This window comes from Somniosus microcephalus, chromosome 12 (genome assembly GCF_052327205.1).
Source record: "Somniosus microcephalus isolate GS21.2 chromosome 12, FLI_Smic_1.0, whole genome shotgun sequence".
NCBI classification, from domain to species: Eukaryota; Metazoa; Chordata; class Chondrichthyes; order Squaliformes; family Somniosidae; genus Somniosus; species Somniosus microcephalus.
The window spans coordinates 151,650,825-151,721,885 of record NC_140998.1 but is presented as its reverse complement, the minus strand read 5'-3'; positions in this window follow the sequence as shown (position 1 = coordinate 151,721,885).

The following is a 71,061-nucleotide window of genomic DNA, read 5'->3' as shown; positions in this document are numbered from 1 at the left end:
GACTGTGTGAGAGTGTGACTGTGTGTGAGTGTGAGTGTGTCTGTGTGTGAGTGAGTGTGTGAGTGTGACTGTTTATGTGTATGAGTATGGCTGTGTGTGCATGTGAGTGTGACTGTGTGTGTGTGAGTGTCTGTGCGTGAGTGTGTCTGTGTGTGAGTGTGACTGTGTGTGTATTAATGTGACTGTGTGTGAGTGTGTCTGTGTCTGTGTGTGACTGTGTGTGAGTGTGTCTGTGTCTGTGTGTGAGTGTGTCTGTGTCTGTGTGTGAGTGTGATTGTGTCTGAGTGTGACTGTGTGTGTGTGAGTGTGACTGTGACTGTCTGTGAGTGAGACTTTGTGTGAATCTCTGAGTGTGAGTGTGTCTGTGTGTGAATGTGAGTGTGTCTGTATGTGTGTGAGTGTCTGAGTGTGAGTGTGCGTGTCTGAGTGTGACTGTGTCTGTGTGTTAGTGTGTCAGTGTGTGAGTGTGACTGTGTTTGTGTGTGAATGTGTGTGTGTGTCTGTGTGTGTGTGTCTGTGTGTGCGTGTGTCTGTGTCTGTGTGTGAGTGTGTCTGTGACTCAGTGTGAGTGTGTGCATGAGTGTGGCTGTGTGTGAGTGTGACTTTGTGTGAGTGTGCCTGTCTGTGAGTGTGAGTGTGACTGTGTGTGACTGTGTCTGTGTGTGAGTGTGACTATGTGTGAGTGTGCCTGTGTGAGTGTGAGTGTGTGAGTGTTGACTGTGTCTGTGTGTGAATGTGACTATGTGTGAGTGTGACTGTGTGAGTGTGAGTGTGTGAGTGTTAGTTTGGTTGTGTGTAAGTGTGACTGTGTGTGTGAGTATGTCTGTGTGTTAGTGTGACTGTGTGTGAGTGTGACTCTGTCTGTGTGTGAGTGTGTGTGAGTGTGACTGTGCGTGTGTGAGTGTGTCTGTGTCTGAGTGTGACTGTCTATGTGTTTGTGTGTCAGTGTATGAGTGTGACTGTGTGTGTGTCTGAGCATGTCCGTGTGTGAGTGCGACTGTCTGTGAGTGTGAGTGAGTGTGACTGTATCTGTGTGTGACTGTGTGTGTGTGTGTGTGTGTGTCTCTGTGTGAGTATGTGTGTGTGAGTATAACTGTGTGTGAGTGTGACTCTGTGTTTTTGTGAGTGTGTCTATGTGTGAGTGTGAGTGTGTCTGTGTGTGAGTGTGAGTGTGTCTGTGTGTGAGTGTGAGTGTGTCTGTGTGTGAGTGTGACTGTGTGTGTGAGTGCCTGGGTCTATGTGTGAGTGTGAGTGTGTGTAAGTGTGACTATGTGTGAGTGTGACTGTGTGTGTGTCTGTGACTGTGTGTGTGTCTGTGTCTGTGTGTGTGAGTGTATCTGTGTCTGTGTGTCAGTGTGACTTTGTGTGTGTGTGTCTGTGTGTGAGTGTGACTGTGTCTGTGTGTGAGTGTGACTGTGTGTGAGTGTGACTGTGTGTGAGTGTGAGTGTGTGAGTGTTAGTTTGGCTGTGTGTGAATGTGACTGTGTGTGTGAGTATGTCTGTGTGTTAGTGTGACTGTGTGTGAGTGTGACTGTCTGTGAGTGTGACTGTATCTGTGTGTGACTGTGTGTGTGTGTGTGTCTCTGTGTGAGTATGTGTGTGAGTATGACTGTGTGTGAGTGTGACTCTGTTTTTGTGAGTGTGTCTGTGTGTGAGTGTGAGTGTGTCTGTGTGTAAGTGTGAGTGTGTCTGTGTGTGAGTGTGAATGTGTGTGTGAGTGCCTGTGTCTGTGTGAGTGTGTGTAATTGTGACTATGTCTGTGTGTGAGTGTGACTGTTTATGTGTGTGAGTGTGTGAGTGTGAGTGTGTCTGCATCTGTGTGTGACTGTGTCAGTGTGTGAGTGTGACTGTGTGTGAGTGTGTCTGTGAGTGTGAATGTGTGAGTGTGACTCTGTGTGTGTGAGTGTGTCTGTGTGTGAGTATGACTGTGTGTGAGTGTGAGTGAGACTGTGAGTGTGAGTGTCTGTTTGTGGGTGTGACTCTGTGTGTATGTGCGTGACTGTGCGTGATTTTGAGTGTGTTTGTGTGTGAGTGTGTGAGTGTGACTATTTGTGTGTGTGAGTGTGAATGCATGTGAGTGTGACTGTGTCTGTGTGTGAGTGTGACTGTATGTGAGATTGACTGTGTGTGAGTGTGACTGTATGAAACTGTGTCTGTGTGTGAGTGTGCCTGTCTGTGAGTGTGACTGTGTGTGACTGTGTCTGTGTGTGAGTGTGACTGTGTGTGAGTGTTAGTTTGGCTGTGTGTGAGTGTGACTGTGTGTGTGTATGTCTGTGTGTTAGTGTGACTATGTGTGAGTGTGACTGTGTCTGTGTGTGAGTGTGTGTGACTGTGACTGTGTGTGTGAGTGTGTCTGTGTGTGAGTGTGACTCTCTGTGAGTGTGTGTGAGTGTGACTGTATCCATGTGTGAGTGTGTCTCTGTGTGAGTATGTGTGTGAGTATGACTGTGTGTGAGTGTGAGTGTGTCTGTGTGTGAGTGTGCCTGTGTGTGAGTGTGTCAGTGTGTGAGTGTGACTGTGTCTGTGTGTGAGTGTGTGTGACTGTGGTGGTGTGTGTGTGAGTGTGTCTGTGTCTGAGTGTGACTGTGCCTGTGTGTTAGTGTGTCAGTGTATGACTGTGACTGTGTGTGTGTCTGAGCATGTCTGTGTGTGAGTGTGACTGTCTGTGAGTGTGTGTGAGTGTGACTGTATCTGTGTGTGACTGTGTGTGTGTGAGTGTGTCTCTGTCTGAGTGTGTGTGTGTGTGAGTTTGACTGTGCGTGAGTGTGACTGTGTTTTTGTGCGTGTCTGTGTGTGAATGTGAGTGTGTGTGTGTGAGTGCTTGTGCCTGTGTGTGAGTGTGAGTGTGTGTAAGTGTGACTGTGACTGTGTGTGAGTCTGACTGTGTCTGTGTGTGACTGTGTTTGTGTGTGTTTGTGACATTGTGTGTGTGTGAGTGTGTCTGTGTGTGAGTGTGACTGTGTCTGTGTGTGAGTGTGTGAGTGTGAGTGTGTCTGCATCTGTGTGTGACTGCATCAGTGTGTGAGTGTGACTGTGTGTGAGTGTGTCTGTGTGAGTGTGAATGTGTGAGTGTGACTCTCTTTGTGTGCGTGTGTCTGTGTGTGAGTGTGACCGTGTCTGCATGTCAATGTGAGTGTGTGTCTGTGAGTGACTGTGTCAATGTGTGAGTGTGACTGTGTCTGTGTGTTAGTGTGACTGTGTGTGAGTGTGACAATGCGTGTGTGTGACTGTGTCAGTGTCTGTGTGAGTATGACTGTGTATGAGTGTGACTCTGTGTTTGTGTGAGTGTGTCTGTGTGTGAGTGTGAGAGTGTCTGTGTGTGAGTGTGAGTGTGTGTAAGTGTGACTATGTCTGTGTGTGAGTGTGACTGTGTGTGTGTCTGTGACTGTGTGTGTGTCTGTGTCTGTGTGTGAGTGTGTCAGTGTGTGAGTGTATCTGTGTCTGTGTGTCAGTGTGACTTTGTGTGTGTGTGTCTGTGTGTGAGTGTGACTGTGTCTGAGCATGAGTGTGTGAGTGTGAGTGTGTGTGCTTCTGTGTGTGACTGTCAGTGTGTGAGTGTGACTGTGTGTGAGTGTGTCTATGTGAGTGTGAATGTGTGAGTGTGTGTCTGTGTGTGAGTGTGACTGTGTTTGCATGTGAGTGTGATTGTGTGTGAGTGTGTCTGTGTGTGAGTGTGAGTGTGTGTGAATGTGAGTGTGTCTGTGTGTGACTGTCAATGTGTGAGTGTGACTGTGTCAGTGTGTGTGTGAGTGTGACTGTTTGTGAGTGTGACTGTTTGTGTAAGGGTGTGTCTGTGTGTGAGTGTGACTGTGTGTGAGTGTGACTGTGTGTGTGTGAGTGTGTCTGTGTGTGAGTGTGACAGTGTGTGAATGTGAGTGAGTGTGACTGTGTCAGTGTGTGACTGTGAGTGAGTGTGACTGTGTCTGTGTGTGACTGTGTCAGTGTGTGAGCGTGACTGTGTTTGTGTGTGACTGTCAGTGTGTGAGTGTGACTGTGTGTGAGTGTGATTGTGTCTGTGTGAGAGTGTGACTTTGTGTGAGTGTGACTGTGTGTTTGTGACTGTGTCAGTGTGTGAGCGTGACTGTGTTTGTGTGTGACTGTCAGTGTGTGAGTGTGACTGTGTGTGAGTGTGATTGTGTCTGTGTGAGAGTGTGACTTTGTGTGAGTGTGACTGTGTGTTTGTGAGTGTGACTGTGTGTGAGTGTGTCTGTGTGTGAGTGTGAGTGTGACTGTGTGTGAGTATGTGTGTGTCTGTGTGTGAGTATGACTGTGTGTGAGTGTGAGAGCGTCTGTGTGTGTGTCAGTGTGACTGTGTGTGAGTGTGTCTGTGTGTGAGAGTGATTGTGACTGTGTGTGAGTGTGACTGTGTTTGAGTGTGACTGTGTGTGAGTGTGTCTGTGTGTGGGTATGACTGCATGCGTGTGTGACTGTGAGTGTTACTGTGTGTGTGACTGTGTTTGTGTGTGGGTATGTTTGTGTGTGAGAGTGTCTGTGTGTATGTGAGTGTTTCTGTGAGTGAGTGTGAGTGTGACTGTGTGTGAGTATGACTTTGTGTGAGTGTGAGTGTCTCTGTGCATGAGTGTGTCTGTGTGTGAGTGTGAATATGACTGTGTGAGAGTGTGACTCTGTGTGAGTGTGAGTGTGTCTATGTGTGAGTGTGAGTGTGTCTGATTGTGTGTGAGTGCGTCTGTGTGTGAGTGAGTGTGTCTGTGTGTGAGTGTGACTGTGTGTGTATGAATGTGACTGTGTTTGTGTGTGACTGTGTGTGTCTGACTGTGTCAGTGTGTGAGTGTGACTGTGTCTGTGTGTGACTGTCTGTATGTGAGTGTGACTGTGTGTTAGTGTGAGTGTGAATGTGTGAGTGTGACTCTGTGTGTGTGTGTGTGTGTCTGTGTGTGAGTGTGACTGTGTCTGTGTGTCAGTGTGAGTGTGTGTCTGTGAGTGACTGTGTCAATGTGTGAGTGTGACTGTGTCTGTGTGTTAGTGTGACTGTGTGTGTGTGACAATGTGTGTGTGTGACTGTGTCAGTGCCTGTGTGAGTATGACTGTGTATGAGTGTGACTCTGTGTTTGTGTGAGTGTGTCTGTGTGTGAGTGTGAGAGTGTCTGTGTGTGAGTGTGAGTGTGTGTCTGTGTGTGAGTGTGACTGTGTGTGTGAGTGCCTGTGTCTATGTGTGAGTGTGTGTAAGTGTGACTATGTCTGTGTGAGTGTGACTGTGTGTGTGTCTGTGACTGTGTGTGTGTCTGTGTCTGTGTGTGAGTGTGTCAGTGTGTGAGTGTATCTGTGTCTGTGTGTCAGTGTGACTTTGTGTGTGTGTGTCTGTGTGTGAGTGTGACTGTGTCTGAGCGTGAGTGTGTGAGTGTGAGTGTGTGTGCTTCTGTGTGTGACTGTCAGTGTGTGAGTGTGACTGTGTGTGAGTGTGTCTATGTGAGTGTGAATGTGTGAGTGTGACTCTGTGTGTGTCTGTGTGTGAGTGTGACTGTGTCTGCATGTGAGTGTGACTGTGTCTGTGTGTGAGTGTGAGTGTGTGTGAATGTGAGGGTGTCTGTGTGTGACTGTCAATGTGTGAGTGTGACTGTGTCTGTGTGTTTGTGTGACTGTGTGTGAGTGTGACAGTGTGTGTGTGACTGTGTCAGTGTGTGTGAGTGTGACTGTTTGTGAGTGTGACTGTCTGTGTGAGAGTGTGTCTGTGTGTGAGTGTGACTGTGTGTGAGTGTGACTGTGTGTGAGTGTGTCTGTGTGTGAGTGTGACAGTGTGTGAATGTGAGTGAGTGTGACTGTGTCAGTGTGTGACTGTGAGTGAGTGTGACTGTGTCTGTGTGTGACTGTGTCAGTGTGTGAGCGTGACTGTGTCTGTGTGTGACTGTCAGTGTGTGAGTGTGACTGTGTGTGAGTGTGTGAGTGTGATTGTGTCTGTGCGAGAGTGTGACTTTGTATGAAAGCGTCTGTGTGTGTCAGTGTGACTGTGTGTGAGTGTGTCTGTGTGTGAGAGTGATTGTGACTGTGTGTGAGTGTGACTGTGTTTGAGTGTGACTGTGTGTGAGTGTGTCTGTGTGTGAGTATGACTGCATGTGTGTGTGACTGTGAGTGTTACTGTGTGTGTGACTGTGTTTGTGTGTTGGTATGTCTGTGTGTGAGAGTGTCTGTGTGTGTATGTGAGAGTTTCTGTGAGTGAGTGTGAGTATGACTGTGTGTGAATATGACTTTGTGTGAGTGTGAGTGTCTCTGTGTGTGAGTGTGTCTGTGTGTGAGTGTGAATATGACTGTGTGAGAGTGTGACTCTGTGTGAGTGTGAGTGTGTCTATGTGTGAGTGTGAGTGTGTATGTGTGTGAGTGTGAGTGTGTCTGATTGTGTGTGAGTGTGTCTGTGTGTGAGTGAGTGTGTCTGTGTGTGAGTGTGACTGTGTGTGTATGAATGTGACTGTGTTTGTGTGTGACTGTGTGTGTGTGACTGTGTCAGTGTGTGAGTGTGACTGTGTCTGTGTGTGACTGTCTGTGTGTGAGTGTGACTGTGTGTTAGTGTGAGTGTGACTGATTGTATCTGTGTGAGAGAGTTACTGTGTGTGAGTGTGATTGTGTGTTGTGAGTGTGATTGTATATGAATGTATCTGTGTGAGTGTGTCTGTGTGTGAGTGTGAGTGCGTGTGAGTGTGTGTATGAGTGTGAGTGTGTGTGTGTGTGTGTGTGTGTGTGAGTGTGTGAGTGCGTGTGTGTCTGTGTGGGAGTATGACTGTGTGTGAGTGTGAGTGTCTGTGATTGTGTGTGTCAGTGTGACTGTGTGTCTGTGTGTGAGAGTGATTGTGACTGTGTGTGAGTGACTGTGTGTGAGTGTAACTCTGTGAGTGTGTCTGTGTGTGAGTATGACTGCGAGTGTGTGTGTGAGTGTCTCTGTTTGTGAGTGTGCCTGTGTGAGTGTGAATATGACTGTGTGAGAGTGTGAGTGTGTCTAAGTGTGAGTGTGTATGTGTGTGAGTGTGAGTGTGTGTGATTGTGACTCTGTTTGTGTGTGAGTATGGCGGTGTGTGTGTGAGAGTGAGAGTGTGACTGTGTGTGTGTGAGTGTGTCTGTGTGTGAGTGTGACTGTGTGTGTATGAATGTGACTGTGTGAGAGTGTGATTGTGTGTGTGTGTGAGTGTGAGTGCGTCTATGTGTGAGTGTGAGTATGTATGTGTGTGAGTGTGTCTGATTGTGACTCTGTCTGTGTGTGTGTATGGTGGTGTGTGTGTGTGTGTGAGTGTGACTGTGTGTGAGTGTGACTGTCAGTGTATGAGTGTGATTGTGTCTGTGTGAGAGTGTGACTGTGTGTGAGTGTGACTGTGTGTTTGTGAGTGTGACTGTGTGAGTGTGTCTGTGTGTGAGTGTTTCTGTGTGTGAGTGTGACTGTGTGTGAGTGTGACTGTGTGTTTGTGAGTGTGACTGTGTGTGAGTGTGTTAGTGTGTGACTGTGAGTGTGATTGTGTGTGAGTGTGTCTGTGTGTGAGAGTGATTGTGACTGTGTGTGAGTGACTGTGTGAGTGTGACTGTGTGTGAGTGTGTCTGTGTGTGAGTGTGACCATGGCAGTGTATGAGTGTGACTGCATCTGTGTGTGAGTGTGTGTGAGTGTGTCTGTGTGTGAGTGTCTGTGTTTGTGTGTGAGTGTGTCTGTGTGTGAGTGTGATTGTGTCTGAGTGTGAGTGTGTGTGTGTGTGTGTGGCTGTGAGTGAGTGTGACTTTGTGAGAATATCTGAGTGTGAGTGTGTCTGTGTGTGAATGTGAGTGAGAGTGTGTCTGTGTGTAAGTATGACTGTGTGTGAGTGTGAGTGAGACTGTGTGAGTTTGAGTGTCTGTTTGTGGGTGTGATTGTGTGTGTGTATGTGTGTGACTGTGAATGATTGTGAGTGTGTCTCTGTGTGTGTGTCAGTGTGTCTGTGTGAGAGAGAGTGTCTGTGTGTGTGTGGCTGTGTGTGAGTGTAATTGTGACTGTGTGTGAGTGTGACTGTGTGAGTGTGAGTATGTTTGTGTGTTAGTGTGACTGTGTGTGAGTGTGAGTGTGACTGTGACCATGTCAGTGTGTGAGTGTGACTGTGTCTGAGTGTGTGTTTGTGAGTGTGACTGTGTGTGTGACTGTGACTGTGTGTGTGAGTGTGTCTGTGTCTGAGTGTGACTGTGTCTGTGTGTTAGTGTGTCAGTGTATGAGTGTGACTGTGTGTGTGTTTGAGTGTGTCTGTGTGTGAGTGCGACTGTCTGTGAGTGTATGTGAGAGTGACTGTATATGTGTGACTGTGTGTGTGTGTGAGTGAGTGTGACTCTGTGTGAGTCTGTGTGTGTGTGACTCTGTGTTTGTGTTTGTGTGAGTGTGAGTGTGTCTGTGTGTGAGTGTGAGTGTGTCTGTGTGTGAGTGTGACTGTGTGTGTGTCTGTGTCTGTGTGTGAGTGTGAATGTTTGTGTGTGTGAGAGTGTGTCTGTGTGTGAGTGTGAGTGTGTCTGTGTGATAGTGTGACTGTGTCTGTGTGTGTGTGTGAGTGTGACTGTGTGTGAGTGTGACTGTGTGTGTGAGAGTGTGTCTGTGTGAGTGTGACTGTATGTGAGTGTGACTGTGTGTGAGTGTGTGTGAGTGTGTGTGTGTCTGTGTGTGAATGTGTCAGTGTGTGAGTGTGACTGTGTTTGAGTGTGACCATGTCAGTATGTGAGAGTGACTGTGTCTGTGTATGAGTGTTTGTGAGTGTGACTGTGACTGTGTGTGTGTGAGTGTGTCTGTGTCTGAGTGTGACTGTGTCTGTGTGTGTGTTTGTGAGTGTGACTGTGTGTGTGACTGTGACTGTGAGTGTGTCTGTGTCTGACTGTGTCTGTGTGTGAGTGTGACTGTGTGTGTGTCTGTGTCTGTGTGTGAGTGTGAATGTTTGTGTGTGTGAGAGAGTGTCTGTGTGTGAGTGTGAGTTTGTCTGTGTGATAGTGTGACTGTGTGTGTGTGTGTGTGTGAGTGTGACTGTGTGTGAGTGTGACTGTGTCTGAGTGTGTGTTTGTGAGTGTGACTGTGTGTGTGACTGTGTGTGTGAGTGTGTCTGTGTCTGAGTGTGACTGTGTCTGTGTGTTAGTGTGTCAGTGTATGAGTGTGACTGTGTGTGTGTTTGAGTGTGTCTGTGTGTGAGTGCGACTGTCTGTGAGTGTATGTGAGAGTGACTGTATATGTGTGACTGTGTGTGTGTGTGAGTGAGTGTGACTCTGTGTGAGTCTGTGTGTGTGTGACTCTGTGTTTGTGTTTGTGTGAGTGTGAGTGTGTCTGTGTATGAGTGTGAGTGTGTCTGTGTGTGAGTGTGACTGTGTGTGTGTCTGTGTCTGTGTGTGAGTGTGAATGTTTGTGTGTGTGAGAGTGTGTCTGTGTGTGAGTGTGACTGTGTGTGTGTGTGTGAGTGTGACTGTGTGTGTGTCTGTGTCTGTGTGTGAGTGTGACTGTGTGTGTGTCTGTGTCTGTGTGTGAGTGTGAATGTTTGTGTGTGTGAGAGTGTGTCTGTGTGTGAGTGTGAGTGTGTCTGTGTGATAGTGTGACTGTGTGTGTGTGTGTGTGTGAGTGTGAGTGTGTGTGAGTGTGACTGTGTGTGTGAGAGTGTGTCTGTGTGAGTGTGACTGTATGTGAGTGTGACTGTGTGTGAGTGTGTGTGAGTGTGTGTGTGTCTGTGTGTGAATGTGTCAGTGTGTGAGTGTGACTGTGTTTGAGTGTGACCATGTCAGTGTGTGAGAGTGACTGTGTCTGTGTATGAGTGTTTGTGAGTGTGACTGTGACTGTGTGTGTGTGAGTGTGTCTGTGTCTGAGTGTGACTGTGTCTGTGTGTGTGTTTGTGAGTGTGACTGTGTGTGTGACTGTGTCTGTGAGTGTGTCTGTGTCTGACTGTGTCTGTGTGTTAGTGTGTCAGTGTATGAGTGTGACTGTGTGTGTGTCTGAGTGTGTCTGTGTGTGAGTGTGACTGTCTGTGAGTGTATGTGAGAGTGACTGTATCTGTGTGACTGTGTGTATGTGAGTGAGTGTGTCTCTGTGTGAGTCTGTGTGTGTGTGACTCTGTGTTTGTGTTTGTGTGAGTGTGAGTGTGTCTGTGTGTGAGTGTGAGTGTGTCTGTGTGACTGTGTGTGTGTTTGTGCCTGTGTGTGAGTGTGAATGTTTGTGTGTGTGAGAGTGTGTCTGTGTGTGAGTGTGAGTGTGTCTGTGTGTTTGTGTAACTGTGTGTGAGTGTGACAATGTGTGTGTGACTGTGTCTGTGTGTGTGTGTGAGTGTGACTGTGTGTGAGTGTGACTGTGTGTGTGGGAGTGTGTCCGTGTGAGTGTGACTGTGTGTGAGTGTGACTGTGTGTGAGTGTGTGTGAGTGTGAGTGTGTCTGTGTGTGAATGTGTCAGTGCGTGAGTGTGACTGTGTTTGAGTGTGACCATGTCAGTGTGTGAGTGACTGTGTCTGTGTGTGAGTGTTTGTGAGTGTGACTGTGACTGTGTGTGTATGTGTGTGACTGTGCATGATTGTGAGTATGTCTGTGTGTGTGTGTCAGTGTGACTGTGTACAAATGTGACTCTGTCTGTGTGTGAGTTTGAAGGCAGCTGGGAAGGCAGAGCAAATATGTGAAGGCAAAAGAGAATATGGCAGGGCTGGAAGGCATTTATTTTAATGCAAGGAGTCTTGCAAATAAGGTGGATGAACTGAAGTTGTTGTTGAACACATGGGAGTACGATATTGTTGCTATCACGGAGACATGGTTGAGGGAGGGTCAGGACTGGCAGCTCAATATTCCGGGGTATAGAATCTTCAGGCGAGACAGAGGGGTGTGTAAAAGGGGAGGGGGTGTTGCAATATTAATTAAGGAGTCAATTACTGCTGTAAGGAGGGATGATATATTAGCGGGTTCCTCTAATGAGGCCATATGGGTAGAACTTAAAAACAAAAAGGGGGCAAGCACTTTGCTGGGAGTGTACTATAGGCCCCCAAACAGTCAGGGGGAGATAGAGGAACAGATATGTAGGCAAATCTCCGAGAAGTGCAAAAATAATAGGGTAATAATAGTGGGGGATTTCAACTTCCCCAATATAAGTTGGGACAGTCAGAGTGTGAAAGGCTTAGAGGGTGCAGAACTCTTAAAGTGCATCCAGGAGAGCTTTTTGAGCCAACATGTAGAAAGTCCTACAAGAGAGGGGGCGGTACTGGACCTAATTCTGGGGAATGTAGCCGGGCAAGTGGTGGAAGTGTCAGTAGGAGAGCATTTTGGCGACAGTGACCATAATTCGGTGAGATTTAAGGTGGTCATGGAAAAAGACAAAGACGGCCCGGAAATAAGGGTTCTAAATTGGGGGAAGGCCGATTTTAATATGATAAGGCAGGATCTGGCCAAAGTGGACTGGGAGCAGCTGCTTATCGGAAAATCCACATCAAAACAGTGGGAGACTTTAAGAAGGGAAATAGAGAGAGTACAACGCCAACATGTTCCTGTAAAGGTCAAGGGTGGGACCAACAAGCAAAGGGAACCTTGGATGACAAGGGATATACAAAAATGCATTAGAAATAAGAGGGGGGCTTTTGGCAGTTACAAAAGACTAAAGACAGAAGAAGCCCCAGAGGAGTATAAAAAGTGCAGGGGCATACTTAAAAAAGAAATTAGGAGGGCGAGGAGGGGCCATGAAATAACACTGGCGAGCAAAATAAAGGAAAATCCTAAGATGTTTTATAAGTATATTAAGGGCAAGAGGATAACCAGGGAAAGGGTAGGGCCCATTAGGGACCAAAGTGGCAATCTGTGTGTAGAGCCAGAGGATGTAGGCGGGGTTTTAAATGAATTTTTTGCATCTGTGTTCACTATGGAGAAAGACGATGCAGACATAGAAATCGGGCAAGGGGACTGTGACATACTTGAACATATTAGCATCGAGAGGGAGGAGGTGCTAGCGGTTTTAGCGGGCCAAAAAGTGGATAAATCCCCAGGCCCGGACGAGATGTATCCCAGGCTGCTGTGGGAGGCAAGGGAGGAGATTGCAGGGGCTCTGACACTAATTTTCAGAACCTCTCTGGCCACAGGGGATGTACCAGAGGACTGGAGAACAGCTAACGTAGTACCATTATTCAAGAAGGGTAGCAGGGATAAACCAGGGAATTACAGGCCAGTGAGTCTAACATCTGTGGTGGGGAAATTATTGGAAAAAATTCTGAGGGACAAAATTAATCTCCACTTGGAGAGGCAAGGATTAATCGGGGATAGTCAGCATGGCTTTGTTAAGGGTAAATCATGTCTAACAAATCTGATCGAATTTTTTCGAGGGGCTGACTAGTGGGGTGGATGAGGGAAATGCTGTGGATGTGGTGTACATGGACTTCAGTAAAGCTTTTGACAAAGTCCCGCATAGGAGACTGGTCAAGAAGGTAAGAGCCCATGGGATCCAGGGTGCCTTGGCGCGTTGGATCCTAAACTGGCTGAGTGGCAGGAGGCAGAGGGTGATGGTCAAAGGTTGCTTTTGTGACTGGAAGCCTGTGTCCAGTGGGGTACCTCAGGGATTGGTGCTGGGTCCCTTATTGTTTGTGATCTACATAAATGATTTGGATGAAAATGTAAAAGGTATGATCAGTAAGTTCGCAGATGACACGAAAATTGGTGGGGTGGTAAATTGCGAGGAGGAAAGCCTCCGGCTACAGGACGATATAAACGGGTTGGTCAGATGGGCGGAAAAGTGGCAAATGGAATTTAACCCTGAAAAGTGCGAGGTGATGCATTTTGGACGGACAAATAAGGCAAGGGAATACACAATGAGTGGTAGGACCCTAGGAAGTACAGAGGGTCAGAGGGACCTTGGTGTACATGTACATAGATCCCTGAAGGCAGCGGAGCAGGTAGATAAGGTGGTTAAAAAGGCATATGGGATACTTGCCTTCATTAGCCGAGGCATAGAATATAAGAGCAGGGAGGTTATGATGGAGCTGTACAAAACGCTGGTGAGGCCACAGCTGGAGTACTGTGTGCAGTTCTGGTCGCCTCACTATAGGAAGGATGTGATTGCTTTGGAGAGGGTGCAGAGAAGATTCACCAGGATGTTACCTGGGATGGAGCGCCTCAGCTATGAAGAGAGGCTGGACAGGCTGGAGTTGTTTTCCTTGGAGCCGAGAAGGCTGAGGGGGGACCTGATTGAGGTGTACAAAATAATGAGGGGCATAGATAGGGTAGATAAAGAGGAACTTTTCCCCTTAGTGGGGGGGTCAATAACAAGGGGGCATAGATTCAGGGTAAGGGGCAGGAGATTTAGAGGGGATTTGAGGAGGAACTTTTTCACCCAGAGGGTGGTTGGAATGTGGAACTCAATGCCTGAAAGGGTGGTGGAGGCAGGAACCCTCACAACATTCAAGAAGCATTTGGATGAGCACTTGAAATGCCATTGCATACAAGGCTATGGACCAAATGCTGGAAAATGGGATTAGACTGGGCAGGGATGGATGGGCGGCGCAGACACGATGGGCCGAAGGGCCTCTTTCTGTGCTGTAAAACTCTATGACTCTATGACTCTATGTGTGTGTGTGAATATGTATGTGTGTGAGTGTGACTGCATGTGAGTCTGACTGTGTCTGTGTGTGAGTGTGACTATATGTGAGTGTGACTGTGTGTGAGTGTGGGTGTGACTGTGTGTGACTGTGTCTGTGTGTGAGTGTGGCTGTGTGTGAGTGTGAGTGTGAGTGTGACTGTGACTGTGTGTGAGTGTGACTCTGTGAGTGTGAGTGTGAGTTTGGCTGTGTGTGAGTGTGACTGTGTGTGTGTGAGTATGCCTGTGTGTTAGTGTGACTGTGTGTGAGTGTGAGTGTGACTGTGACCATGTTAGTGTGTGTGTGACTGTGTCTGTGTGTGTGGCTGTGTGTGTGACTGTGACTATGTGTTAGTGTGTCAGTGTATGAGTGTGACTGTGTGTGTGTGTCTGTGTGTGTCTGTGTGTGAGTGTGACTGTCTGTGAGTGTGTGTGAGTGTGACCGTATCTGTGTGTGAATCTGTGTGTGAGTGTGTCTCTGTGTGAGTATATGTGTGTGAGTATGACTGTGTGTGAGTGTGACTGTGTGTGAGTGTGTCTGTGTGTGAGTGTGTGTGGGTGTGACTGTGTGTGACTGTGTGTGTGTGAGTGTGTCTGTGTGTGAGTGTCTGTGTTTGTGTGTGAGTGTGTCTGTGTGTGAGCGTGATTGTGTCTGAGTGTGAGTGTGTGTGTGTGTGAGTGTGGCTGTGAGTGAGTGTGACTTTGTGAGAATATCTGAATGTGTGTCTGTGTGTGAATGTGAGTGAGAGTGTGTCTGTGTGTGAGTATGACTGTGTGTGAGTGTGAGTGAGACTGTGTGAGTTTGAGTGTCTGTTTGTGGGTGTGATTGTGTGTGTGTATGTGTGTGACTGTGCATGATTGTGAGTGTGTCTCTGTGTGTGCCAGTGTGTCTGTAAGAGAGAGTGTCTGTGTGTGTGTGGCTGTGTGTGAGTGTAATTGTGACTGTGTGTGAGTGTGACTGTGTGAGTGTGAGTATGTCTGTGTGTTAGTGTGACTGTGTGTGAGTGTGACTGTGACCATGTCAGTGTGTGAGTGTGACTGTGTCTGTGTGTGTGTTTGTGAGTGTGACTGTGTGTGTGACTGTGACTGTGTCTGTGAGTGTGTCTGTGTCTGAATGTGTCTGTGTGTTAGTGTGTCAGTGTATGAGTGTGACTGTGTGTGTGTCTGAGTGTGTCTGTGTGTGAGTGTGACTGTCTGTGAGTGTATGTGAGAGTGACTGTATCTGTGTGACTGTGTGTGTGTGAGTGAGTGTGTCTCTGTGTGAGTCTGTGTGTGAGTGTGACTCTGTGTTTGTGTGAGTGTGAGTGTGTCTGTGTGTAAGTGTGACTGTGTCTGTGTGTGAGTGTGACTGTGTGTGTGTCTGTGTGTGTGTGAGTGTGACTGTGTGTGTGTGAGAGTGTGTCTGTGTGTGAGTGTGAGTGTGTCTGTGTGTTAATGTGACTGTGTGTGAGTGTGACAGTGTGTGTGTGTGACTGTGTGTGTGTGTGTGTGTGTGTGTGAGTGTGACTGTGTGTGAGTGTGACTGTATGTGTGGGAGTGTGTCTGTGTGAGTGTGACTGTGTGTGAGCGTGACTTTGTGTGACTGTGTGTGAGTGTGACTGTGACTGTGTGTGTGTGAGTGTGTCTGTGTCTGAGTGTGACTGTGTCTGTGTGTTAGTGTGTGAGTGTGCTTTGTGTGTGTGACTGTGTGAGTGTGTCTGTGTCTGTGTGTGAGTGTCTCTGTGTGTGAGTGTGATTCTGTCTGAGTGTGAGTGTGTGTATGTGAGTGTGGCTGTGTGTGAGTGTGACTTTGTGTGAATGTCGGAGTGTGAGTGTGTCTGTGTGTGAATGTTGGTGTGTCTGTGTGTGTGTGAGTGTGTCTGTGTGTGAGTATGACTGTGTGTGAGTGTGAGTGAGACTGTGTGAGTGTGAGTGTCTGTTTGTGGGTGTGACTGTGTGTGTATGTGTGTGACTGTGCATGATTGTGAGTATGTCTATGTGTCTGTGTGAGAGAGAGAGTGTGTGTGTGTGAGTGTGACTGTGTACAAATGTGACTCTGTTTGTGTGTGAGTGTGAATATGTGTGTGTGTGAATATGTGTGTGTGTGAGTGTGACTGCATGTGAGTCTGACTGTGTCTGTGTGTGAGTGTGACTGTGTGTGAGTGTGAGTGTGACTGTGTGTGACTGTGTCTGTGTGTGAGTGTGGCTGTGTGTGAGTTTGAGTGTGACTGTGTGTGACTGTGACTGTGTGTGAGTGTGACTGTGTGAGTGTGAGTATGCCTGTGTGTTAGTGTGACTGTGTGTGATTGTGATTGTGACTGTGACCGTGTTAGTGTGTGTGTGATTGTGTCTGAGTGTGTGACTGTGTGTGTGACTGTGACTGTGTGTGAGTGTGACTGTGTGAGTGTGAGTATGCCTGTGTGTTAGTGTGACTGTGTGTGATTGTGATTGTGACTGTGACCGTGTTAGTGTGTGTGTGATTGTGTCTGTGTGTGTGACTGTGTGTGTGACTGTGACTGTGTGTTAGTGTGTCAGTGTATGAGTGTGACTGTGTGTGTGTGTGTCTGTGTGTGTCTGTGTGTGAGTGTGACTGTCTGTGAGTGTGTGTGAGTGTGACTATATGTGAGTGTGACTGTGTGTGAGTGTGGGTGTGACTGTGTGTGACTGTGTCTGTGTGTGAGTGTGGCTGTGTGTGAGTGTGAGTGTGACTGTGACTGTGTGTGAGTGTGACTGTGTGAGTGTGAGTGTGTGAGTGTGACTGTGTGTGTGTGAGTATGCCTGTGTGTTAGTGTGACTGTGTGTGAGTGTGAGTGTGACTGTGACCATGTTAGTGTGTGTGTGACTGTGTCTGTGTGTGTGGCTGTGTGTGTGACTGTGTCTGTGTGTGTGGCTGTGTGTGTGACTGTGACTGTGTGGTAGTGTGTCAGTGTATGAGTGTGACTGTGTGTGTCTGTGTGTGTCTGTGTGTGAGTGTGACTGTCTGTGAGTGTGTGTGAGTGTGACCATATCTGTGTGTGAATCTGTGTGTGAGTGTGTCTCTGTGTGAGTATATGTGTGTGAGTATGACTGTGTGTGAGTGTGACTGTGTGTGAGCGTGTCTGTGTGTGAGTGTGTGTGGGTGTGACTGTGTGTGACTGTGTGTGTGTGAGTGTGTCTGTGTGTGAGTGTCTGTGTTTGTGTGTGAGTGTGTCTGTGTGTGAGCGTGATTGTGTCTGAGTGTGAGTGTGTGTGTGTGTGAGTGTGGCTGTGAGTGAGTGTGACTTTGTGAGAATATCTGAATGTGTGTCTGTGTGTGAATGTGAGTGAGAATTTGTCTGTGTGTGAGTATGACTGTGTGTGAGTGTGAGTGAGACTGTGTGAGTTTGAGTGTCTGTTTGTGGGTGTGATTGTGTGTGTGTATGTGTGTGACTGTGCGTGATTGTGAGTGTGTCTCTGTGTGTGCCAGTGTGTCTGTAAGAGAGAGTGTCTGTGTGTGTGTGGCTGTGTGTGAGTGTAATTGTGACTGTGTGTGAGTGTGACTGTGTGAGTGTGAGTATGTCTGTGTGTTAGTGTGACTGTGTGTGAGTGTGACTGTGACCATGTCAGTGTGTGAGTGTGACTGTGTCTGTGTGTGTGTTTGTGAGTGTGACTGTGTGTGTGACTGTGACTGTGTCTGTGTGTGTGTCTGTGTCTGAATGTGTCTGTGTGTGTGTCTGAGTGTGTCTGTGTGTGAGTGTGACTGTCTGTGAGTGTATGTGAGAGTGACTGTATCTGTGTGACTGTGTGTGTGTGAGTGAGTGTGTCTCTGTGTGAGTCTGTGTGTGAGTGTGACTCTGTGTTTGTGTGAGTGTGAGTGTGTCTGTGTGTAAGTGTGACTGTGTCTGTGTGTGAGTGTGACTGTGTGTGTGTCTGTGTGTGTGTGAGTGTGACTGTGTGTGTGTGAGAGTGTGTCTGTGTGTGAGTGTGAGTGTGTCTGTGTGTTAATGTGACTGTGTGTGAGTGTGACAGTGTGTGTGTGTGACTGTGTGTGTGTGTGTGTGTGTGAGTGTGACTGTGTGTGAGTGTGACTGTATGTGTGGGAGTGTGTCTGTGTGAGTGTGACTGTGTGTGAGCGTGACTTTGTGTGACTGTGTGTGAGTGTGACTGTGACTGTGTGTGTGTGAGTGTGTCTGTGTCTGAGTGTGACTGTGTCTGTGTGTTAGTGTGTGAGTGTGCTTTGTGTGTGTGACTGTGTGAGTGTGTCTGTGTCTGTGTGTGAGTGTCTCTGTGTGTGAGTGTGATTCTGTCTGAGTGTGAGTGTGTGTATGTGAGTGTGGCTGTGTGTGAATGTGACTTTGTGTGAATGTCGGAGTGTGAGTGTGTCTGTGTGTGAATGTTGGTGTGTCTGTGTGTGTGTGAGTGTGTCTGTGTGTGAGTATGACTGTGTGTGAGTGTGAGTGAGACTGTGTGAGTGTGAGTGTCTGTTTGTGGGTGTGACTGTGTGTGTATGTGTGTGACTGTGCATGATTGTGAGTATGTCTGTGTGTCTGTGTGAGAGAGAGAGTGTGTGTGTGTGAGTGTGACTGTGTACAAATGTGACTCTGTTTGTGTGTGAGTGTGAATATGTGTGTGTGTGAATATGTGTGTGTGTGAGTGTGACTGCATGTGAGTCTGACTGTGTCTGTGTGTGAGTGTGACTATGTGTGAGTGTGACTGTGTGTGAGTGTGAGTGTGACTGTGTGTGACTGTGTCTGTGTGTGAGTGTGGCTGTGTGTGAGTTTGAGTGTGACTGTGTGTGACTGTGACTGTGTGTGAGTGTGACTGTGTGAGTGTGAGTATGCCTGTGTGTTAGTGTGACTGTGTGTGATTGTGATTGTGACTGTGACCGTGTTAGTGTGTGTGTGATTGTGTCTGAGTGTGTGACTGTGTGTGTGACTGTGACTGTGTGTGAGTGTGACTGTGTGAGTGTGAGTATGCCTGTGTGTTAGTGTGACTGTGTGTGATTGTGATTGTGACTGTGACCGTGTTAGTGTGTGTGTGATTGTGTCTGTGTGTGTGACTGTGTGTGTGACTGTGACTGTGTGTTAGTGTGTCAGTGTATGAGTGTGACTGTGTGTGTGTGTGTGTCTGTGTGTGTCTGTGTGTGAGTGTGACTGTCTGTGAGTGTGTGTGAGTGTGACTATATGTGAGTGTGACTGTGTGTGAGTGTGGGTGTGACTGTGTGTGACTGTGTCTGTGTGTGAGTGTGGCTGTGTGTGAGTGAGTGTGTCTGTGTCTGAGTGTGACTGTGTCTGTGTGTTAGTGTGTGAGTGTGCTTTGTGTGTGTGACTGTGTGAGTGTGTCTGTGTCTGTGTGTGAGTGTCTCTGTGTGTGAGTGTGATTCTGTCTGAGTGTGAGTGTGTGTATGTGAGTGTGGCTGTGTGTGAATGTGACTTTGTGTGAATGTCGGAGTGTGAGTGTGTCTGTGTGTGAATGTTGGTGTGTCTGTGTGTGTGTGAGTGTGTCTGTGTGTGAGTATGACTGTGTGTGAGTGTGAGTGAGACTGTGTGAGTGTGAGTGTCTGTTTGTGGGTGTGACTGTGTGTGTATGTGTGTGACTGTGCATGATTGTGAGTACGTCTGTGTGTCTGTGTGAGAGAGAGAGTGTGTGTGTGAGTGTGACTGTGTACAAATGTGACTCTGTTTGTGTGTGAGTGTGAATATGTGTGTGTGTGAATATGTGTGTGTGTGAGTGTGACTGCATGTGAGTCTGACTGTGTCTGTGTGTGAGTGTGACTATGTGTGAGTGTGACTGTGTGTGAGTGTGAGTGTGACTGTGTGTGACTCTGTCTGTGTGTGAGTGTGGCTGTGTGTGAGTTTGAGTGTGACTGTGTGTGACTGTGACTGTGTGTGAGTGTGACTGTGTGAGTGTGAGTATGCCTGTGTGTTAGTGTGACTCTGTGTGATTGTGATTGTGACTGTGACCATGTTAGTGTGTGTGTGATTGTGTCTGTGTGTGTGACTGTGTGTGTGACTGTGACTGTGTGTTAGTGTGTCAGTGTATGAGTTTGACTGTGTGTGTGTCTGTGTGTGTCTGTGTGTGAGTGTGACTGTCTGTGAGTGTGTGTGAGTGTGACTGTATCTGTGTGTGACTGTGTGTGTGAGTGTGTCTCTGTGAGTATAAGTGTGAGTATGACTGTGTGTGAGTGTGACTCTGTGTTTGTGTGAGTGTGCCTGTGTGTGAGTGTGAGTGTGACTGTGTGTGAGTGTGACTATGTCAGTGTGTGAGTGTGATTGTGTCTGTGTGAGTGTGTCTGTGTGTGAGTGTGACTGTGTGTGAGTGTGACTGTGACTGTGTGTGAGTGTGTGTGAGTCTGTGTGTGACTGTGTCAGTGTGTGAGTGTGACTGTCAGTGAGTGTGACTGTGTCTGTGTGTGACTGTGTCAGTGTGTGTGACTGTGTCTGTGTGTGACTGTCAGTGTGTGAGTGTGACTGTGTGTGAGTGTGACTCTGTGTGAGTGTGAGTGTGACTGTGTGTGACTGTGTCTGTATGTGAGTGTGACTGTGTGTGTGTGACTGTGTGTGAGTGTGAGTGTGTGTGCGAGTGTGAGTGTGACTATGTGTGTGAGTATATCTGTGTGTTAGTGTGACTGTGTGTGAGTGTGTCTTTGTGTGAGTGAGTCCGTGTCAGTGTGTGAGTGTGACTGTCTGTGTGTGAGTGTGTGTGGGTGTGACTGTGTATGACTGTGTGTGACTGTGTGTGTGTGAGTATGTCTGTGTGTGAGTGTCTGTGTTTGTGTGTGAGTGTGTCTGTGTGTGAGTGTGATTGTGTCTGTGTGTGAGTGTGGCTGTGAGTGAGTGTGACTTTGTGAGAATATATGAGTGTGAGTGTGTCTGTGTGTGAATGTGAGTGAGAGTGTGTCTGTGTGTGAGTATGACTGTGTGTGAGTGTGAGTGAGACTGTGTGAGTTTGAGTGTCTGTTTGTGGGTGTGATTGTGTGTGTGTATGTGTGTGACTGTGTGTGATTGTGAGTGTGACTCTGTGTGTGTGTCAGTGTGTTTGTGTGAGAGAGAGTGCCTATGTGTGTGTGGCTGTGTGTGAGTGTAATTGTGACTGTGTGTGAGTGTGACTGTGTGAGTGTGAGTATGTCTGTGTGTTAGTATGACTGTGTGAATGTGAGTGTGACTGTGACCATGTCAGTGTGTGAGTGTGACTGTGCCTGTGTGTGTGTTTGTGATTGTGACTGTGTGTGTGAGACTGTGACTGTGTGTGTGAGTGTGTCTGTGTCTGAATGTGACTGTGTCTGTGTGTTAGTGTGTCAGTGTATGAGTGTGACTGTGTGTGTGTCTGAGTGTGTCTGTGTGTGAGTGCGACTGTCTGTGAGTGTATGTGAGAGTGACTGCATCTGTGTGACTGTGTGTGTGTGTGAGTGAGTGTGTCTCTGTGTGAGTCTGTGTGTGTGTGACTCTGTGTTTGTGTTTGTGTGAGTGTGAGTGTGTCTGTGTGTGTGTGTGAGTGTGACTGTGTGTGTGACTACCTGTGTCTGTGTGTGAGTGTGAGTGCATGTAAGTGTGACTGTGTCTGTGTGTGAGCGTGCCTGTGTGTGTGCCTGTGTGTGAGTGTGACTGTGTGTGTGTGAGACTGTGTGTGTTTGAGTGTGTCTGTGTGTTAGTGTGACTGTGTGTGAGTGTGAGTGTGTGTAAGTGTGACTGTGTCTGTGCGTGAGGGTGACTGTGTGTGTGTCTGTGTCTGTGTGTGAGTGTGTCAGTGTGTGAGTGTATCTGTGTCTGTGTGTGACTGTGTTTGTGTGTGAGTGTGACTTTGTGTGTGTGTGAGTGTGTCTGTGTCTGTATGTGACTGTGTCAGTGTGTGAGTGTGACTGTGTGTGAGTGTGTCTGTGTGAGTGTGACTCAGTGTGTGTGCGTTTGTCTGTGTGTGTGTGTGTGTGTGACTGTGTCTGCATGATAGTGTGACTGTGTGTGAGTGTGTCTGTGTGTGAGTGTGGGTGTGTGTGAGTGTGACACTGTGTGTGTGACTGTGTGCGTGTGTGTGTGTGAGTATGACTGTGTGTAAGTGTGAGTGTGACTATGTGTGAATGTGTCCGTGTGTGTGTGAATGTGTGAGTGTGACTCTGTGTGTGTGATTGTGACTGTGTCTGCGTGTGAGTGTGACTGTGTGTGAGTGTGAGTGTGACTGTGTGTGAGTTTGTCTGTGTGTGAGTGTGACTGTGTCTGTGTCTGAGTGTGACTATGTGTGAGTGTGTCTGTGTGTGAGTGTGTCTGTGTGTGTGTGAATGTGTGAGTGTGACTCTGTGTGTGTGCATGTGTCTGTGTGTGATTGTGACTGTGTCTGCGTGTGAGTGTGACTGTGTGTGTGTGTCTGTGTGTGAGTGTGAGTGTGTGTGAGTGTGAGTGTGTCTGTGTGTGACTGTGTCAACTTGTGAGTGTGACTGTGTCTGTATGTTAGTGTGGCTGTGTGAGTGTGACAGAGTGTGTGTGACTGTGTCAGTGTGTGTGTGTGAGTGTGATTGTGTGTGAGTGTGTCTGTGTGTGTGTGATTGTGTCTGTGTGTGAGTATGACTGTGTGTGAGTGTGAGTGAGACTGTGTGAGTGTGAGTGTCTGTTTGTGGGTGTGACTGTGTGTGTATGTGTGTGACTGTGCGTGATTGTGAGTGTGTCTGTGTGTGTGTGTCAGTGTGTCTGTGTGAGAGAGAGTGTGTGTGTGTGAGTGTGACTGTCTATAAGTGTGACTGTCTGTGTGTGAGTGGGAATATGTGTGTGTGTGAGTGTGATTGCATGTGAGTCTGACTGAGTGTTTGTGTGAGTGTGACTGTGTGAGAGTGTGAGTGTGACTGTGTGTGAGTGTGACTTTGTGAGTTTGAGTTTGGCTGTATGTGAGTGTGACTGTGTGTGTGTGAGTATGTCTGTGTGTTAGTGTGACTGTGTGTGAGTGTGAGTGTGACTGTGTGTGAGTGTGACCATGTCAGTGTGTGAGAGTGACTGTGTCTGTGTGTGTTTGTGAGTGTGACTGTGACTGTGTGTGTGTGAGTGTGTCTGTGTCTGAGTATGACTGTGTCTGTGTGTTAGTGTGTGAGTGTGTGAGTGTGTGAGTGTGACCATGTTTGTGTGTGAGTGTGCTGTGTGTGTGTGACTGTGTGAGCATGTCTGTGTCTGTGTCTGTGTGTGAGTGTCTCTGTGTGTGAGTGTGATTGTGTCTGAGTGTGAGTGTGTGTGTGTGTGTGGCTGTGTGTGAGTGTGAGTGTGACTGTGTGTGAGTGTGACTGTGTGAGTTTGAGTTCGGCTGTGTGTGTGTGTGTGAGTATGTCTGTGTGTTAGTGTGACTGTGTGTGAGTGTGTGTGTGACTGTGTGTGTGTGTGACCATGTCAGTGTGTGAGTGTGACTGTGTCTGTGTGTGAGTGTTTGTGAGTGTGACTGTGATTGTGTGTGTGTGAGTGTGTCTGTGTCTGAGTGTGACTGTGTCTGTGTGTTGGTGTGTCAGTGTGTGCGTGTGACTGTGTTTGTGTGTGAGTGTGCTGTGTGTGTGTGACTGTGTGAGTGTGTCTGTGTCTGTGTCTGTGTGTGAGTGTCTCTGTGTGTGAGTGTGATTGTGTCTGAGTGTGAGTGTGTGTGTGTGAGTGTGGCTGTGTGTGAGTGTGACTTTGTGTGAATGTCAGAGTGTGAATGTGTTTGTGTGTGAATGTGGGTGTGCCTGTGTGAGTGTGTCTGTGTGTGAGTATGACTGTGTGTGTGTGAGTGTTACTGTGTGTGAGTTTAAATGTGTGTGAGTATGACTATGTGTGTGTGTGTGTGAATCCGACCAAGCAGCAATAAAACAGGAACAAGAACAAGAGAGGGAGAGACACAGGTGGGAGCTGAACTTACTTCAGAAGCAGGTGAAAGAGCTGCAGAAAGACAAAGAGAGACACAGGGAAGAGAGAGCGGCATTAGCCCAGCAGCCAGAGGCTAGAGATAAGACAGTACAAAGCCAGAATGGGCAGCTACACTCTCACAATGTACAACAGCAGCAGACCCACAATACAGGGGGAGCCACACAGACCGACCAGCACACTGAAACCCAGTCACAAGAGGATCGCTCACACCAGACACGACCACACCGGTCCAACACACAACCGAGGAGTCCAGAGGAAAGCCACAAACCAGTAGACACCAACAAGGCAGACATAGTAATACTCATAGACTCAAATGGGAAATATCTATGGGAGAAAAGGCTCTTCCCTAGACGCAAAGTAGAAAAGCTCTGGTGCCCAACAACAGACAGAGCCCTAGAATGGCTGACCAAAACCCAATTAGGCTCCCCCCAACACATAATAATACACACCGGCACAAATGACCTAAGAGCCCAGCAGGAAAAGGTAGCAACATCGCTAGGATCAATGATCAAGAAGGCAAGCGACACCTTCCCAAACACTAGAATCACGGTTTCAACAATATTGCTGAGAAGAGACTTCAACAACAGAATAATCCACGAGATAAATGCAAGCATAGCAAGAGAATGTGAATCAAAACATAACGTGCACCTGGCCCAACACCCCACCCTCGATGTGGAATGACTCTACGACCAAGTCCATATCCACAGGAACCAAATATCGGTCTTTGCAAAGGACCTGAAGGACGTCGCTTTTAACCGGGTCCACACCCAGATCCCAAATAGACCCCCTCCCGATCACCAAAGACCAATGGGATACAAACCAGGACTACCACAAAGACCATCACCACACCAAGCGGGAACAGAGAGGATCCCCACGCACAACAACAATGTCGGAACTGCACCACTCATGTACTACAGGGGAACAGGACCACCCCCAACCAGGCAGAGGGAGATGTGCTCAGAGCATACGCAATACCACTGGCAGAGACAATCCAATAAGAGACATAATGCAGGCGATCAGCAGCATCCACTCCCGCCTTATGGATCAGAAAAAATAAGGACTAGTTGTTAGAAAAATTTGTAACCAATTATCCTCAGCATTTATAGACAATTGAAATGTTCTTTTTCCCCCATTTAGACACGACAAACACATATTACTATTTATCATATTTTAACCGATCACAGTAAAAAAAAAAAAAAAATTTTAGCATGAAATCCTTATATATCTCAACCTGGAATATCCAAGGTCTACGCTCTTCTATGCTTGGCATGAAGAGTGGGACCCCAGAGTTCCTAGATGAGATTAAAAATCTAGATATTATCTTTTTACAGGAAACCTGGTGTATAGGAGATGGACACACTGGCTGTCCCATTGGGCACACAGAGCTGGTGGTCCCCTCCAATAAATTGCCAGGAGTAACCCAGGGCAGAGAATCTGGAGGCATACTGATTTGGATCAAAGCAGAACTTAGGAGTTGCATTGAATTTGTGGAAAAGGGCGAAAACCACTTATGGCTCAAAATTAAGAGGGGCATCATCTCCAGCATGAAAGATGTTTTCATTTGCACACTCTATATCCCCCCGACAGAATCCCCGTACTTCAAAGAGGACACCTTCTCCAACATAGAGAGGGAGATTATCCAATTCCAGGCCAAGGGAAATGTGTTGATATGTGGGGACCTCAACTCAAGAACGGGAGAAGAACCAGACTTCACCAATAATCACGGGAATAATTACATATTTGGGAATAACCATTTTGATCTCCCTTCCCATCCACACAGACATAACTGCGACAAACAGACAAATACTAACGGAAAACAGCTACTGCAGCTCTGTCGAAGCCTGGGTCTGTACATTGTCAATGGTAGGTTATTGGGAAACTTCCTAGGAAGATCCACCTATTGCTCACCTCTTGGCTTCAGCACCGTAGACTATATGATTACAGATCTAGACCCATCCTCTTTCATAACATTCACAGTCAAACCACAAACAACACTGTCAGGCCACAGTCAAATTACTGCATATCTTGAAAGGACAGAAACAAACAACATAGAAACACAACCCAGTAAACTGTACAACATTAAAAAATCTTACAGATGGACCAAAAACAGCATGGAAAAATACCAGAAAGCAATTAGCAACCAAACAACTCAAGCTCTCTTGGACACCTTTCTGGAAAATACATACACACACAATAAAGAAGGCGTAAACCGGGCAGTGAATAACCTAAATAATATTTTTGATCATTTGGCATCAATGTCAAACTTGAAAGTTCGAAAGAACAAACCCAAAACAAAAAACTACGAAAAATGGGTTGACTCCGAATGCCAGAACATGAGGAAAAAACTCAAAAAAATATCAAACCAAAAACACAGACAACCAGAAAACGAGGAATTACGCCTTACTTATTGTCAGGCACTAACACAATACAAAAGCACACTCAGAACCAAGAAAGAGCAGTATATTAAGAATACACTCATCTCCATTGAGGAATCCATTGATTCCAATTGTTTCTGGGACAACTGGAATACATTACACAAAAAACAACATGATGAATTGGCCATTCAAAACGGAGACACATGGGAAAACCATTTTGAATAATTATACCAGAAAAACACACTAAGCCCAGAGCAATACCAAATATGCGAAAAACTGGCAAAGCTAGAATCTGCCATAAAAGATAACCAAAACCCGATAGACCCCATAATATCTGAAAAAGAGCTAATTGAAAAACTCAAGGACCTGCGACCAGGAAAAGCTTGCGGGGCAGACGGCATCCTAAGCGAGATGATTAAACACACGGACGATAAAATGAGATTGGCTATACTGAAACTCTTCAACTTGGTTCTGAGTGTCGGTTACTTCCCTGATATCTGGAACAAAGGTCTCATAACGCCCATATACAAAAGTGGGGATAAAGGTGACCAAATAACTATCGAGGCATCTGTGTAAACAGTAACCTGGGGAAGGTTTTCTGTAGTATCATAAACAAAAGACTTATAAACTTCCTTGAGGAGCACAATGTCTTGAGTAAAAGCCAAATTGGATTCCTGCCAAACTATAGAACATCAGATCATATCTTCACCCTACAGACCCTAATTGACAAACACGTTCATCAAAACAAAAGCAAAATCTACGCATGCTTTATAGATTTCCAGAAGGCTTTCGATTCCATCTGGCACGACGGCCTATTCCTGAAACTTATCGAAAGCGGGGTAGGGGGAAAAACATATGATGTAATTAAATCAATGTATACAAACAACAAATGTGCAGTTAAAATTGGAGACAAACAAACAAAATACTTCCCACAGGGGCAGGGGGTGACGCAGGGCTCGCCAATCTCACCGACACTCTTTAATATTTACATAAATGAATTGGCAAAACTACTTGAACAATCTACAGCATCCGGCCTCACCCTATATGAATCCAAGGTTAAATTCCTCCTCTATGCAGACGACCTGGTTCTGCTGTCACCAACTAAGGAGGGTCTACAGCAGAACCTGGATCTGCTGGAGTCGGTCTGTCAGACCTGGGCCCTGACAGTAAACCTCCAAAAAACCAAAGTCCTCGTGTTCCAGCAAAGATCCAGACATCAGGGACCCAAAATAAATCTCACACTAGGAACAACTAAAATCGAACAAACCACTAACTACACATACTTGGACATAAAAATCAGCTCTACGGGAAATTTCAAACTGGCTGTGAATGAACTGAAAGAGAAAGCTAGAAGGGCTTTCTATGCCATTAAAAGATCAATCCAAATAGAAATCCCAATTAGCATTTGGCTCAAAATTTTCAAATCAGTAATTGAACCAATTGCACTCTATGGCAGTGAAGTGTGGGGACCGCTAACACAACAAGAATTTGCAAAATGGGACAAACACCCAATTGAAATCTTACATGCAGAATTCTGTAAAAGTATCCTCCGGACTCAAAGGAAAACCGTAAACAATGCATGCAGGGCAGAACTAGGCCAATTTCCACTAATAATTACTATCCAAAAAAGAGCCACCAAATTTTGGAAACACCTAAAAATGAGCAACCCCCACTGCTATCATTACGAAGCCTTGAAATGCCAAGAGAGGACCATAAAGAAGAACTCCCTCAGTCAACTAGTCCTGGGACTCAGTGAAGCAACCACTAACAATACTAACAATAACCAGCCCCAGGACAGTGACATCGTAGCACAGAGAATTCGACCCAACACAATTGTCACTAAGCAAAAGGAAAAATACCTGTCATATTGGGCAGAAATAACAAAAACCCAAAGCAAACTCAATTGCTGCTTGGCCCTAAACAGACAATACAACATGGCTGAGTACCTGACCATGGTAAAGGATAACAAACTGAGAAAAACCTTGACAAGGTACAGACTTAGTGAACATAGCCTGGCGATCGAAAAAGGCAGACACAGGCAGACCAGGCTGCCAAGAGAGGACAGGATATGCTCTCACTGCAGTCAGGGAGTGGTGGAGACAGAGATGCACTTCCTCACAGCCTGTGGAAAATATCAGGGCATCAGGGAGAATTTCTACCAAAAATTCTCACAAATATGTCCTGAATTCAGAAATTTGAATGACGACCAAAAACTCCCATATCTACTAGGGGAAGAGAGAAACTGTGTAACACTAGTGGCACACTATGTTACAGCTTGCCATAAACAGAGGGACAACCAGTAAACCTAAGAAAAGAGTATATAAAAATTATGCGAATGTATATTTATACACTCAGGGATATATCTGTTGATACACTGTATGAATAGATCTGCGTTTATGTGTTCAACCATAAATGTATTTTGATGCTTTGGCAACATAAGATGTACCTTATCATGCCAATAAAGCAATTTGAATTGAATTGAATTGAATTGAATTGAGTGCCTCTGTGTGTGAGTTTGTCTGTGTGTGAGTGTGAATATGATTGTGTGAAAGTGTGACTGTGTGTGAGTGTGTCTGTGTGAGTGTGTATGTGTGTGAGTGTGAGTGTGTGTGATTGTGACTCTGCCTGTGTGTGAGTATAGCGGTGTGTGTGTGTGAGTGTGTGTGTGACTGTGTGTGAGTGTGAGTGTGACTGTGTGTGACTGTGTCTGTGTGTGAGTGTGACTGTTTGTGAGTGTGAGTGTGACTGTGTGTGACTGTGACTGTGTGTGAGTGTGACTGTGTGAGTGTGAGTGTGTGAGTGTGAGTTTGGCCATGTGTGAATGTGACTGTGTGAGTGTGAGTATGCCTGTGTGTTAGTGTGACTGTGTGTGATTGTAAGTGTGACTGTGACCGTGTTAGTGTGTGTGTGACTGTGTCTGTGTGTGTGACTGTGTGTGTGACTGTGACTGTGTGTTAGTGTGTCAGTGTATGAGTGTGACTGTGTGTGTGTGTCTGTGTGTGTCTGTGTGTGAGTGTGACTGTCTGTGAGTGTGTGTGAGTGTGACTGTATCTGTGTGTGACTGTGTGTGTGAGTGTGTCTCTGTGTGAGTATATGTTTGTGAGTATGACAGTGTGTGAGTGTGACTCTGTGTTTGTGTGAGTGTGTCTGTGTGTGAGTGTGAGTGAGTGAGTGTGAGTGTGTCTGTGTGTGACTGTGTCTGTGTGTGAATGTGACTGTGAGTGAGTGTGACTGTGTCTGTGTGTGAGTGTGTCAGTGTGTGAGTGTGACTGTGTCTGTGTGACTGTCAGTGTGTGAGTGTGACTGTGTGTGAGCGTGAGTGTGACTGTGTGTGAGTGTGACTGTGTGTGAGTGTGATTGTGATTGTGTGTGAGTGTGTGTGAGTGTGAGTGTGTCTGTGTGTGACTGTGTCAGTGTGTGAGTGTGACTGTGAGTGAGTGTGACTGTGTCTGTGTGTGACTCTGTCAGTGTGTGTGACTGTGTCTGTGTGTGACTGTCAGTGTGTGAGTGTGACTATGTGTGGGTGTGACTGTGTGTGAGTGTGACTCTGTGTGAGTGTGAGTGTGTGTGAGTGTGAGTGTGACTGTGTGTGTGTGAGTATGTCTATGTGTTAGTGTGACTGTGTGTGAGTGTGTCTGTGTGTGAGTGTGACCGTGTCAGTGTGTGAGTGTGACTGTGTCTGTGTGTGAGTGTGCGTGGGTGCGACTGTGTGTGACTGTGTGTGTGTGAGTGTGTCTGTGTGTGAGTGTCTGTGTTTGTGTGTGAGTGTGTCTGTGTGTGAGTGTGATTGTGTCTGAGTGTGAGTGTGTGTGTGTGTGTGTGGCTGTGAGTGAGTGTGACTTTGTGAGAATATCTGAGTGTGAGTGTGACTTTGTGAGAATATCTGAGTGTGAGTGTGTCTGTGTGTGAATGTGAGTGAGAGTGTGTCTGTGTGTGAGTATGACTGTGTGTGAGTGTGAGTGAGACTGTGTGAGTTTGAGTGTCTGTGGGTGTGATTGTGTGTGTGTATGTGTGTGACTGTGCGTGATTGTGAGTGTGTCTCTGTGTGTGTGTCAGTATGTCTGTGTGAGAGAGAGTGTCTGTGTGTGTGTGGCTGTGTGTGAGTGTAATTGTGACTGTGTGTGAGTATGACTGTGTGAGTGTGAGTGTGTCTGTGTGTTAGTGTGACCGTGTGTGAGTGTGAGTGTGACTGTGACCATGTCAGTGTGTGAGTGTGACTGTGTGTGAGTGTGAGTGTGTGTGAGTCTGAGTGTGTCTGTGTGTGACTGTGTCAACTTGTGAGTGTCACTGTGTCTGTATGTTAGTGTGACTGTGTGAGTGTGACAGAGTGTGTGTGACTGTGTCAGTGTGTGTGTGAGTGTGACTGTGTGTGAGTGTGTCTGTATGTGTGTGATTGTGTCTGTGTGTGAGTATGACTGTGTGTGAGTGTGAGTGAGACTGTGTGAGTGTGAGTGTCTATTTGTGGGTGTGACTGTGTGTGAATGTGTGTGACTGTGTGTGATTGTGAGTGTGTCTGTGTGTCTGTGTCAGTGTGTCTGTGTGAGAGAGAGTGTGTGTGTGAGTGTGACTGTCTATAAGTGTGACTCTGTCTGTGTGTGAGTGTGAATATGTGTGTGTGTGAGTGTGATTGCATGTGAGTCTGACTGTGTCTGTGTGTGAGTGTGACTGTGTGTGCATGTGAGTGTGACTGTGTGTGAGTGTGAGTGTGACTGTGTGTGAGTGTGTGTGTATGTGAGTGTGACTGTGTGTGTGTGAGTGGGTCTGTGTGTGAGTGTGACTGTGTCTGTTTGTGAGTGTGACTGTCTTTGAGTGTGACTGTGTTTGTGTGTGTGAGTGTGTCTGTGTGTGAGGGTGACTGTGTGTGTGACTGTGTCTGTGTGTGACTGTGTGAGTGTGTGTTAGTGTGAGTGTGTCTGTGTGACTGCGTGTGTATCTGTGTGTGAGTGTGTGAGTGTGACTGTGTGTATATGAGTGAATGTGACTGTGTCTGTATTTGACTGTGTCAGTGTGTGAGTGTGACTGTGTATGAGTGTGTAAGTGTGCGAGTGTGACTGTGTCTTTGTGTTAGTGTGACTGTGTGTGTGCGTTTGTGTGTGAGTTTGACTGGCAGTGTGTGAGCGTGTCAGAGTGTAAGTGTGTCTGCCTCTGTGTGCGACTGTGTCTGTGTGTGAGTGTGACTGTGTGTGTGTGAGTGTGATTGTGTGTGAGTCTGATGGTGTCTTTGTGTGAGTGGGACTGTGTGTGAGTGTGACTGTTTGTGAGTGTGAGTGTGACTGTGTGTGACTGTGTCTGTGTGTGAATGTGACTGTGTGTGAGTGTGACTGTGTGTGACTGTGTCTGCGTGTGAGTGTGACTGTGTGTGAGTGTGACTGTGTGAGTGTGAGTGTGAATGTGGCTGTGTGTGAGTTTGACTGTGTGTGTGAGCATGTCTGTGTGTGTGAGTATGTCTGTGTGTGAGTGTGCCTGTGTGTATATGAATGTGACTGTGTGTGTGAGTTTGTCTGTGTGTGAGTGTGAGTGTGTGCGAGTGTGACTGTGTGTGACTGTGAGTGCGTGTGAGTGTGACTGTGTGTGTGAGTGTGTGTGTGAGTGTGTCTTTGTGTGAGTGTGTCTTTGTGTGAGAGTGAGTGTTTGTGAGTGTGAGTGTGACTGTGTGTGAGTGTGAGTGAATGTGACTGTGTGTGTGTGAGAGTGCATCTGTGTGTGAGTGTGAGTGTGTCTGCATGTGAGTGTGTCAGTGTGTGAGTGTGACTTTATGTGTGTGAGTGTGAATGTGGCTGTGTGTGTGTCTGACTGTTTGTGTGAGTATGTCTGTTTGTGAGTGTGAGTGTGTGTGAGTGTGACTGTGTCTGTGTGTATGTGAATGTGACTGTGTGTGTGAGTGTGTCTTTGTGTGAGTGTAAGTGTGTGTGAGTGTGTTTTTGTGTGAGTGAGTGTGTGTGAGTGTGACTGTGACTGTGTGTGTGAGTGTGAGTGTGTGTGAGTGTGACTGTGTCTGTGTGTGAGTGCGACTGTTTGTGACTGTGAGTGTGACTGTGTGTGTGAGTGTGAGTGTGACTGTGTGTGTGTGAGTGTGTCTTTTTGTGAGTGTGAGTGTTTGTGAGTGTGTCTGTGTGTGAGTGTGACTGTGTGTGACTGTGAGTGTGTGAGTGTGACTGTGTGAGTGTGAGTGTGAATGTGGCTGTGTGTGAGTGTGACTGTGTGTGAGTATGTCTGTGTGTGGGTGAGTAGGTCATTGTGTGAGTGTGCCTGTGTGTATGTGAATGTGACTGTGTGTGTGTGAGTGTGTCTTTGTGTGAGTGTGAGTGTGTGTGAGTGTGTCTTTTTGTGAGTTAGTGTGTGTGAGTATGACTGTGTGTGTGAGTGTGTCTGTGTGTGAGTGTGAGTGTGTGTGAGTGTGACTGTGTCTGTGTGTGACTGTGTGTGACTGTGACTGTGTGTGTGAGTGTGCATGTGTGAGTGTGTCTTTGTGTGAGTGTGAGTGTTTGTGAGTGTGAGTGTGTTTGTGTGTGAGTGTGAGTGAGTGTGACTGTGTGTGTGTGAGTGTGCATCTGTGTGTGAGTGTGAGTGTGTCTGCATGTGAGTGTGTCACTGTGTGAGTGTGTCTGTATGTCTGTGTGTGAGTGTGACTGTGTCTGTGTGTGTGTTTGACTGTGTGTTTGACTGTGTGTGAGTGTGACTGTGCCTGTGTGTGAGTGTGACTGTTTGTGTGCGTGTGTCTGTGTGTGAGTGTGACCCTGTCTGTGTGTGAGTGTGTCAGTGTGTGAGTGTGTCTGTGTGTGACTGTGTCTGTGTGTGAGTGCGACTGTGTGTGTGTGAGTGTGTCTATGTGTGAGTGTGACTGTGTCTGTGTGTGAGTGGGTCAGTGTATGAGTGTGACTGTGTGTCTGTGTGTGAGTGTGACTGTGTCTGTGTGTGAGTGTGACTGTGTGTGAGTGACTGTGTGAGTGTGACTGTCTGTGTGTCTGTGTGTCAGTCTGTGAGTGTGTCTGTGTCGGTGTGTGACTGTCTCTGTGTGAGTGTGACTGTGTGTGTGTGTGAGTGTGTCTGTGTGTAAGTTTGACTGTGTGTGTGTGTGAGTGTGTCAGTTTTTGAGTGTGACTGTGTGTGTGTGTGTGAATGGGTCTGTGTGTGAGTTTGACTGTGCCTGTTTGTGAATGTGTCAGTGTGTGAGTGTGTCTGTGTTTGTGTGTCTGTGTGGGGGTGTCTGTGTGAGTGTGAGTGTAGCTGTGTGTGTGTGAGTATGTCTGTGTGTGAGTGTGAGTGTGACTGTGTGTGAGTGTGACTGTGTCTGTGTGTGAGTGTGTCTGTGTCTGTGTGTGACTGTGTCTGTGTGTGTGTGATTGTGTGTGTGTGTCTGTGTGAGTGTGACTGTGTCTGTGTGTGAGTGTGCCTGTGTGAGTGTGAATGTGTGTGTGTGAGTGTGACTATGTATGTGAATGTGTCTGTGTGTGAATGTGACAATGTCTGTGTGTGACTGTGTCAGTGTGTGTATGTGAGTGTGACTGTGTCTGTGTGTGACTGTGTCTGAGCGTGAGTGTGTGTGAGTGTGAGTGTGATGTGTGTGAGTGTGACTGTGTGTGAGTCTGAGTGTGACTGCGTGTATGTGAGTGTGTCTGTATTTGAGGGTGAGTGTGTATGAGTGTGACTGTGTCTGTGTGTGACTGTATGTGAGTGTGAGTGTGCCTGTGTGTGAGTGTGTCTGTGTGTGAGTGAGTGTGACTGTATGTGAGTAGACTGTGTATGAGTGTGACTGCATGTGTGAGTGTGTCTGTGTGTGAGTGTGAGTGTATCTGTGTGTGAGTGCAACTGTGTGTATGTGTGAGTGTGATTGTGTGTGAGTGTGTGTGACTGTGTCTGTGTGCAAGTGTGTCTGTTTGTGGATGTGACAGTGTGTGTGCCAGTGTGGCTGTGTATGTGTGAGTGTGTCTCTGTGTGAGTGTGACTGTGTCTGTGTGTGTGACTGTGCCTGTGTGTGACTGTGACTGTGTGAGAGTGTGAGTATGTGTGAGTGTAACTGTGTGTGTGACTGTGTGTTAGTGTGAGTGTGTGTGAGTGTTAGTGTGACTGTGTGTAAGTGTGACTGTGTGTGCTTGAGTGTGTCTGTGTGAGGGTGAGTGTGTGCGAGTGTGATTGTGTCTGTTTGTGACTGCGTGTGAGTGTGTGTTTGTGTGAGTGTTTCTGTGTCTCTGTGTGAGTGTGGCTGTGTGTGAGTAGACTGTCTGTGAGTGTGACTGTGTGCGTGTGTGAGTGTGTGTGAGTGTGAGTGTGTCTGTGCTTGAGTGTGACTGTCTATGTGTGAGTGTGACTGTGTGTGAGTGTGACTGTGTCTGTGTGAGTGTGACTGTGTGTGTGTGACTGTGTATGTGAATGTGTCTGTGTGTGAATGTGGCTGTGTCTGTGTGTGAGTGTGACTGTGTGTGAGTGTGACTGTGTCTGTGTGTGACTGTGTCAGTGTGTGTATGTGAGTGTGACTGTGTCTGTGTGTGACTGTGTCTGAGTGTGAGTGTGTGTGAGTGTGAGTGTGATGTGTGTGAGTGTGACTGTGTGTGAGTCTGAGCGTGACTGCGTGTGTGTGAATGTGTCTGCATTTGAGGGTGAGTGTCTGTGAGTATGACTGTGTCTCTGTGTGACTGTGTGTGAGTGTGTTAGTATGCGTGTGTCTGTGTGTGAGTGTGTCTGTGTGTGAGTGAGTGTGACTGTATGTGAGTAGACTGTGTGTGAGTGTGACTGCATGTGTGAGTGTGTCTGTGTGTGAGTGTATCTGTGTGTCAGTGTGTCAGTGTGTCAGTGTGTGAGTGTGACTGTGTGTATGTGTGTGCGTGTGACTGTGCCTATGTGTGACTGTGTCAGTGTGTGAGTGTGACTCTGTCTGTGTGTGAAAATGACTGTGTGTGTGTGTGTGAGTGTGTGCCTGTCCATGTGTGAGTGTGTCAATGTGTGAGTGTGTCTGTGTCTGTGTGTGACTGTGTCTGTGTGTGAGTGTGAATGTGTGTGTGTGTGGGTGTGACTGTGTGTGAGTCTAACTGTGTCTGTGTGTGAGTGTGACTGTGTGTGACTGTGTCTGTGTGTGAGTGCGCCTGTGTGAGTGTGAATGTGTGTGTGTGAGTGTGACTATGTATGTGAATGTGTCTGTGTGTGAATGTGACTGTGTCTGTGTGTGAGTGTGACTGTGTGTGAGTGTGACAGTGTCTGTGTGTGACTGTGTCAGTGTGTGTATGTGAGTGTGACTGTGTCTGTGTGTGACTGTGTCTGAGTGTGAGTGTGTGTGAGTGTGAGTGTGATGTGTGGGAGTGTGACTGTGTGTGAGTCTGAGTGTGACTGCGTGTATGTGAGTGTGTCTGTATTTGAGGGTGAGTGTGTGTGAGTGTGACTGTGTCTGTGTGTGACTGTATGTGAGTGTGTTAGTGTGAGTGTGTCTGTGTGTGAGTGTGTCTGTGTGTGTGAGTCTGACTGTATGTGAGTAGACTGTGTGTGAGTGTGACTGCATGTGTGAGTGTGTCTGTGTGTGAGTGTATCTGTGTGTGTGTGTCAGTGTGTGAGAGTGACTGTGTGTATGTGTGAGTGTGACTGTGTGTTAGCGTGTGTGACTGTCAGTGTGTGAGTGTGACTGTGTCTGTGTGTCTGTGTGCCTGTTTGTGGATGTGACAGTGTGTGTGCCAGTGTGGCTGTGTATGTGTGAGTGTGTCTCTGTGTGAGTGTGACTGTGTCTGTGTGTGTGACTGTGCCTCTGTGTGACTGTGACTGTGTGTGAGTGTGAGTATGTGTGAGTGTAACTGTGTGTGTGACTGTGTGTGAGTATGAGCGTGTGTGAGTGTGAGTGTTAGTGTGACTGTGTGTGAGTGTGACTGTGTGTGCTTGAGTGTGTCTGTGTGAGGGTGAGTGTGTGTGAGTGTGATTGTGTCTGTTTGTGACTGTGTGTGAGTGTGAGTGTGTGTTTGTGTGAGTGTGTCTGTGTCTGTGTGTGAGTGTGACTGTGTGTGAGTAGACTGTCTGTGAGTGTGACTGTGTGTGTGTGTGTGTGAGTGTGAGTGTGTCTGTGCTTCAGTGTGACTGTCTATGTGTGAGTGTGACTTTGTGTGAGTGTGACTGTGTCTGTGTGTGAGTATGCCTGTGTCTGTGTGTGACTGTGTCTGTGTGTGAGTGTGATTGTGTGTGAGTGTGTCTGTGTGAGTGTGACAGTGTCTGTGTGTGAGTGTGTCTGTGTGAGTGTGACTGTGTGTGTGTGAGTGTGACTATGTATGTGAATGTGTCTGTGTGTGAATGTGGCTGTGTCTGTGTGTGAGTGTGACTGTGTGTGAGTGTGACCGTGTCTGTGTGTGACTGTGTCTGAGTGTGAGTGTGTGTGAGTGTGAGTGTGATGTGTGTGAGTGTAACTGTGTGTGAGTCTGAGTGTGACTGCGTATGTGTGAGTGTGTCTGCATTTGAGGGTGAGTGTGTGTGAGTGTGACTGTGTCTGTGTGTGACTGTATGTGAGTGTGTTAGTGTGAGTGTGTCTGTGTGTGAGTGTGTCTGAGTGTGAGTGAGTGTGACTGTATGTGAGTAGACTGTGTGTGAGTGTGACTGCATGTGTGAGTGTGTCTGTGTGTGAGTGTGAGTGTATCTGTGTGTCAGTGTGTCAGTGTGTGAGTGTGACTGTGTGTATGTGTGTGAGTGTGACTGTGCCTCTGTGTGACTGTGTCAGTGTGTGAGTGTGACTCTGTCTGTGTGTGAAAGTGACTGTGTGTGTGTGTGTGTGTTAGTGTGCCTGTCCATGTGTGAGTGTGTCAATGTGTGAGTGTGTCTGTGTCTGGGTGTGACTGTGTCTGTGTGTGAGTGTGAATGTGTGTGTGTGTGAGTGTGACTGTGTGTGAGTCTAACTATGTCTGTGTGTGAGTGTGACTGTGTGTGAGTGTGACTGTGTGTGAGTGTGGCTGTGCCAGTGTGTGAGTGTGACTGTGTGTGTGACTGTGTGTGTGTGAGTGTGTCTGAGAGTGAGTGTGACTTTGTCTATGTGTGAGTGTGACTTTGTCTGTGTGTGAGTGTGTCAGTGTTTCAGTGTGACTGTGTGTGTGTGAGAGTGTGAGTGTGAATGTGTGTGAGTGTGACTGTGTCAGTATGTGAGTGTGTGTGTGGCTGTGATTGTGTGTGTGTGAGTGTGTCAGAGTGTGAGTGTGACTTTGCCTGTGTGTGAGTGTGTCAGCGTTTCAGTGTGACTGTGTGTGAATGTGTGTGTGTGTGTGAATGTGTCTGTGTTTCAGTGTGACTGTATGTGTGTGTGTGTGAGTGTTTTAGTGTGACTGTGTGTGTGTGTTAGTGTGACTGTGTCAGTGTGTGTGTGTGAGTGTGTGTGTGTGTGACTGTGTATGTGAGTGTGTCTGTGTGTCTGTCTGTGTGTGTGTGTGTGTGACTGTGTGTGTGTGTGTGTCAGTGTTTCAGTGTGACTGTGTGTGTGTGTGTCAGTGTTTCAGTGTGTCAGTGTGTGTGACTGTGTGTGTGTGTGTTAGTGTGACTGTGTGTGTTTGTGTCAGTGTTTCAGTGTGACTGTGTGTGTGTGTGTGAGTGTGTGTGAGTGTGAGTGTGTCTGTGCTTCAGTGTGACTGTCTATGTGTGAGTGTGACTTTGTGTGAGTGTGACTGTGTCTGTGTGTGAGTATGCCTGTGTCTGTGTGTGACTGTGTCTGTGTGTGAGTGTGATTGTGTGTGAGTGTGTCTGTGTGAGTGTGACAGTGTCTGTGTGTGAGTGTGTCTGTGTGAGTGTGACTGTGTGTGTGTGAGTGTGACTATGTATGTGATTGTGTCTGTGTGTGAATGTGGCTGTGTCTGTGTGTGAGTGTGACTGTGTGTGAGTGTGACCGTGTCTGTGTGTGACTGTGTCAGTTTGTGTATGTGAGTGTGACTGTGTCTGTGTGTGACTGTGTCTGAGTGTGAGTGTGTGTGAGTGTGAGTGTGATGTGTGTGAGTGTAACTGTGTGTGAGTTTGAGTGTGACTGCGTGTGTGTGAGTGTGTCTGCATTTGAGGGTGAGTGTGTGTGAGTGTGACTGTGTCTGTGTGTGACTGTGTGTGAGTGTGTTAGTGTGAGTGTGTCTGTGTGTGAGTGTGTCTGTGTGTGAGTGAGTGTGACTGTATGTGAGTAGACTGTGTGTGAGTGTGACTGCATGTGTGAGTGTGTCTGTGTGTGAGTGTGAGTGTATCTGTGTGTCAGTGTGTCAGTGTGTGAGTGTGACTGTGTGTATGTGTGTGAGTGTGACTCTGTCTGTGTGTGAACGTGACTGTGTGTGTGTGTGTGTGTTAATGTGACTGTCCGTGTGTGAGTGTGTCAATGTGTGAGTGTGTCTGTGTCTGGGTGTGACTGTGTCTGTGTGTGAGTGTGAATGTGTGTGTGTGTGAGTGTGACTGTGTGTGAGTCTAACTATGTCTGTGTGTGAGTGTGACTGTGTGTGAGTGTGACTGTGTGTGAGTGTGACTGTGCCAGTGTGTGAGTGTGACTGTGTGTGTGACTGTGACTGTGTGTGTGTGAGTGTGTCTGAGAGTGAGTGTGACTTTGTCTATGTGTGAGTGTGACTTTGTCTGTGTGTGAGTGTGTCAGTGTTTCAGTGTGACTGTGTGTGTGTGTGTGAGTGTGAGTGTGACTGTGTGTGAGTGTGACTGTGTCAGTATGTGCGTGTGTGTGTGGCTGTGATTGTGTGTGTGTGAGTGTGTCAGAGTGTGAGTGTGACTTTGCCTGTGTGTGAGTGTGTCAGCGTTTCAGTGTGACTGTGTGTGAATGTGTGTGTGTGTGTGAATGTGTCTGTGTTTCAGTGTGACTGTATGTGTGCGTGTGTGAGTGTTTTAGTGTGACTGTGTGTGTGTGTTAGTGTGACTGTGTATGTGAGTGTGTCTGTGTGTCTGTCTGTGTGTGTGTGTGACTGTGTGTGTGTGTGTGTCAGTGTTTCAGTGTGACTGTGTGTGTGTCAGTGTTTCAGTGTGTCAGTGTGTGTGACTGTGTGTGTGTGTGTTAGTGTGACTGTGTGTGTTTGTGTCAGTGTTTCAGTGTGACTGTGTGTGTGTGTGTGTGTGTGTCAGTGTTTCAGTGTGACTGTGTGTGTGTGTGTGAGTGTGTGTGTGTGTTAGTGTGTGTGTGTGTGTGTGTGTGTCAGTGTTTCAGTGTGACTGTGTGTGTTTGTGTCAGTGTTTCAGTGTGACTGTGTGTGTGTGTGAGTGTGTGTGTGTGTGTGTGTGTGTGTGTGTGTGTGTGTGTCAGTGTTTCAGTGTGACTGTGTGTGTGTGTGTGAGTGTGTGTGTGTGTGTGTGTTAGTGTGACCTGGAGATTAATCTTCAATTCCTGGAGACTCCAGAGCAACCCTGGAGAGTTTGCAACCTTTGCCAGAGGCCGCTTGCCCTGCACCCTCACCAAGTGACCCTCAGGTAAGTGCTGGGAGGGGAGTGGGGGAGGAACTGTAAGAAAAGGATTCATTCTTTATATTAACTTTTTACTTTTGCCTTTTAAGTGATTTGTAATGTTCAGTGGGAATTAAAAGTTACCTAACAGAGAATTTAGTTGTTAAGCATTCAGCTACAAGTGTTCTTTGTTTGAGAACGGTCCTGCTAGGGATTAACTCCTCGAAGGACACATCTGCGCAAGATGAATGATAACTCACCAGTAGGAGAGCCTTGGGTCCCTGCAACTATCTACAATTGTATGATTTGATTGACTGCTCAATCAAAAAAAGGCCTTGATAAGTTGTGGGGAGTGATTCATGTTAAAACTGAAGTTATTGCAGCTAATTGGAAGAGGTAATGTGGAAACATACGGATCTTCACGTGGCCAGAGTGAAAGGAAGGTTTAAAAGGGGGTGGTGTTGGAATAGGTACTTCAGAATTCAACAAGGCTTGACCAGCCATTAACCCTTCGAGATCGAGGACCATAACATGTGAATTCTCCGGTAACTTGTGTCAGTGTAAGTGTGCTCTTAAGTATATGTGTAATTGTTATTAATAATAGTTATCACTGTATGCTTAATTGCTATGATCGCCAATAAATGTCTTTGAAGCAAGGATTGATGATATGCTTCTAAGTCAGGATGGTGTGTGACTTGGAGGAGAACTTGGAGGTGGTGGTGTTCCCATGTGCCTGCTGTCCTTGTCCTTCTAAGTGGTAGAGGTCGTGGGTTTGGGAGGTGCTGCCGAAGAAGCCTTGGTGAGTTGCTGCAGTGCATCTTGTAGATGGTACACACTGCAGCCACAGTGCATCCGTGATGGAGGGAGTGAATGTTTAAAGTGGTAGATGAGGTGCCAATCAAGCGGGCTGCTTTGTCCTGGATGGTGTTGAGCTTCTTGAGTGTTGTTGGAGCTGCACTCATCCAGGCAAGTGGAGAGTATTCCATCACACTCCTTACTTGTGCCTTGTAGGTGGTAGAAAGGGTTTGAGGAGTCAGGAGGTGAGACACTCACCGCAGAATACCTAGCCTCTGACCTGCTATTGTTGCCACAGTATTTATGTGGCTGGTCCAGTTAAGTTTCTGGTCAATGGTGACCCCCAGGATGTTGATGGTGTGGAATTCGGTGATGGTAATGCCATTGAATGTCAAGGGGCGGTGGTTAGACTCTCGCTTTTTGGAGATAGTCATTGCCTGGCACTTCTGTGGCGCGAATGTTACTTGCTACTTATCAGGCCAAGCCTGAACGTTGGCCAGGTCTTGTTGCATGTGGGCATGGACTGCTTCATTATCTGAGGAGTTGTGAATGGTGCTGAACATTGTGCAGTCATCAGCGAACATCCCCATTTCTGACCTGATGTTAGAGGGAAGGTCATTGAGGAAGCAGCTGAAGATGGTGGGGCCTAGGACACTGCCCTGAGGAACTCCTGCAGCGATGTCCTGAGGCTGTGATGATTGACCTTCAATCACCAAAACCATCTTTCTTTGTGCTAGGTATGACTCCAGCCAGTGAAGAGTTTTCCCCCAATTCTCATTGAATCCTTCATGCTACACTCGGTCAAATGCTGCCTTGATGTCAAGGGCAGTCACTCTCACCTCACCTCTGTAATTCAGCTCATTTGTCCATGTTTGGACCAAGGCTGTAATGAGGTCGGGAGCTGAGTGGCCTTGGCGGAACCCAAACTGGGCATCAGTGAGCAGGTTATTGGTGAATAAGTGTCGCCTTGATAACACTGTCGATGACACCTTCCATCACTTTGCTGATGATTGAGAGTAGACTGATGGGGCAGTAGTTGGGTGGATTGGATTTGTCCTGCTTTTTGTGGACAGCACATACCTGGGTAGTTTTCCACATTGTCGGATAGATGTTGTAGCTTTACTGGAACAGCTTGGCTGGAGGTGCGGCTGGTTCTGGAGCACAAGTCTTCAGCACGATAGCTGGGATGTTGTCGGGGCCCATAGCCTTTGCTGTATCCAGTGTGCTGGAGTGAGTGAATTGAATTGGCTGAAGACTGACTTCTGTGATGGTGGGGACATCAGGATTAGTCCGATATGGATCATCCACTCAGCACTTCCGGTTGAAAACGCTTCAGCCTTGTCTTTTGCACTCACGTGCTGGGCTCCACCATCATTGAGGATGGAGATATTCATGGAGCCTCCTCCTCCATTTAGTTGTTTAATGGTCCACCACCATTCACGACTGCTTGTGGCAGGACTGCAGAGCTTTGATCTGATCCGTTGATTGTGGGATCGCTTAGCCCTGTCTATAGCATGTTGCTTCCACTTTTTAGCATGCATGTAGTCCTGTGTTGCAGCTTCCCCAGATTGGCAACTCATTTTTAGGTATGCCTGGTGCTGCTCCTGAACACTCCTTATTGAACCAGGGTTGGTCCCCTGGCTTGATGGTAATGGTAGTGTGAGGGATCTGCCGGGCCATGAGGTTACAGATTGTGGTGGAATACAATTCTGCTGCTGTTGATGGCCCACTGCATCTCATGGATGCCCAGTTTTGAGCTGCTAGATCTATACCATTTAGCACGGTGGTAGTGCCACACAACATAAGGGTGTCCTCAATGTGAAGACGGGTCTTCGTCTCCACAATGACTGTGCGGTGGTCACTGCTACCAATATGTTCATGGACAGATGCATCTGCGACAGGTAGATTGGTGAGGACGAGTTCAAGTAGATTTTTCCCCTCGTGTTGGTTCTCTTACCACCTGTCGCAGGCCCAGACTGGCAGTTATATCCTTCAGGACTCGGCTAGCTCTGTCAGTAGTGATGCTACCGAGCCACTTTTGGTGATGGACATTGAAGTCCCCCACCCAGGGTACATTCTGTGCCCTTGCTACCCTCAGTGCTTCTTCCAAGTTGTGTTCAACATGGAGGAGTACTGATTCATCAGCTGAGGGAGGGTGGTTGCTGGTAATCAGCAGGAGGTTTCCTTGCCCAGGCTTGACCTGAAGCCATGAGACTTCATGGGGTCCAGATTCAATGTTGAGGACTCCCAGTATACCACTGTGCTGCCACCCCTGCCGGTGGGACAGGACATACCCAGCGATGGTGATGGAGGAGTCTGGGACGTTGGATGAAAGGTATGATTCTGTGAGTATGACTATGTCAGGCTGTTGCTTGGCCAGTCTGTGGAACAGCTCTCCCAATTTTGGCACAAGCCCCCAGATGTTAGTGAGGAGGAGTTTGCAGGGTTGACTGGGCTGGGTGTACCATTGTCGTGTCCGTAGCCGGTGCCATGCAGTCCGATTCTTTTTATTGTTTTTCATAGCAGTTTGTTACAACTGAGTGACTTGCTAGGCCATTTCAGAGAGCAGTTAAGAGTCAACCACATTGCTGTGGGTCTTGTAATGTATGTACCTTTAAGAGAGGAACTATCTTTTACAGCCCCTGTATACTGCAGTACCAGTAGTGACCACACCTGTATATAACACCGTGTAGTAATTTGTACAGTTAGTTCCAGCATACCCTCTGTTCAGTAAACACCTGTTATTACCGTTCTCCTGCAGTCCGTGTGTTATTGATACGCGGACACTGCAGTGGCGATGAGCAGGTTCGAACTCACCTGCAGTACTGCATCACCTCACGGGGATCCATCCCTGAAAAGAAGCTTCTTGGAGGTCGAAGCCAGAGCAACGGGCATCAACCGCGGGCAACCGCCCAGTGATCCATCGGAGTTCAGAGAATCGCAGGGGAGGCTGTGGAGAGCTGGGCTTGGTTTTCCACTCAAGGTGTTCCAGCAAATCAGGCTGGTAGCAGGTAGTGCGCTGACCCTTCCCAGACTGCGGCGGGCTAGAGCTCGATCGAGCGGCTCTGCAAGGGGGCCGATCAGCGTCATTGGGAAGAAAAAGAGAGAGAGAGGGTGGAGCGCACAGGGTGCGGCCGGTGCTCAAGAGCCGGGCAGTGTTAAAGAAAAAAAAAAGGGGGAAGGAAAAGAGACGTGCAGTGGACAGCGTCGAAGAAGAATAAAACTAAGAAAATTAATTAACAAAAGAGAGACGCGCAGAGAGCCGCGGGGCGCCGCCATTGCTATTTCAAACGCTAGGAGCAGCGTTGGCAGCAGCGGGGGAAGAAGGAAAAGTGCGGGAGGTGCCATTTTAATCCATTGGGGAAGAAGGAAAAGCACGGGAGGCGCCATTTTAAACCACCCAAGATGCCGAAGAGTGGCAGCATCACTGCTTTCGACAACGAAATAGAAGACTGGACCACGTATGTGGAAAGAATTGAAGCGTACTGCAAGGCAAATGAGGTGGCCAATGGAAAGAAGGGGTCGGTATTATTAAATTTGATGGCCGCAAGAACGTACGGCCTATTGCGGAATTTAGTTACCCCAGCTAAACCAATGGAGAAAAGCTTTGAAGAGATTGTCAATATCTTACAGGAACATCTAAACCCTACACCGCTGCTGATAGCAGAAAGATTCAAGTTCCATAAAAGAAACCAGCACAAAGACGAAAATAATGCTGACTATCTTACGGAACTACGCAAGTTATCGAAACACTGCCAGTTTGGAGCAGTACTGGCAGATACCTTAAGGGATAAGTTTGTCTGCGGGCTCCAGAGTGAAGGAACCCAGAAACGACTACTTTCGGAAAAGGACCTTACGCTAGAAAAGGCTTTCAGCGTTGCAGTATCCTACGAAGCAGCAGCATGGGGAGCTGTGGAAATACAACAGAAACCGCAAGAATATAGCACTAATGAAATGGCATACGGAGCAGAAAAGTGCTATCGCTGCGGCAGAACAACCCATGACCAGAAGGATTGCTGGTTTAAGGACAAAGTATGCAGGCAATGTGGAAAAGTGGGACACATAGCACGAGTCTGCAGGTCGGGAAAGAAAACCAACACTACAAGAACTACTAAGGAAAAGTACAAGAAAGTACAAAAGATGACGGACAGTAGTTCAAAAGATCAGAAGAGTGATAATGACTCCGGGAGCAGGAGACTAAGTTGTCTAAAGTTACACAACGTGATCACAAAGGAGGATCACCGAACCATTTGGGTCACCCTCATGATAGCAGGGTCCCAAGTAAAGATGGAATTGGACACAGGATCAGCCCTAACAGTCATGAATCGACGAGGCTATGAGCGGCTATTCTCACACATACCCTTGAAGGACACACCCATTGTCTTGAAGACATATACGGGGCAAAAAGTCTACCCCAGAGGAAAAATAAGGGTGCCCGTTAAATACAACGGCAAGGAAACACAGAAACTGTATCTATATGTAGCCAAGTGGGAAAATGCAGTGAATATTTAAGTCCACTAGATGGCGCGGTTCATTTTCCCCTTTAGAATTTGAAAAAAGGAGAAAAGGGTTATGGGTAAGGCCATGTGATGCCAAAGGAACCTCCCCTTTCTTCACAGCCTCCATTTTCTAGATCCAGCGTGGGGGGTGTGCTCTGAGGAGAGTTGGGGTGAATATGACTTTTGAAATGAACTTAGTCTGCATAAAGTACAACTAAAACAGCATTTAGTGCAGCCAGACATAGTTTTAAAGTGATATTGTTTCCCAAATCACTCGATATCACGGGGATGCTTGTAGATTGTCCCACCATGTGCTGGTGTTAACCTTTGTTAAAATTGTTGTTGAGTCCTTGGGGCTACGTTTCGAACGAGTTTAATACTTTCTGTTTGCTTGTAAGAGGTGACAAGTGATAACGGGACATACGAATGTATGGTATGATATGTTTTGTTTTGTATAATGATTGTTAGTTAATTAACTGCCTTCACCTGTGGTTTGCCTCATGTTCTGTTTTGCAGCAAGCCACTGCCGTATTTTGTCGACTGTGTTTTATGTATTTACAATTTCATCCTAAACCTAGACCCAAGTTATTAATACAGAATAAAAAACCCCAAAAACGAAAGTTCGTGTCCTGTGCTGCTCCATTTCGCCAGGCTACACATTTTGGTACCAGGAGTGGGGTCTGTTAGCTTGGAGTTTCTCAGGTTTGGGAAAGTTACATAAAATACGGCAGTGGGGGAAGAGCGGTGTGGTGCCAAGTGGACCTGGAGACGGACGGAGAGTGCTGCCTGGGGTTGCTAAGGAGGACCAGACCAGACAGACGGGATCCAGAGGGCGCCAGGACCAATCTGGGAGAGGACCCATCAAGGCACCGAGGAGGGACACCATTGGAGAAGAATCGTCACAGCGGCCATCCCATTCAGTGACTGTCAGGGACTTGTGAACTGAGTCAAAATGTTAGACCCTCCTGAGGAGGCGGGTGGAGCTCACAATTCGGATGGTGAGGACAATACCTCGAGTGTGGGTGAGGGCAACCAGATAGATCAACTCAAGGCACAGATTTCAGAGTTGAAAAAAAACCATGACCAAGCAATGGCAATTATTGCCACTCTAGGTAATGGGGCAACCAAGTCATATGTGTATGTACCCAGAGAGCGTCAGATCCAACCATTCAGTGGTGAGGTATCTAAAGATAGTCGTTCAGTTGATGAGTTCATTGAAGAGGTTGAAAGTGTACTACGAGCTAGAGATCAGACTCCTGCAGAGCAGGTAGATTTCATTCGATCTTTGTTGAGGGGGGCAGCCCTACAGGAAATTAGGTTACGGTTGGGTGGAGAGTCTAAGCAGCCCAGTGACCTGTTCAGTTACCTAAGGGGGGCTTTCACCGAAAAACGCAGTGAGTCCCAGCTGTTAGAAACTTTCTATGGATGCAAGCAAGAAGAGGGTGAAGGTTTCCAAGAATACTCACATGCACTCTCTCAGATTATTAGAACTTTGGTAAAGCAATCACCTGATGCTGTGCCGGACACAAAACGGGTTGTCAGAAACAGATTTGTTGATGGTGTTAGAGATCCCTCACTCCGGAGAGAGTTGCGCAAGTTTGTACGAGACAACCCCCAGTCTACCCTGTTCGATGTACGTGAGGAAGCTGTCTTATGGTCCTTAGAAGACCAGCCCTGTAGCACTAAAGTTGCAAAGAGCAAGAATGTAGTGTGTGACAGTACGGGGAGGGATCTTCAGTGTTCTGCCATTGGGGTACCAGGCAGCCAGGCTGTCACTTTACAGGATGTTCTTAAAGTGGTGGCGGAACAGGGTAAAGCTATCGGGGAACTAACAGAGGCAGTACGGGGTCTTGCTCTACAGAAGGAAAACACGGGTAATGACAAGGTTGGGAAACCTAGAGCCAAGCCAAAGTTCACTGATGAAGGTCAGCCTATTTGCTTTAAGTGCAACGGGGCGGGGCACATTGCCAAACAGTGTCCTCAGAAGCACGAGGTAGCAAACACATCCACCAATGCTGGCTGGGGTGCAGGAAAACTAACTCCCTCGATTGCCATGAGCCGGGCAATGCGAGGAAAACCTGCAGGCTCTCAGAACAGTACTGGTAGTCGTGACAGATTTCTTGACCGTGCAGTAGGTAAATGTCCAGTAGTAGATCTCAAGATTGGGGGGGTTACTGCTAACTGTTTACTGGATACCGGGAGCCAAGTCAGCACTATTACTGAAGTTTTTTTCAGAGAGCACTTACTTGGGAGGGATGAGGATATGCTGCCTACAACCGGGTGGCTTAAGATCACTGCCGCCAACGGGTTGGACATTCCCTACTTGGGCTACCTTGAGTTAGACGTTGAAACTATGGGCATAACCTTACCCGAATGTGGTTTCCTGGTAGTCAAAGAGCATCAGCAGTCACAGCCTGCAGCACCAGGTCTTATTGGTATGAACATCATCAGCCGATGCAGACAACTAGTTCATGCTGAGTTTGACACTACTCTAGGGGGAAAGTTGGATTCAGATTGGAGGGAAGCATTTCAGCAAGTACAACAGTGTAACATCACTCCAAAGTCATCTTCTGTCCGTGTAGCTGGTAGGGGTGCTGTACATGTGCCTGCGTCTTCCATAGCTACAGTCTACGTAAAGGGACTTAAAACTCAGTCAGGTGGCAGCACTAAAATGCTGTTGGAGCCAGGTAACACACCATTGCCAGGTGGCCTGGTAGTTGTCCCCACTCTAGTTGAATCAAAGGGACATTTATTTCCAGTGCAGGTGGTAAATTTCTCTGAGGAGGATGTGTGGTTAAGCCCCAGGACCAGGCTTGGTATTCCGACTCAGGCAGAGTGTGTAGACAAGGACTCCTGTGAGGTGCGATTTCAACGCATCTCCGCTGACACAGAGGAAGTAACTGTTGGCAGAAAAGAAGGACAGATGACAGACCAAGACATTCAGTTGCTTTTGGACAAACTACACATAGGTGGCACACAGGGCCAACAAGCAGAGTTAGGTGCACTTTTAGCCAGGTATTCGGAAGTATTTGCTTTTAAGGATGAGGACCTAGGCTACACTGATAAAGTTGAGCATGAGATTAACTTGGTAGATGACGCACCAGTTACAGAGCCATACCGTCGTATCCCACCTACACTGTACAAAGAGGTGAGGGACCACATCACTAAGCTTTTAAGAAAGCGTGTCATCCAGGAGAGCAATAGTTCATACGCTTCACCCATAGTGGTAGTTCGTAAGACTGATGGAGACATACGACTATGTGTTGACTTTAGGAAACTAAACTCAAAAACCAGACATGACGCATTTCCTTTGCCCCGCATTGACGAGAGTTTTGATGCCCTTCATGGTGCAAAGTTCTTCTCGACCATTGATCTTGCAAGTGGGTACCACCAGGTTGCTGTTCGTGAAAGTGGCAGGCCTAAGACTGCTTTTACAACTCCTTTTGGCCTTTTTGAGTACCTCAGAATGCCTTTTGGTGTCTGTAATGGACCTGCGACTTTTCAACGACTTATGCAAGCGACTATGAGCGACTTAGTGTTCCACATCCTATTAGTGTATTTAGATGACATCCTTGTGTTCTCTCAGACCTTCCCGGACCATTTAGAGAGGCTTGAGACAGCTCTAAGACGACTGAAAGAGACAGGTTTGAAAGTAAAGCTTGAAAAGTGTCACTTCCTGCAGCAGGAAGTCAGGTTCCTTGGGCATCAAATTTCAGGGGAGGGTATAGGGACAGATCCAGAGAAAATTGCCGCCGTAAAGAAGTGGCCGGTCCCCAGTACAGTCAAAGATCTGAGGTCATTTCTTGGTTTCTGTAGTTATTACAGGAGGTTCATTGAGGATTTTTCTAAACGAGCTGGCCCTCTCCATGACGTAGTCAATGCATGCCTTAGGGAAGACAGCCCAGCAAAAGCAAAACGGTTGTTTGAAGGTTCATGGACAGCGGCGTGCCAAGCTGCTTTCGAACAGCTGAAAGAAAAGCTGATCAGTGCTCCAGTGTTAGGTTACGCAGATTTCACTCAGCCTTTTATTGTAGAGACGGATGCCAGTAACCTAGGATTAGGTGCCATCCTCCACCAGCAGCAGGGAGATAGGAAGAGAGTGATAGCATATGCCAGTAGGAGGCTCCGTAATGCTGAAAGAAATGACAGAAACTACAGCAGTATGAAACTAGAGCTCCTCGCCCTCAAATGGGCTGTTTCAGAGAAATTTCGAGGTTACCTTCTAGGTTCCAAGTTCACTGTCATAACAGATAACAACCCCCTGTGTCACCTTTCTACAGCTAAGTTAGGTGCTGTTGAGCAAAGATGGGTGGCTCAGTTAGCTGTTTTTGACTTTGACGTCAAGTACCGCCCAGGCCGCTGTAAGGCAGCAGCAGATGCCCTCTCTAGGCAGCCGTTAGCAGGGGAGCCCGAGTCAGACAGTGGGGATGCGGACTATGATGGTTGTGTGGCCATATGTAATGTCACTCACAAGGGAACAGCTCTAGGACCAGACTTAGGGACAGCAGGAGTCAAGCGCTGTAAAGTCAGACAGATCCGTGTTTCGGACGCAGAAGAAAGTACTGAGCGTAGTGAGTTGCAGGGTAACACACCAACACTTCCCGGTTACTCTAAAGAGGAACTACGTAAGTTTCAGGACACAGACCCCACCCTCAGCGTGTTTAGGAAGTTTTGGGGTGAGCAGCGAAGGCCAACTTACAAGGAGAGGTCGCAGTTATCCAAGCTAGTATTATCCACGTTAAAGCAGTGGCCCCGTATTTGTGAGCAAGATGGTTTGTTGTACCGTGTAATCGAGGATGTCCATGTTGGTGAGTGTCACCAGCTACTACTGCCCTCTTGTTTGAAAGAAGTCGTGCTTGAAGGTGTGCATGATCGTATGGGCCATCAGGGAATAGAGCGCACACAGAACCTTTTGAGACAGAGATGTTTTTGGGTTGGGATGTATGGGGATGTGGAACAGTGGGTCAAGAAATGCGAGAGGTGTGTTTTGACAAAAATGCCCCACCCCAAGATACATGCCCCTATGAAATCATTTCTAGCCTCCCGGCCCCTTGAAGTAGTTGCTGTAGATTTCACCATGCTGGAACCGGCCTCCGATGGTCGTGAGAATGTGTTAGTGGTGACCGATGTTTTCACTAAATTCACACAAGCCTTCCCTACTCGGGACCAAAAGGCTGATACCACGGCAAAAGTCCTTCTCAAAGAGTGGTTCATGAAGTATGGGGTCCCAGAAAGATTGCATTCAGACAGAGGTCGAAATTTTGAGAGTGAAATCATTGCCGAGCTGTGTAAGCTTTATGGTGTAAAGAAAACCCGCACTACCCCACACCACCCAGAAGGAAATGCTCAATGTGAGAGATTCAACAGATCTTTACATGATCTTTTGCGTACACTGCCTCCAGAAAAGAAGCGCCGCTGGCCTGAGCACTTATCTGAGTTGGTGTATGCCTACAATGTAACACCCCATGCTATGACTGGCTACTCACCGTACTATCTGCTTTTCGGGGTTCATCCACACCTTCCTGTAGATGCTTTATTAGGTCAGGAGCAAGTGTTAGACAAGAAACATGAGTGGTTGGTTGTCCACCAAGAGCGTTTGAAGGAGGCACATGCAAGGGCAAGAGAGTACACTGAAAAGAAATCAGCTCAAAGAATTGAACTTAACAAAGACAAAGTGTACTGTCCAACCATTGAGGTGGGTCAGTTGGTATACTTACGACACAGGCCTTTGGGTAGGAACAAAATTCAGGATGCGTGGGGTCCTACTGTGTACAGAGTGGTGGAGGTACAGGGTACTACACATGCAGTTGAGCCTGTAGAGGGCGGTCCTTTAAAAAGGGCCCATAGAGTTAATCTTAGGCCATGTGTTACCCCTGTCCCTGAGCCTAGGCGGACGAGAACCAAGTCCCCTGTCACCGTACCCCCTGTCACTCTTTTGACAGAATCGTTGCCAGAGCCCTCTGATACTGAGTTTGTTGTGGTAGAGGAAGTCACCTATCCAGAGTTAACTCAGGAGGAAAAAGTAAACAATGATCCTGTTGGTAACGCCCAAGATGTACAGGAATCAGAGGCTGTTTCTGAGCCAGAGCATTCAGATCCTTCTGAGTGTGGGACTGAGGTTGAGGTACCCATTCCGGCTCCTCGCAGAACTAAAAGAGCCAATGCTGGGGTAAACCCTAACCCATACCATTTGCCTCAGTCAGCCTGTAATGCAGTCTCACTCAGTCCTGAGGTGTTCTCTCATGTTTTATCGAGTCTGGGTACGGCATTTTTTCGAGAAGCTGTAAAAGAAGTGAAAAACGGGTGCTAAGTCACCGAGGACGTTGACTTTAAAGCAGGGGAGAATGTAGCCAAGTGGGAAAATGCAGTGAATATTTAAGTCCACTAGATGGCGCGGTTCATTTTCCCCTTTAGAATTTGAAAAAAGGAGAAAAGGGTTATGGGTAAGGCCATGTGATGCCAAAGGAACCTCCCCTTTCTTCACAGCCTCCATTTTCTAGATCCAGCGTGGGGGGTGTGCTCTGAGGAGAGTTGGGGTGAATATGACTTTTGAAATGAACTTAGTCTGCGTAAAGTACAACTAAAACAGCATTTAGTGCAGCCAGACATAGTTTTAAAGTGATATTGTTTCCCAAATCACTCGATATCATGGGGATGCTTGTAGATTGTCCCACCATGTGCTGGTGTTAACCTTTGTTAAAATTGTTGTTGAGTCCTTGGGGCTACGTTTCGAACGAGTTTAATACTTTCTGTTTGCTTGTAAGAGGTGACAAGTGATAACGGGACATACGAATGTATGGTATGATATGTTTTGTTTTGTAAAATGATTGTTAGTTAATTAACTGCCTTCACCTGTGGTTTGCCTCATGTTCTGTTTTGCAGCAAGCCACTGCCGTATTTTGTCGACTGTGTTTTATGTATTTACAATTTCATCCTAAACCTAGACCCAAGTTATTAATACAGAATAAAAAACCCCAAAAACGAAAGTTCGTGTCCTGTGCTGCTCCATTTCGCCAGGCTACATATATATACTACAAGATGGAGGAGCACCATTATTGGGACGCGAATGGATCCGAAAAATACAATTGGATTGGCATTCCATTCAGGCGCTAACTGTGGCTGACAAAAAGGATGACGACGTCACACCTGGACGACGGTCAAAAATTCTAACTGATGCAAAAGAGGTGTTCCAGCAAGGACTTGGGACTCTAAAAGGCGTAACGGCAACGATAAAAATTGAAGATAACGCAAACCCAAAATTTTTTAAGGCCAGACCGGTACCGTATGCGATCCGCCCAGCCATCGAAGCAGAGCTGGAGAGTCTGGAGCATTCGGGTGTGCTGTCCAAGGTGGACTGGAGTGAGTGGGCCACACCCATCGTTCCTGTAATGAAGAAATCATTGAGCAGCACGCCTGGGGAGCCGAAGAAGGTTCGCATCTGTGGGGACTTCAAGCTAACTGTGAACCCAGTCCTTCACACAGTACAATATCCAGTTTCGCGGATAGAAGATATTTTCGCCTCACTATCTGGAGGGAAATGCTTTACGAAGATTGATCTGGCCCAAGCGTATCTACAAATGGAGGTAGAAGAAGCATCTAGAAAATACCTCACGATAAACACTCACAAAGGTCTTTACCAGTACAACCGACTGGTATTCGGGGTAGCATCAGCTCCGGCTATTTGGCAGAGGGCGATGGAACAAGTCCTGCAAGGGATCCTGGGGACCCAGTGTTATTTGGACGACATCCTGGTTACGGGCGAAAATGACAGTGAACACCTTGCCAACCTGGAGCAGGTGCTCACTAGATTACAAGAATATGGGCTACGAGCCAACTGCCCCAAATGCGAGTTTTTCAGGAAACAAATCTCGTATTGTGGCCACGTGATTGATGAAGAGGGGTTACATAAGTCCCCAGACAAGATTGAGGCAGTAGTCAAGGCTCCAGCACCGGAAAATGTGTCGCAACTGAGGTCGTTCCTCGGGTTGGTGAACTACTACCATAAGTTCTTGCCAAATTTGTCTACAATTCTGCACCCACTGAACGCCCTGCTGCAAACTGGAGTAGCATGGAAATGGAGTGATGAGTGTAAGCGTGCCTTTCAGAATTGTAAATGTCTAATCAATTCAAAAGAAGTATTGGCCCACTACAATCCAACACTACCAATTCGGTTGGCATGTGATGCGTCTCCCTATGGCATTGGAGCGGTGCTGTCGCACAAATTTCTTGACGGTTCAGAGAGGCCAATAGCCTTTGCGTCACGCTTGTTATCCTCAGCCGAGCGTAACTACACCCAGATTGACAGGGAGGCCCTCAGCCTGGTGTCAGGGGTGAAGAAGTTCAATCACTATCTGCACGGGCAGAAATTCACCTTACTGACTGACCACCAGCCTCTTGTCTCCATTTTTAACCCAAAGAAGGGTGTTCCGGTGATGACGGTGCAACGGCTGCAAAGATGGTCCCTTTTTCTAGGGGCACATCAATACGAAATAGAGTATAAGGGCACGAAACAGCATGGAAACGCTGATGGGCTGTCGCGCCTGCCGCTGCCTACGGTGGAGGAAGCACCTGCAGTGGACCCTGTTGAGATATTCCATTCGACCATAGTCGAATGTCTACCTGTTACAAACTCAAGTATAGAGAAGGAAACCCGAAATGACCCGACACTGTCTATGATTTGACGGTGAAGGGATGGCCAGCACATGGCGACTCACTGTTGCCAGCATTCTCGCCAAGGAGAGAACAGATGTCAGTGTGCTGGGGGACCTTAATGTGTGGATCCCGAGTGGTAATTCCACCCAAGTTGAGAGATAGAGTGCTCAATGAGCTTCATGAGGGTCATCTGGGAGGGGTAAAAATGAAGAGCCTAGCCAGGGCGTTTGTGTGGTGGCCGGGAATCGATAAAGAAATTGAGGAAATGACCAAGAGCTGCACAGGATGCCAGAAAGTCCAAAACGCTGCACCACAGGCCCCGCTACACCCATGGGAGTGGCCCTCATCTCCATGGCAACGGGTACACATTGATTTTGCTGGTCCATTTATGGACTCAATGTTTTTAATCGCCATGGATGCACATTCGAAATGGCCAGAGGTCATCAAAATGCCCTCCACCACCACGGAGAAAACTATTGCAGTCCTACGGACCATCTTCGCCAGGAATGGCTTGCCAGAACAGATTTACTCCGACAATGGACCACAGTTTGTGTCCGAGGATTTCCGGAGGTTTTTGAGGAATAATGGGGTAAAGCATTACACATCCACCCCATATCATCCAGCCACAAATTGATTGGCTGAGAGGTTTGTTCAAACCTTTAAAAAAGCAATAAAGGCGATGTATAACGACAACATACTACTGCAACACAAGGTGGATAATTTCTTGTTTGCTTACTGGAATGCAACACATGCAGTCACCAACCAAGCTCCAGCCATGATGTTCTTTAACTGAAGGTTAAGATGTCGCCTGGATTTGCTCAAACCAAACATAAGACGAGATGTTGAGAATAAGCAATTCCAGCACATCAATGAGAAGCCAACCAGGAGCTTCAAGATAGGGCAACCAGTCTTGGCCCGCGACTACCGAACAGAAAAATGGCAGCCAGGAACGATATGCACATGGCAGGGACCACTAATGTACACAGTGGACGTTGGAGAGAGCATCGTGAGACGCCATGCTGACCAGATTCTAGAGTCACAGGAACAAGTCAACCCCATGCCACGATCATACGCACCTGGTGATGAACCCGAAGTACAGATTGCGTCTACCTCAGAATCAGTGGTATTGGAAGCTGACGAACCAACCAATGACAATGAGCCAGAATCGACTCCGCCACAAGAACAGGATACTCGAGAAAGGCGCTATCCAGTCAGGATCAGGAAGCCTCCTCAAAGACTGAATTTATAAATGATTACTTTCAGCTGATGTATATAGTACAAAGAAAATTAATTGTAATTAGTTATTATTTAATTGTTAAATGAATGTTATGTGCTGTTTATCTAAAAGGGGAGGAATTCTAACGTATGTACCTTTAAGAGAGGAACTACCTTTTACAGCCCCTGTATACTGCAGTACCAGTAGTGACCACACCTGTATATAACACCGTGTGTAGTAATTTGTACAGTTAGTTCCAGCATACCCTCTGTTCAGTAAACACCTGTTATTACCGTTCTCCTGCAGTCTGTTTCTTATTTATACGCAGACACTACAGGTCTGGAGTCACATATACACCAGACTGGGTAAAGACATTAGTGAACCAGATGGGTTTTTGCAACAATCCAATAGTTTCATGGTTACCATTACTGACGCTAGTAATTATTCCAGATTTACTTAATTAACTGAATTTAAATTCCCCAGTTGCCGTGGTGGGATTTGAATTCACATCTCTGGATCATTATGTCCAGGCCTCAGGACTACTAGCCCAGTGACATTACCACTACGCTACCATTTCCTACATTACAGCACTGACTACACGTCAAAAGTACTTAATTGGCTGTGACACACTTTGGAACGTCCTGCAGTTGTGAAAGGCGCTATATAAATGCAAGTCCGTCTTTGTATTTTTTATCCAGTGATCTCATTCATGATTAGCAGCCAGATAGGGTTAGTGAGAAGTAGGATGGAGACTTGCTTGATGGGCTTCGGGGAACTGCAGCACTCCCTCAGTACTGCACTGGGAGTGTCAGTCTAGATTTTGTGCTCAATCTCTGGAGTGGGATTCTGAACCCACAACCTTCTGACTAAGATGCGAGAGTGCTACCCATGGCTGACACACCACAGAACTTCCTTTCGATGGACTAATGAAAACCTGCCCATCATTTCTGAAATATCTGAGGACATATTTACTTTAGAATCCAACAGAAGATCTAGCAAAGACCAGCTACCTTCACTATCTGATCTGTTTTATTGGAAATGGTTGACTGTTAAGACAACTTAAATTACATATTGAGCAGCGTATCCCTCCTGATATACAACCTATGGAAGAAAGCTTCACTGCAGTATTGAATTGGAGTAACAACTCCTAATCTGTCCTCAATCAATAACCAGCAACCAGTAACCTGAAAGTGCCAATTAATTTCATTTATTCATCATAAAACCTCCATATCATGATGTCAAGCATTAATAACTAGTACTTATAAATTGTCAAGTCTACATTCTGTTAACTGTTTGTTTAAAAAAAATGTGCTGCTTATAAACTAAATAGAGATTGTCAGAAAGTGTTTTTTGTAGTGTATGTACCTTTAAGGGGAGAACTACGTTTTTACAGCTCCTGTATACTGTAGTACCGGCAGTGACCACACCTGTATTTAAACCCTGAGTAGGGATCTGTACTGTTAGTTTTAGAGTAACCCTCATCCAGTAAACACCATTGATTGTTCCTCTGCAGTCTCTGTCTATTTATTGAAGGACACCATACATCAAGATTCACGGATTTAACATTGGCGACGAGTCGATTCGAACCTACCTGCAACCCTGCAGAAGAAGGCCGATTCCAGGGGCATGGGCATCGACCATCCGGCGGAGACTCCAGTGAGATGGGCTGGCAGCAGGTATGGCGCAGACCCTTCCCGGACAGCGGCGGCTGGAGCCGACCGATAGCACAGGGGAAGGCCAAGCAGCGTCGATGGTGTAAGAGAGAGGGTAGAGCGCACGGGGCGCAGCCGGGGTTCAGGACTGAGCGGCGTCAACGAGAGAGGCGTGCAGGAAAACGCGCAGAGCGCGGCCGCTGTTCAAGGGCTGAGCAGCGTCTGCGGGGAAAGAAAGGAAAGCACGGGAGACGCCATTTGAGCTGCAGCGGAGAAGAAGGGAGAGCGCAGGAGACGCCATTTTTGAGCCGCTGCGGAGAAGAAAGGAAAGCGCGGGAGACGCCATTTTGAGCCAGCGGAGAAGAAGGGAGAGCGCGGCAGACGCCATTTTTAGCAAGTCTAACCACACCCAGGGATGCCGAAGAGTGGCAGTGTCACAGCGTTCGACAATGAAGTCGAAGATTGGGCGACAACGTAGAATGCATAGAAGTGTACTGCAAGACGAATGAAGTGCCAGATGCCAGGAAAGCACTGGTATTGTTGAATTCCATGGGTGCAAAAACGTATGGCTTACTGCGAAACCTAGTAACCCCAGAGAAGCCAGTGGAAAAGGATTTTGAAAACATAGTGTCAATCCTACGGGAACACTTAAACCCCACACCGCTGCTGATAACAGAAAGATTTAAGTTTCACAAAAGGAACCAGCATAAAGATGAAAGTAATGCTGAGCATTTAACAGAACTGCGCAAGCTATCGAAACACTGCCAGTTTGGAACGGGACTAGCAGATACTTTAAGGGACAAGTTCGTGTGTTGGCTTCAAAGTGAAGGAACACAGAAACGGCTTCTATCAGAAAAGGATCTTACGCTGGACAAGGCTTTCAGCATGGCAGTATGACACGAAGCAGCAGCACGGGGCGCGGCTGAGATACAACGGAGACCGCAAGAATATGGCATAAATGAAATGGCATACGGAACAGTGCAGTGCTATCGCTGTGGCAGAACAACACACGACCATAAGGATTGCTGGTTCAAGGACCAAGTGTGCAGACAGTGTGGAAAAGTAGGACACATAGCAAGAGTCTGCAGGTCGGAAAAGAAAACCAGCAGCAAGAAATCTCCACAGGAGAAGTACAAGAAGGTACATAAGGTGACGGAGAGCAATTCAGATGAACAGAAAAGGGTTACAGACTCCGGAAGCAAGGAGCTGGGTTGTCTGAAACTACATAATGTGATCAAAACGGAGGATCACCAAACTATCTGGGTCACGCTCAAGATAGCCGAAGTCCAAGTGAAAATGGAATTGGACTCAGGATCAGCCCTAACAGTCATAAACCGAAGGGACTACAAGCGGCTATTCTCACATATACCCTTGAGAGATACAGAGATCGTCTTGAAGACGTACACGGGGCAAAAAAGTCTACCCCAAAGGAAAAATAAGGGTGAACGTTATATATAACGGCAAGGAAACACCAAAAATGGACCTATATGTATTGCCAGAGGGAGGACCACCACTACTAGGACGTGAATGGATCCAGAAGATACAGCTAGATTGGCATTCCATACAAGCACTGACTGTAGATGCCAAAAAGGATGACGACGTCACACCTGGACGACTGTCAAAAATGCTAACTGATGCACAAGAAGTGTTCCAGGAGGAACTCGGAACACTAAAAGGCATAACAGCGACGATCAAAATAGAGGAAAATGCAAGCCCAAAGTTTTTTAAGGCCAGACTGGTGCCTTATGCGATCCGCCCAGCCGTCGAAGCAGAGCTGGAAGGTTTGGAACGTTCAGGAGTACTGTCCAAAGTGGACTGGAGCGAGTGGGCTACACCCATCATTCCTGTAATGAAGAGGTCATTGAGTAATACGCCTGGGGAACCAAAGAAGGTTCGCATCCGTGGGGACTTTAAGGTGACAGTGAACTCAGTCCTTCACACGGTACAATATCCGCTTCCGCGGATTGAAGATATTTTCGCCTCGCTATCTGGAGGGAAATGCTTCACTAAGATTGATCTGGTCCAGGCGTACCTGCAAATGGAGGTAGAAGAAGCCTCGAAACAGTACCTCACGATCAACTCATAAAGGTCTCTAACAATACAATCAGCTGGTGCTCGGGGTAGTATCAGCTCCGGCTATTTGGCTAAGGGCAATGGATCAAGTCCTGCCAGGGATTCCAGGGACCCAGTGTTATTTGGATGACATCTTGGTCACGGGCGAAAATGACAGTGATCACCTCGCCAACCTGGAGCAGGTGCTCACTAGATTGAAGGAATATGGGCTCCGAGCTAATCGCCACAAATGCGAGTTTTTCCAGAAGCAGATCTCGTATTGTGGCCATGTTATTGATGAAGAGGGGTTACATAAGTCCCCTGAAAAGATTGTGGCAGTGGTCAAGGCTCCAGCACTGGAAAATGTGTCACAACTGAGGTCGTTCCTCGGGCTGGTGAACTACTAACATAAGTTCTTGCCAAATTTGTCTACCGTACTACACCCACTGAACACCCTACTGCAAACGGGGGTACCATGGAAGTGGAATGACGAATGTAAATGAGCTTTCCAGAAGAGCAAAGAATTGATCACATCAAAAGAGCTGTTGGCTCATTTCAACCCAGCACTACCAATTCGGTTGGCGTGTGATGCATCACCCTATGGCATTGGAGCGGTGCTGTCGCACAAATTCTCGGACGGCTCAGAGAGGCCAATAGCCTTTGCGTCACGATCACTAACCTCAGCCGAGCGTAACTACGCCCAGATTGACAGGGAGGCCCTCAGCCTAGTGTGGGGAGTGAAAAAGTTCAGCCACTATCTGCACAGGCAGAAGTTCACCTTGCTGACTGATCACCAGCCTCTTGTCTCCATTTTTAACCCAAAGAAGGGTGTTCCGGTGATGACGGTGCAACGGCTGCAAAGATGGTCCCTTTTTCTAGGGGCACATCAATACGAAATAGAGTATAAGGGCACGAAACAGCATGGAAACGCTGATGGGCTGCCGCGCCTGCCGCTGCCTACGGTGGAGGAAGCACCTGCAGTGGACCCTGTTGAGATATTCCATTCGACCATAGTCAAATGTCTACCTGTTACAAACTCAAGTATAGAGAAGGAAACCCGAAATGACCCGACACTGTCTCTGGTCTATGATTTGATGGTGAAGGGATGGCCAGCACATGGCGACTCACTGTTGCCAGCATTCTCGCCAAGGAGAGAACAGCTGTCAGTGTGCCGGGGGACCTTGATGTGTGGATCCCGAGTGGTAATTCCACCCAAGTTGAGAGATAGAGTGCTCAATGAGCTTCATGAGGGTCATCTGGGAGGGGTAAAAATGAAGAGCCTAGCCAGGGCGTTTGTGTGGTGGCCGGGAATCGATAAAGAAATCGAGGAAATGACCAAGAGCTGCACAGGATGCCAGAAAGTCCAAAACGCTCCACCACAGGCCCCGCTACACCCATGGGAGTGGCCCTCATCTCCATGGCAATGGGTACACATTGATTTTGCTGGTCCATTTATGGACTCAATGTTTTTAATCGCCGTGGATGCACATTCAAAATGGCCAGAGGTCATCAAAATGTCCTCCACCACCACGGAGAAAACTATTGCAGTCCTGCGGACCATATTCGCCAGGAATGGCTTGCCAGAACAGATTTGCTCCGACAATGGACCACAGTTTGTGTCCGAGGATTTCCGGAGGTTTTTGAGGAATAATGGGGTAAAGCATTACACGTCCGCCCCATATCATCCAGCCACAAATGGATTGGCTGAGAGGTTTGTTCAAACCTTTAAAAAAGCAATAAAGGCGATGTATAACGACAACATACCACTGCAACACAAGGTGGATAATTTCTTGTTTGCTTACTGGAATGCGACACATGCAGTCACCAACCAAGCTCCAGCCATGATGTTCTTTAACCGAAGGTTAAGATGTCGCCTGGATTAGCTCAAACCAAACATAAGACGAGATGTTGAGAATAAGCAATTCCAGCACATCAATGAGAAGCCAACCAGGAGCTTCAAGATAGGGCAACCAGTCTTGGCCCGCGACTACCGAACAGGAAAATGTCAACCAGGAATGATATGCACATGGCAGGGACCACTAACGTACACAGTGGATGTTGGAGAGAGCATCGTGAGACGCCATGCTGGCCAGATTCTAGAGTCACAGGAACAAGTCAACCCCATGCCACGATCATACGCACCTGGTGATGAACCCGAAGTACAGATTGCGTCTACCTCAGAATCAGTGGTATTGGAAGCTGACGAACCAACCAATGACAATGAGCCAGAATCGACTCCGCCGCAAGAACAGGATACTCGAGAGAGGCGCTATCCAGACAGGATCAGGAAGCCTCCTCAAAGACTGAATTTATAAATGATTACTTTCAGCTGATGTATATAGTACAAAGAAAATTGTAATTGTAATTAGTTATTATTTAATTGTTAAATGAATGTTATGTACTGTTTATCTAAAAGGGGAGGAATTGTAATGTATGTATCTTTAAGAGAGGAACTACCTTTTACAGCCCCTGTATACTGCAGTACCAGTAGTGACCACACCTGTATATAACACCGTGTGTAGTAATTTGTACAGTTAGTTCCAGCACACCCTCTGTTCAGTAAACACCTGTTATTACCATTCTCCTGCAGTCCGCTTGTTATTTATACGCAGACACTACAGGTCTGGAGTCACATATACACCAGACTGGGTAGAGACATTAGTGAACCAGATGGGTTTTTGCAACAATCCAATAGTTTCATGGTTTCCATTACTGATGCTAGTAATTATTCCAGATTTACTTAATTAACTGAATTTAAATTCTCCAGTTGCCATGGTGGGATTTGAATTCACGTCTCTGGATCATTAGTCCAGGCCTCGCGATTACTAGCCCAGTGACATTACCACTACGCTACCATTTCCTACATCACAGCAGTGACTACACTTCAAAAGTACTTAATTGGCTGTGACACACTTTGGAACGTCCTGCAGTTGTGAAGCGCTATATAAATGCAAGCCCGTCTTTGTATTTTTTATCCAGTGATCTCATTCATGATTAGCAGCCAGATAGGGTTAGTGAGAAGTAGGATGGCGACTTGCTTGATGGGCTTCGGGGAACTGCAGCACTCCCTCAGCACTGCACTGGGAGTGTCAGTCTAGATTTTGTGCTCAATCTCTGGAGTGAGATTCTGAGCCCACAACCTTCTGACTAAGATGCGAGAGTGCTACCCATGGCTGACACACCACAGAACTTCCTTTCGATGGACTAATGTAAACCTAGCCCATCATTTCTGAAATATCTGAGGACATATTTACTTTAGAATCCAACAGAAGATCTAGCAAAGACCAGCTACCTTCACTGTCTGATCTGTTTTATTGGAAATGGTTGACTGTTAAGACAACTTAAATTACATATTGAGCAGCGTATCCCTCCTGATATACAACCTATGGAAGAAAGCTTCACTGCAGTATTGAATTGGAGTAACAACTCCTAATCTGTCCTCAATCAATAACCAGCAACCAGTAACCCGAAAGTGCTAATTAATTACATTTATTCATCATAAAACCTCCATATCATGATGTCAAGCATTAATAACTAGTACTTATAAATTGTCAAGTCTACATTCTGTTAACTGTTTGTTTAAAAAAAATGTGCTGCTTATAAACTAAATAGAGATTGTCAGAAAGTGTTTTTTGTAGTGTATGTACCTTTAAGGGGAGAACTACTTTTTTACAGCTCCTGTATACTGTAGTACCGGCAGTGACCACACCTGTATATAAACCCTGAGTAGGGATCTGTACTGTTAGTTTTAGAGTAACCCTCATCCAGTAAACACCGTTGATTGTTCCTCTGCAGTCTCTGTCTATTTATTGAAGGACACCATACATCAAGATTCACGGATTTAACATTGGCGACGAGTCGATTCGAACCTACCTGCAACTCTGCAGAAGAAGGCCGATTCCAGGGGCACGGGCATCGACCATCCGGCGGAGACTCCAGTGAGACGGGCTGGCAGCAGGTATGGCGCAGACCCTTCCCGGACGGCGGCGGCTGGAGCCGACCGACGGCACAGGGGAAGGCTGAGCAGCGTCGACGGTGTAAGAGAGAGGGTAGAGCACACGGGGCGCAGCCGGGGTTCAGGACTGAGCGGCGTCAACGAGAGAGGCGCGCAGGAAAATGCGCAGAGCGCAGCCGCTGTTCAAGGGCTGAGCAGCGTCTGCGGAGGAAGAAAGGAAAGCACGGGAGATGCCATTTGAGCTGCAGCGGAGAAGAAGGGAGAGCGTGGGAGATGCCATTTATGAGCCGCAGCGGAGAAGAAAGGAAAGCGCGGGAGGCGCCATTTTGAGCCAGCAGAGAAGAAGGGAGAGCGCGGGAGATGCCATTTTGAGCCAGCGGAGAAGAAGGGAGAGCGCAGGAGATGCCATTTTTAGCAAGTCTAACCACACCCAGGGATGCCGAAGAGTGACAGTGTCACAGCGTTCGACAATGAAGTCGAAGATTGGGCGACATATGTAGAACGCATAGAAGTGTACTGCAAGGCGAATGACGTGCCAGATGCCAGGAAAGCACTGGTATTGTTGAATTCCATGGGTGCAAAAACGTATGGCTTACTGCGAAACCTAGTAACCCCAGAGAAGCCAGTGGAAAAGGATTTTGAAAACATAGTGTCAATCCTACGGGACCACTTAAACCCCACACCGCTGCTGATTACAGAAAGATTTAAGTTTCACAAAAGGAACCAGCATAAAGATGAAAGTAATGCTGAGCATTTAACGGAACTGCGCAAGCTATCGAAACACTGCCAGTTTGGAACGGGACTAGCAGATACTTTAAGGGACAAGTTCGTGTGTTGGCTTCAAAGTGAAGGAACACAGAAACGGCTTCTATCAGAAAAGGATCTTACGCTGGACAAGGCTTTCAGCATGGCAGTATGACACGAAGCAGCAGCACGGGGCGCGGCTGAGATACAACGGAGACCGCAAGAATATGGCACAAATGAAATGGCATATGGAACAGTGCAGTGCTATCGCTGTGGCAGAACAACACACGACCATAAGGATTACTGGTTCAAGGAGCAAGTGTGCAGACAGTGTGGAAAAGTAGGACACATAGCAAGAGTCTGCAGGTCGGAAAAGAAAACCAGCAGCAAGAAATCTCCACAGGAGAAGTACAAGAAGGTACATAAGGTGACGGAGAGCAATTCAGATGAACAGAAAAGGGATACAGGCTCCGGAAGCAAGGAGCTGGGTTGTCTGAAACTACATAATGTAATCAAAACGGAGGATCACCAAACTATCTGGGTCACGCTCAAGATAGCCGGAGCCCAAGTGAAAATGGAATTGGACACAGGATCAGCCCTAACAGTCATAAACCGAAGGGACTACAAGCGGCTATTCTCACATATACCCTTGAGAGATACAGAGATCGTCTTGAAGATGTACACGGGGCAAAAAGGCTACCCCAAAGGAAAAATAAGGGTGAACGTTATATATAACAGCAAGGAAACACCAAAAATGGACCTATATGTATTGCCAGAGGGAGGACCACCACTACTAGGACGTGAATGGATCCGGAAGAAACAGCTAGATTGGCATTCCATACAAGCACTGACTGTAGATGCCAAAAAGGATGACGACGTCACACCTGGACGACTGTCAAAAATGCTAACTGATGCACAAGAAGTGTTCCAGGAGGAACTCGGAACACTAAAAGGCATAACAGCGACGATCAAAGTAGAGGAAAATGCAAGCCCAAAGTTTTTTAAGGCCAGACCGGTGCCTTATGCGATCCGCCCAGCCGTCGAAGCAGAGCTGGAAGGTTTGGAACGTTCAGGAGTACTGTCCAAAGTGGACTGGAGCGAGTGGGCTACACCCATCATTCCTGTAATGAAGAGGTCATTGAGTAATACGCCTGGGGAACCAAAGAAGGTTCGCGTCTGTGGGGACTTTAAGGTGACAGTGAACTCAGTCCTTCACACGGTACAATATCCGCTTCCGCGGATTGAAGATATTTTCGCCTCGCTATCTGGAGGGAAACGCTTCACTAAGGTTGATCTGGCCCAGGCGTACCTGCAAATGGAGGTAAAAGAAGCCTCGAAACAGTACCTCACGATCAACACTCATAAAGGTCTCTACCAATACAATCGGCTGGTGTTCGGGGTAGCATCAGCTCCGGCTATTTGGCTAAGGGCAATGGATCAAGTCCTGCCAGGGATTCCAGGGACCCAGTGTTATTTGGATGACATCCTGGTCACGGGCGAAAATGACAGTTATCACCTCGCCAACCTGGAGCAGGTGCTCACAAGATTGAAGGAATATGGGCTCCGAGCTAATCGCCACAAATGCGAGTTTTTCCAGAAGCAGATCTCGTATTGTGGCCACGTTGTTGATGAAGAGGGGTTACATAAGTCCCCTGAAAAGATTGAGGCAGTAGTCAAGGCTCCAGCACCGGAAAAAGTGTCACAACTGAGGTCGTTCCTCGGGCTGGTGAACTACTACCATAAGTTCTTGCCAAATTTGTCTACCGTACTACACCCACTGAACACCCTACTGCAAACGGGGGTACCATGGAAGTGGAATGACGAATGTAAACGAGCTTTCCAGAAGAGCGAAGAATTGATCACATCAAAAGAGGTGTTGGCTCATTTCAACCCAGCACTACCAAGTCGGGTGGCGTGTGATGCATCACCCTATGGCATTGGAGCGGTGCTGTCGCACATATTCTCGGACGGCTCAGAGAGGGCAATAGCTTTTCCGTCACGATCACTAACCTCAGACGAGCGTAACTACGCCCAGATTGACAGGGAGGCCCTCAGCCCAGCGTGCGGAGTGAAAAAGTTCAACCACTATCTGCACGGGCAGAAGTTCACCCTGCTGACTGACCACCAAACACATGTCTCCATCTTTAATCCAAAGAAGGGCGTTCCAGTGATGACTGCACAATGGCTACAAAGATGGTCCCTTTTTCTAGGGGCGAACCAATATGAAATCGAGTGTAAGGGCACGAAACAACATGGAAACGCTGATGGGCTATCACGCCTGCCACTGCCTACTGTGGAGGAAGCACCAGCAGTGGACCCTGTCGAAATATTTCATTCGACTATAATTGAACGCTTGCCTGTAACTAACGCTGAGATAGAGAAGGAGACCCGAAATGACCCGACACTGTCTCGGGTATATGACTTGATGGTGAAGGGATGGCCAACACATGGCGACTCACTGTTGCCAGCATTCTCATCCAGAAGAGAACAGCTGTCAGTATGCCAGGGGACCTTGATGTTTGGATCCCGAGTGGTAATTCCACCCAAGTTAAGGGAGAGAGTGCTCAATGAGCTTCACGAAGGCCATCTGGGAGGGGTGAAAATGAAAAGCCTTGCTAGGGCTTATGTGTGATGGCTGGGGATCGATCAGCAAATCAAGGACCTGACAAAGAGCTGCTCAGGATGCCAGAAGGTCCAAAATGCACCACCACATGCCCCTCTACACCCATGGGAGTGGCCCTCATCTCCATGGCAATGGGTGCATATTGATTTTGCTGGTCCATTCATGGACTCAATGTTTTTAATAGCCGTGGATGTGCACTTGAAATGGCCTGAGGTGATCAAAATGTCCTCCACCACCACGGAGAAAACTATTGCAGTCCTACGGACCATATTTGCCAGGAACGGCTTGCCAGAGCAGATTTGCTCTGATAATGGACCACAGTTTGTGTCCGAGGAGTTTCGAAGATTTATGAAGAGGAATGGGGTAAAGCATTACACATCCGCCCCGTATCATCCAGCCACAAATGGATTGGCTGAGAGGTTCGTACAAACCTTTAAGAAAGCAGTAAGGGCCATGTGCGATGACGACATTCCACTGTAGCACAAGGTGGACAATTTCCTGTTAGCTTACAGAAATGCGACACATGCAGTCACCAACCAGACCCCGGCCATGATGTTCTTTAACCGAAGGTTGAGATCTCGTATGGATTTGCTCAGACCAAATGTACGAAGAGATGTTGAGAATAAGCAATTCCAGCATATCAATGAGAAGCCGACAAGGAGCTTCAATGTAGGGCAACCAGTCTTGGCCCGCGACGACCGAACAGAGAAATGGCAACCGGGAACGATATGCACATGGCAGGGGCCACTAATGTACACAGTGGATGTTGGGGAGAACATTGTGAGACGCCATGTTGACCAGATCCTAGAGCCACAGGAACGAGTCAACCCCATGTCTCGCGTACCTGGTGATGAACCCGATATACAGGTAGCATCTACCCCAGAAACAGTAGCATCGGAAGCTGATGAACCAACCGACGACAGGGGGCCAGAATCGCCTCCGCACCAAGAGCAAGACACTCAGGAAAGGCGCTATCCAGAAAGGATCAGGAAGCCGCCCCAAAGACTGAATTTATAAATGGACTATTTTCAGTTAATGTTGCATGTTAAAAGTGTTAATTGTTAAATGAATGTTATGGTACTGTTAATCTAAAAGGGGAGGAATTGTAGTGTATGTACCTTTAAGAGGAGAACTACTTTTTTACAGCTCCTGTATACTGTAGTACCGGCAGTGAATACACCTGTATATAAACCCTGAGTAGGGATCTGTACTGTTAGTTTTAGAGTAACCGTCATCCAGTAAACACCGTTGATTGTTCCTCTGCAGTCTTTGTCTATTTATTGAAGGACACCATACATCAAGATTCCCGGATTTAACATTTTTCACTTGTAAATAGAGGCCAGTAAAAGTCTGTTGGACTTTACCAAGTAGTTGCATCTTTTACTCACAGTACAGGAATGAATGTATGCCTTCCGGTGACTGGGACTATGATTGTTCACTGCATTACTCACTGAGGCAAACCACTGTGTAATGTGCACAAGTTAGTCGCGGATGAGGAAGGCCATTTGGCCGATCCCCGTCCATCCATCCAGAAAAACCCTGCTGCAGCATCCAATTGTTTCCTAAATGACCCAAGGTGTGCTCCTTCGCTGCTCGAGCTGGGAGCCCATTCTCTGAGTGTCAGCCGTGGCTCAGTGGGTAGCACTCTTGCTTCTGGGTCAGAAGGTTGTAGGGGTCACAGTCCCTTTCCAGAGACTTGAGCATATAATCTAGGCTACCACCCCAATGCAGTACTGAGGGAGTGCTGCCCTGTTGGGGCTGCCGTCATTCAGATGACACGTTAAAGTGATGCCCTGATTACCCTCTCAGGTGGAAATAGAAGGTTACATGGCATTATTTGAAGGCAGGTTCTTCTTGGTGTCCTGGCCAATATTTATCCCTAAACCAACATCACTAAAAAGAAAAGATTATTTATTTCATTACTGTCTGTGGGAGCTTGCTGTGTGCAATTTGGCTGTTGTGTTTCCTACATTAAAAAGAAAGAAAGACTTGCATTTATATAGCGCCTTTCACGACCACCGGACACCTCTAAGCGCTTTACAGCCAATGAAATACTTTTGAAGTGGAGTCACTGTTGTAATGTGGGAATCAATAGTGACTATACTTCAAAAGTACTTCATTGGCTGTAAAGTGTTTTGGGGCATCCTGAGGTCATGATAGACTCTTTCTTTCTTTCTCTTTCTTTTTTTTCTCTCTCTCATTGTGTTGGTGGAACTTCCTGGTGTCAGTCCTAAATTTGCCTTTTACTAGTTTGAACCTGCTTCCTACTCTGCCAGTTTAGTTTAAGTTAATATTCTTGATTTAGCTTTGTAGAAATTGAGGGGATGGGGGGTATACTGGGGTTATTGCCTCTGGCCAGTCAGAAGTATCTGAGCTGCTCCAGAGCCCTGTGCAGTTTCGAATCGCTACCCTTTTCTGGTTCTGACCGCCGGACTTATTTCAGTAGTGACGTAGACAAAACGAGACTCGTGGTTGGGTGCAAAGAAGACCAGTATTTATTTGAAATAAAAAGAAATAAATAGAAAATAATCAATGCAGCACACCTATACTTAATACAGCAGACTTTTGCTTAATACAGCACTCTGTGCTTATTACAGCACACCTTTTGCTTAATACAGCACACCTTTGCTTATTACAGCAGACTTTTGCTTAATACAGCACTCTGTGCTTATTACAGCACACCTTTGCTTAATACAGCACACCTTTGCTTATTACAGCAGACTTTTGCTTAATACAGCACTCTGTGCTTATTACAGCACACCTTTTGCTTAATACAGCACACCTTTGCTTATTACAGCAGACTTTTGCTTAATACAGCACTCTGTGCTTATTACAGCACATCTTTGCTTAATACAGCACACCTTTGCTTATTACAGCACTTTTACTTAGTACAGCACACCTTTGCTTAATAGGGGAGGAGAAAATGGACACGTCGAGGGAAAATTGACTAAAATAACTATTTAACAAAATCCCCCTTTAATTCCCACCCCTAATACCTATCTAGGTTGCCTTGTAATGGGCCAGAAAGTTTTATGCTCACCAGTGAACACCTGCTCTGTGCCCTTGCGGTCCTGCCTTGGATTCTTCACCACCCCAAAGTAGAGATACCCCAGTAATTCAAAGTAACTGCTGGTATTCCACTTCTTTGGGCGGGCTGCTGCTTGTAGACAGGGCACGGAGGCGAGTCTGCAGAGAGAGAGAGAATGGCTTCCTGAGAGGCTATCTTATACCCCATTGGGAGCTGTAATCTTCGCGCCCAAATCTGGATGTATCTGGGCCATACAAAGGGGAATCAATCTGTCCCCATTGACTGTGATGGGTTTGAATGTATTCCCCATTCGTTTAAACTGGTATGTGCCCGGTTTAAAATGTCCTATCGATATCTCAAGTGCTGGACAAACGAATCCTAAGTGTTGAGTCAATAGCACTAAGTGGTTTGTAAACAAATCCATTGTCCTGCGGTCAGTCCAACCGCAATTGATTGACAGCTTTAAGTATTTAAGCCTTTGTGTCAACATTGTAGAGAGTTCTATAAACAAACAACCATTGTCCTGTGGTTGAAACTTCCTAAACTGCAGTTGATTGACAGTTTCAAGTACTTCATGCATTCACACAAGCTGGCGTTTTTTTTTCAAATCCTTTGTAGATATACAAGCAGGCTGTCTTTTTCTTCTGCCACGAGGTCTGACAGCCATTTTGATGCCCTGGATTTTTAAGGTATATTCCACCCAGGTTTTCTTTAATCAAAAAAATAATCTTCGGGGCTGTAGAAATTTTTGAAATTCTTGCGAAACCTTACAGCTTTTCCATACTTTACTTCATCTGATAAACCTTTATAAGATCACCACGTAGACACATTTCCAGACTGAAAGGCCACTCCAATATTTCCTCAGATCTCAGACCCCCGACACTAGGGACCAGTCTCATGGATCTTCCCCTAGTGATCAGAAGTGGACACAATACTCGGGGTGTGGCCTGTACATTGTGATCATGTCTTCCTCCCACTTGTACTCTACTGTTTCGACTATGTAACCTTACGCCTTCTGTAAACTTGAGCTCATCCAAAACTCCGCTACTTGTATCCTAAATCTCACCAAGTCTTGTTGACCCATCACCCCCATGCTCGCTGACCTTCATTGGCTCCCAGCCCGGCAATTCCTCGATTTAAAAATTCTGATCCTTGTTTTCAAATCCCACCATGGCCTCGCTCTTCCCTATCTCTGTAACCTCCTCCAGCCCTACAACCTCCAAGGTTTCTTTGCTCCTCCAATTCTAGCCTCTTGCGCATCCCTGATTTCCATCGATCTACCATTGGCAACTGTGCCTTCAGTTGCCTCGGCCCTAAACTCTGGAATTCCCTCCCTAAACCTCTCTGCCTCTCTACTCTCTCGTCCTTTAAGACGCTCCTTAAAACCTACATCTTTGAGCAAATAGTCCGAATATCTCCTTAAGTGGCTCGGTGTCAAATTTTGTTTGATTACTCTCCTGTGAAACACCTTGGAAAGTTTTACTACATTAAAGGTGCTATATAAATGAAAGTTGTTGTTGTTCAACATTGTTTTGGCTTGATTGGACATGAGTGTTGAGTATACTAAGACTCCCAGGTCTCTTTCAGATTCATCCATTGCTATTTCACCATTCACTAGGACGTGTATCCCTCACTTTACACTTGTCACCATTAAATCTCATCTGTTATTGTCCTGCTACCTTGCATATTTTGTCAAAACATTTGTCCCACTGCGGACAAAATTTAATTTATGATAGATTTTCCATCCCAATGAGATGGATGTTCAAAGGCTCCGTGCATCACTGACAGATCAAATAGGAATCAATTACTTTCTATATGCACTCGTTTCAGTTCTCAACTGATTATTACATGCAACAGTCTAGAATCTGGCCAATCATTATTCAATAAGCTGAATGATTTATTTGATCCCTTTGAAATATTGAGTTATTTAAACCCAGATAAGAAAATGATCACTGTATAAGTAAAATCGTTCTCAGTGAGGCACTAGTAATGTTAATACAGGTCACTGTTCTGATACATTGGTCAACCTTTTGAGAAACCCAGTTTCTACATAAGAACATAAGAACATAAGACGTAGGAGCAGGAGTGGGTCATTTGGCCCCTCGAGCCTGCTCCGCCATTCAATAAGATCATGGCTGATCTGATTTTGGCCTCAACTCCATTTCCCTGCCCGCTCCCTAAAACCCTTGACTCCCTTACCTTTCAAAAATCTGTCTATCTCCACCTTAAATATATTCAATGACCCAGCCTTCGCAGCTCTCTGGGGAAGAGAATTCCAAAGATTCACGACCTTCTGAGAGAAGAAATTCCTCCTCATTTCCAATTTAAAAGGGTGCCCCCTTATTCTGAAACTATGCCCCCTAGTTCTAGATTCCCCCATGAGGGGAAACATCCTCTCTGCATCTACCCTGTCAAGCCCCTTCAGAATCGTATATGTTTCAATAAGGTCCCTTCTCATTCTTCTAAACTCCAATGAGTATAGGCACAACCTGCTCAACCTTTCTTTATAAGAAAACCCCTTCATCTCCGGAATCAACCTCGTGAACCTTCTCTGAACTGTCTCCAATGCAAGTATATCCCTCCTTAAATAAGGAGACCAAAACTGTACGCAGTACTCCAGGTGTGGTCTCACCAGCGCCCAGTACAGTTGTAGCAGGACTTCTCGATTTTTATACTCCATTCCCTTTGCAATAAAGGCCAACACTCCATTTGCCTTCCTAATTACTTGCTGTACCTGCATGCTAACTTTTTGTGATTCATGTACAAGGACCCCAGATCCCTCTGTACCTCA